The sequence below is a fragment of the Lactuca sativa genome, chromosome 4 (assembly GCF_002870075.4).
Source record: "Lactuca sativa cultivar Salinas chromosome 4, Lsat_Salinas_v11, whole genome shotgun sequence".
Taxonomy (NCBI): Eukaryota; Viridiplantae; Streptophyta; class Magnoliopsida; order Asterales; family Asteraceae; genus Lactuca; species Lactuca sativa.
In genome coordinates this window covers 369,419,777-369,491,865 of record NC_056626.2, presented here as the reverse complement: position 1 = coordinate 369,491,865, position 72,089 = coordinate 369,419,777, and the positions used below count along the sequence as shown (strand labels likewise).

General features: G+C 40.3%; 4 protein-coding genes across 5 annotated transcripts in view; 1 reads left to right on the top strand and 3 right to left on the bottom strand.

Annotated features, from left to right (window-relative positions):
• The window catches only part of LOC111891488 (probable serine/threonine-protein kinase PIX13), a 3,295-nt gene extending 1,372 nt beyond the window's left edge, over positions 1-1,923 (bottom strand). The window contains exons 1-4 of the mRNA XM_023887548.3: positions 1,789-1,923; positions 1,547-1,676; positions 1,260-1,396; positions 1-9 (exon numbers count right to left, since the gene is read on the bottom strand). The exon at positions 1-9 is cut by the window's left edge and continues 157 nt beyond it. Coding sequence (XP_023743316.1) covers positions 1-9; positions 1,260-1,396; positions 1,547-1,676; positions 1,789-1,923 — 411 coding nt within the window. The remainder of the gene's footprint in view (positions 10-1,259; positions 1,397-1,546; positions 1,677-1,788) is intronic.
• Positions 1,924-2,054: 131 nt separating this feature from the next.
• On the bottom strand, positions 2,055-2,663 carry LOC111891489 (probable receptor-like protein kinase At5g38990). The gene has a single exon (XM_023887549.2). It carries the CDS (start codon positions 2,661-2,663, stop codon positions 2,055-2,057), a length of 609 nt encoding a protein of 202 aa, XP_023743317.1.
• Positions 2,664-4,437: 1,774 nt separating this feature from the next.
• On the top strand, positions 4,438-5,253 carry LOC111891498 (uncharacterized). Its single transcript, XM_023887557.2, has one exon. It carries the CDS (start codon positions 4,438-4,440, stop codon positions 5,251-5,253), a length of 816 nt encoding a protein of 271 aa, XP_023743325.1.
• Positions 5,254-38,759: 33,506 nt separating this feature from the next.
• LOC111891475 (probable receptor-like protein kinase At2g23200) lies at positions 38,760-44,863 on the bottom strand. Of its 2 annotated transcripts, XR_008231975.1 has the most exons (7): positions 43,418-44,863; positions 43,158-43,287; positions 42,431-42,567; positions 42,209-42,341; positions 41,204-41,485; positions 39,271-40,651; positions 38,760-39,092 (listed from the first exon to the last, which is right to left on the bottom strand). XR_008231975.1 is itself a non-coding variant. In XM_023887536.3 (5 exons), the coding sequence occupies exons 1-5, from the start codon at positions 44,660-44,662 to the stop codon at positions 41,235-41,237; spliced, it is 1,896 nt and encodes a 631-aa protein (XP_023743304.1). In that variant the 5' UTR covers positions 44,663-44,863; the 3' UTR covers positions 40,976-41,234. The 2 variants fall into 2 exon arrangements, 1 of the variants encoding a protein (XP_023743304.1); XM_023887536.3 differs by lacking the exons at positions 38,760-39,092; positions 39,271-40,651 and having other exon boundaries at positions 40,976-41,485.
• Between the last annotated feature and the right edge of the window lie 27,226 nt (positions 44,864-72,089).

Below are 72,089 nucleotides of genomic sequence, written 5' to 3'. Positions count from 1 at the left end.
ATTAAAATCCTGAAAACAAGCATGAAAGGTATAGAAAAACAAATTAAAACTGATGTGAGGCTAAGATGCAAAACTTATGCCGAGCATATTGAGGACTTAGCAGATTCCTTATGGATAAATGAGATTAAATATTTCTTTCTGGTTGGAAAATATTGTAAGTTTCTTGATTTCAGTGATTTTCTAACAATTTTGATTTTCTGAAATATGGCAATACAGCAATACCTGTTAAATTTAGTTCTTCCTTGTGAATTAATAAAATTCAAAAAGAATGCCTTGGATATGAATTAAATTCTTCTTTGTGAAACCTTAGGTTGCGTTTAGTTACGGAAAAACAATTTTCATTTTCCGTTTTTTGTTTTCCCTTTTCGATTTTCGTTTTTCGTTTTCATTTTTCATTGAAAAATTTAGAAAACGCGTTTAGTTAAACTTATTCATTTTTCATTTTCAGTTTTAAAAAATTAGAAAACGTGTTTAGATGTATATTTTTCTATCGGTTTTCATTTTTAGAAAACGGTAGCAGTGGTAGGGTGTGGGTGGGGGCGGTGACGGTAGCGGGTCAGCGGCAGTGGTTGTGAGTGTGTGTTTGTTTGTGTGTATGTGTGTGTTTGTGGGGGTAAGTGTAGGTTTGTATGTGTGTGGGTGTGTGTGTCTGTGAGGGTGAGGGTGGGGGTGGGGGTAGGTGTGGGTTTGTGTGTGTGTGGGTGTGTGTGTCTGTGAGGGTGAGGGTAGGGGTGGGGGTAGGTGTGGGTTTGTGTGTGTGTGGGTGTGTGTGTTTGTGAGGGTGGGGGTGGTGGTAGGTGTGGGTTTGTGTGTGTGTGTGTATGTATGTGTGTGTGTTTGTGGGTTGGTGCGTGTGTGTGTGTGGGGGGGGGGGGGGGGGGGGTATGTATGTGTGTGTTTGTGTGTGTGGGTGGAGGGTGTTAAGGTAGGGGTAGGTAGAGGTGGATGGGGTGGGAGTGGGTGTGTGTTTATATTTTAGAAAAATTTTGGAATTAGAAAAATGTGGAAAACAATGATTATCAGTTTTCCAAAAATTTTCAACTTCTTTGTAATTTTAGAAAACCGAAAATTTTCATTTTCTGTGAAAAATTTAGAAAAATAGACGAACTAAACGCGTTTTTAAAATTCTCATTTTTCTTGGAAAATTTTTCCGGAAAACGGCCCATTTTTCCGCAATTAAACGCACCCTTAACACTCTTGTGTTATTTACTTTCATTCTACTTTAAAAATGCAAGCACATCAGCTTCAGAGTATATTACCGTATCCACCAATATGTGACTGGTTTTAAATTGGCTATATGCTGCCTGGTTCCTCTTATGTAAATATAACAGGCTTTCAGCTACTCCTATTGCTATGTTCAATCGTGCAACCCAAGAAAGTGAAGTTGTAGCTTGCTCTGCATATCAAGTAACCCAAGAAAAAGAAATTGTGATTTTCATTCTTTCATTATGTTATTATGCTTCAACAACTCAAAAGCATGGTAATATTACCAACTGCCAATTTGACAATAAGGTTCATTACAATTAGAACTAGAAGAGATGCGTACCTCTGTAAAGATATTTATCCAAACTTTTGCCATGAATGAACTCATAAACACAAAACAGTTCTTCCTTGTTGCAGCAATATCCCAAGAGTTTTACAAACTTGGGATGATTGAAGTTTTTTAGTTTGATGACCTGCATAGCCAAATTGGCTAAAAAATGTTAGAATGCATGAAAAATCTATGTTCATTCATTATGCTATGCGAAGTAAGTCCCACATCATCATTTCACATATTGGAAGAAGTACCTTCTGTGAGAGAATCACGATCTTCCTAACATATATCGGCAAACCAATGCCACATTTTGTTGGGGCAGATGTCCTTTCATCGACCCATCCTATGTAAATTAATTCATTTACAGTTGGGGAAAGCACCTCCTCCATGAAATCATTTGTTGCACTTGCCAATTCAGAATATGTGAATGTTCTAGAACTTCCATCCTTACTGCTTCCTATTGCAGTATCAACTTCGATTCGTATCAAGTCAAGGTACCTGCTGAAATCACATTTGCTTTCTATCCAAATGTCCCTTTCACAGCCGTGCTCACATGAGTTCTATCCATTAAACCAACTTTAGCCAATCCGAAGTCTGAAACTTTAGCAACAAAGTTTGCATCCAACAAAATATTAGAAGTTTTCACATCACGATGTATGACTCCATGCTGAGCTGATGTACCCCTGTGAAGGTAGTCTAGACCCTGAGCTGCTCCTACACATATCTTCAGTAGTTGTAACCAGGATAAAGACGAATTGGGTTTGCGAAGATAATCTTCAAGTGTCCCATTAGGCATGAACTCATAAACGAGAACCATCTCTCTTTCATCATTGCAATAACCAATTAAAGATAGAAGATTACCATGTCGCAGCATAGAAAGGACCTTGACTTCCGACTCAAATTCATTGGCTCCTTGATTGGACATGGAGTGCAATCGTTTGACTACAACTTCGCTCATGGACCCGATGTTGGAACATTTATACACCTTACCGAATCCTCCCCAGCCAATGACTAATGCCTCGTCGAAGTTTTGGGTCGCCGATTGAATTTCAGCAACAGTAAAACGTTGACATGTCTGGTCTGGGAATATGAAAGAGGATTCGGTATCTTTGATAGGTGTGGGTAGCATCGTCGTTTAGCTTCTCCTGATTGGACCTTTGATTCTTAACAATATCTCTTGTTTCCAGAAATGAGCTTCAGAATTGCGGCAGTGAACGGGATGATTTCATCTGGTTCTTGTGCCGGTCGTTATTGTGCAGCTAGCGGGTGTCCGTTGACTATTGATTTTGTTGGCCTTCACCAAATTTCTTTATTTTATTTTCTTTTATTTTTGCAAATGGTAACATAAAAAAGATATTTGTAGATTGCCAAAAGTTACATAACTTTTTGGCAAAACTGGTCCTGTAGATTGCCGAAACTGGCTAGTTGAGGCCAACAATGAAAACCTCTATGCACTTGGTCCCTATGGTTTGTAAACGTTGCACGCATGGTCCCTTTGCTTGATTCTATCAAAATTTAGGCGTTAGTTGAGCCCACAAGCCATCATACAGGTGTACTTTGTAGTACACTTATGTTGTTAGTAATACCACTTGATATTAGCTTGGTTCCCAATGTATGAATTAAATACATAAGAAGAAAAAACAAAAACAAATGAATTACTTGTTAACCTTGAAATTATTACTGGAAAGCTCAATATAGATTTACTTAAACATAGTCCTATTTATACTATACTAAAAGACTTTGACTCTAATACAAAGACTTGGAAATAAAGCTAAAAACACAAAACCTTCCTAAAATATCCCTAAATATAAAAACTGCTTTTGAATCATTTGACTAAACCGATTAATCCAACAATCACCCCATAATCGGTTTGGTCGTATTGCTTGTTCATAACAATGTTTAATCACCTTCTTTTCGAACCATCTCGATTCTCGACCATTCTCGGACACCCGACTTTCACCTTCGTCACATCCAAAGTCTTCTCTCAATCCCTTTGATTGTTGGCAACACATGTGACATATACCATGGCATCCTGTTGGACATGTTCATTACCATCTCAACTTTTACCGGATCAATGACCTCTTCCTTGGCCACATCCAAACCCATCCGATTTGAACTCCAATGTCATAATGTTCATACGGTGTAGTTTCTCCAATCTCTTCATTTGTTTCGATCACCGTTCTTTGATGGGTCCTTCCCACCCGTGTTTCACGCACTTATGTCGGTATCCCCTTATCACGAACAAACCGATCAAGAACTATTCAATCCCGAGAGCAGCACCCCTTGCTGAAAACGTCTCGTAACAAACCATTATTTGATCGTAACTAACAGCCACAGACTGCCTATGTTTATCACGAGTAACCTCTCTCATCACGTACGGTGCTCCCCATCTCCACAAGACAAAGGTCGACTGAAAAACACTATACCATTTTCTTCTTATGCTGTAAAACAGTCTCGAAATAGCCCCTACTGTGTTGAACCTTCTTGTTCGATCAAACCTTGAGTTTGTTGCACCCCGAATAAATAAACCTCTGCCAAACACCCCACTTCACCTACAGTGGCAACCCAACACCCGAAGGCTCCTCTCCTTCGAAAGTCGACTCTTAAAATAGCACCGTCTTCACCTCACTCTAATACCTATTAGTGTATATGTATTATTATATGTAGCCCATTTGTATTAGTTTAGCCCACGTAGTTGCTGTAGCCCATTACTTGTATTTGTATTTATTCTTTTGTGTAATGAAAATCAAGAGAGGGGAAAATACCAATCTGTCATGGTATCAGAGACTAGTTCCCAGAAAACCTACTTTCCTTCTTCTTCATCTTCCTCTCGATCTTACTGTTGTCGGGCCTAAACCTAGCCGCCGACCAACCCACCCTCCATCTTCTTCTCAATCTTAACAATGGTTGGTGAAACCTCCAATCCCAAAAATCAGAAACCCTATGGTGCTCTCAATATCAAGACTTATGTTCCTATAATTCTTGATCTCAATGAACTCAATTATGATGCATGGCGGGAATTATTTGAAACCCATTGTCGTGGCTTTGGTGTTCGTGATTTTCTCACCGGTGATTCCAAACCCACTTCTAACAAAGATGAAGAATGGTTCACTCTTGATTTTGTGGTTAAAACGTGGCTCTATGGCACCCTCACACAATCCCTTCTCAACATGATTCTCACAAAGAACTCCACATCCCATACGGTTTGGCTAAGTCTTGAAAATCTCTTCCGGGATAACAAGGACGCCAGAGCAATTGAACTTGACAGTGAACTAAGAAGCATGACACTAGGCGATCTTTCCATTGCTCAATATTGCCAACGAATGAAGTCCATATCAGATCTCTTGGCGAATATTGACAACCCTATACCCGAGAAAACACTTGTTGCTCATCTTCTCAATGGTCTCTCTCCTCAATATGAACACATTGCCACCCTCCTACGCCACCGAGATCCTCTACCCACTTTTCTTCAAGCTCGCTCAAAACTTTTGGTTGAAGAACAAAGGTTCAAGAATTCTCGCCCTCCTCAAGCATCCCACTCGGACCACCCATCATCCCCATCTATTCTTCTTGCTGGTAACAACAACCGCAACAGCTCCACCTCATCTCGTGGAAATCGCCGCCCCAACCAGCAGCGACGCCATGGCACCCACAACACCGAGCAGCAGCAACGCCGCCAGCCTCCTGCTGCGTCTTCTGCAAGTCATCAGTCACAGTAGCTGCCTTGGTAGCAATACCAGCTGCCTTGGCATCCCTTCCCATGGAGTTACCCCCCGTTCTGGCCCGGATACCCACCTAGCAACCTCGGTCCTCAACAGCCCCATCGCTTCTCTGCCACAACTCCACCAACTACTCAACCACCAAGCATCCTTGGCCCTCCACCATCACCCTCTTCTGTTGCTACTACACCTGGACATGCCGCTGCCCATGCTCTCCATACCTCGATCTCTCCTACCCTTCAACCTCCGTGGCAATGGTTCCCTCCAGTGGCACAAGATCAACCGACTGATTTAACTCAAGCTTTCAACTCCATGTCGCTGAATGATGGAACCGACGCAAACTGGTACATGGATACGGGAGCAACTTCACACCTCGCCTCCGATACAGGTAGTCTCTCGTCTATTACAAATAATTGCAATATAAATTCCGTTTTTGTTGGCAATGGACAATCTATTCCCATTAATCACTCTGGCCAGTCTAAATTACACACTCCTCATAGACCCTTACATCTTCATAACATCCTTGTCACACCCAATATTATCAAAAACTTAATCTTTGTGCGTCGTTTTACGTCTGATAATAAAGTTTCTATTGAATTTGACCCATTTGGATTTTCTGTGAAGGATTTGGCAACCCATCAGGTCTTGCTTAGGTGTGACAGTTCTGGTGATTTATATCCTGTTCCTTCGTCTCTTCAGTCTTCCGTTGCCCTTGTCGCTGACAGCTCATCTTTATGGCATCAACGACTTGGCCACCTGGGCGCTAGTGTTTTCAATAAATTAGTTTCCAGTCATTTTATTTCATGTAATAAGACTTCGTCTCATATCAATTGTCCTGCGTGTCAGCTTGGAAAACACATTAGATTACCTTTTGTTAAATCAAACTCAAATGTTTCTGCTTGTTTTGACATTATACATTCTGATTTGTGGGAATCTCCGATTCCATGCACCAGCGGCATAAAGTACTATATTATTTTTCTTGATCATTTTTCCCATTTTTTATAGGTTTACCCGTTACGATATAAATCTGATGTTTTTGGTAAATTTTTACACTTTCGTGCGTGCATTCAAAATCAATTTCAAACTGAAATCAAACAATTTCAATGTGATCACGGGGGTGAATTTGATAACAAACACTTTCATAATTTTTTTGATCAGCATGGGATCTCCTTTCGTTTCTCATGCCCTCGCACTTCCCAACAAAATGGAAAGTCGGAACGTATGATTCGGACTATAAACAACATAATTCGTACCTTATTATTCCAAGCTCATCTTCCACCCACGTTTTGGGTTGAAGGGCTCCACATGGCCACCCACCTTCTCAACATCATACCCTCATCCTCCATAAATAATGACATTCCTTTCACCAAATTATACCAAAAACCTCCGCAATTCTCTCATCTTCGTGTCTTTGGTTGTCTTTGTTATCCACATATTCCAACTCCTCACAAACTTGCTCCAAGATCCACCCCTTGCATCTTCCTTGGTTACCCCTCAAATCACCGGGGGTTTAGATGTTTTGACCTTACTACTCGAAATATTATTATATCTTGCCATGTGGTCTTCAAGGAAACAATCTTTCCTTTTAAATCCTTTTCTCCAAATCATCCTCCCTCATACTCTTTCCTTGATACATCTCCTTCTGACATTCCTCCTTCATATCGTGACATTTTTTTTCCAACACTTCTCAACCCGACTCCCCCACTCCTCCTTTTGGTTCCCCTACAACCGAAAACCCTAGTCCAATGCCCTCGGATACCACTCCTGACACCACTCCTCTTAATCACGGGTCTCCCACAACTGAGGACCCCATACCTACTCCCTCCCCTCATCCTATGGTCACTCGCTCTCGTGTTGGCATTTCTAAACCCATCCAACGCCTAAATCTACACACCACTACCGAATCTCCCATGCCTAAATCTCATCTCCAAGCCCTTCAAGACCCTAATTGGTCCATTGCCATGCAAGATGAATTTCGTGCTCTTATTGATAATCATACGTGGACTCTTGTTCCAAGGCCCCAAGGAGCCAATATTGTTCACTCTATGTGGTTATACAGGAAGAAACATAAGGCAGATGGCTCCCTTGAACGCTATAAAGCGAGATTGGTAGCGAATGGAAAAAGTCAACAACCCGGGATTGATTGTGAGGAGACCTTTAGCCCGGTAGTTGAACCGGCTTCCATTCGGATTGTTTTGAGCATTGCTGTCTCTCGACAATGGCCTATACACCAGCTCGATGTCAAAAATGCATTTTTACACAGCCATCTCCATGAGACTGTCTACATGCACCAGCCACCAGGATGTCGAGACTCCACTCATCCCGACTATGTGTGCCACCTTCAAAAGTCTCTTTATGGTTTGAAACAAGCACCTCGTGCATCGTTTCAACGCTTTGCTTCTTACATCACCAACATCGGCTTCACATACAGCCGTTGTGACTCTTCTTTGTTTATTTTTTGCAAGGGCACTGAAGTAACATATTTGCTACTATATGTGGATGACATTCTCCTCACAGCTTCCATCACAGATCTCATGCAGCGCATCATTTCTCTTCTAGCATCTGAGTTTGCCATGAAGGATCTAGGAGACTTATCATATTTTTTGGGTATTGCAGCCACACGTGACAACAAGGGTATATTCCTCTCTCAACGCACATATGCGATGCAACTTCTTGAGAGAGCCAACATGTCTAACTACAACCCTTCTTGCACACCCGCCGATACTCAGTCCAAACTGGATCCTTCAGGCCCTCCAGTTTCGGACCCTTCTTTATATCGCAGCTTGGCGGGTGGTCTTCAGTACCTCACATTCACCAGTTCGGACCTCTCCTATGTCGTGCAACAGATTTGCCTCTTCATGCACGACCCTAGGGAACCACACCTTCATGCATTAAAGCGTATTCTACGTTATGTACGTGGTACCCTTGATTATGGACTCCAGCTACACCCATCCTTAACTACGGGCCTCATTGCGTACTCTGATGCAGACTGGGGAGGGTGCCCGTCCACTAGACGCTCCACTAGTGGCTACTGTGTCTTTCTTGGTGACAATCTTCTGTCATGGTCCTCAAAACACCAACCGACCGTCTCTCGTTCGAGTGCAGAAGCTGAATATAGAGGTGTCGCCAATGCTGTAGCTGAAACCTGCTGGCTACGCAATCTACTACGAGAACTTCAATCTCTGCTTTCCAAAGCAACCATTGTCTACTATGACAATGTCAGTGCTGTGTACTTATCATCCAATCTTGTTCAGCACCAACGCACCAAACATATAGAGATGGATATCCATTTTGTTCGAGACAAGGTTGCTACAGGTCAAATCCGTGTTCTTCATGTCCCTTCATCTCTATAGTACGCCGACATCTTCACCAAGGGATTGCCATCATCTCTCTTCACGGATTTCAGATCCAGTTTGAGCATTCTCCCTCGACCTCCTGCTCAAACTGCGGGGGTGTATTAGTGTATATGCATTATTATATGTAGCCCATTTGTATTAGTTTAGCCCACGTAGTTGCTGTAGCCCATTACTTGTATTTGTATTTATTCTTTTGTGTAATGAAAATCAAGAGAGGGGAAAATACCAATCTGTCAATACCAAGCGTTAGTAATACCACCTGATGTTACCTTGGTTCCCAAGGTATGAATTAAATACAGAAGAAGAAAAACCAAGAACCGATGAAGTACTTGTTAACCTTGAAATTATTACTGGAAATCTCAATATAACTTTACTTAAACATAGCCCTATTCATACTAAACTAAAAGACTTCGACTCTAATACAAATACTTGTAAAGAAAGCTAAAAACACAAAATTTTCCTAAAATACACCTAGATATAAAAACTACTTTTGAATCATTTGACTAAACCGATTAATCCAGCAAATGCTACACCTCTTTATTAAGCTTCTTCCCTAATTTAACAATTTCCTTTGTGCCTCTTCTTTCCCATCTCTCTCACGATAATCATAAGAAATGCTATTATGTTCTCGTGGAAGTCTTGTTATTGTTGTCACGTCGTTGACAAATTTAAATTATGTAAGGAAGTTCTCATCATCCGGCACTACCATGAAATTTTGGTGGCCTTGTGTGAAAATCAAAATGATGTTATATATATATATATATATATATATATATATATATATATATATATATATATATATATATATATATATATATATATATATATATATATATATATATATATATATATATAAGGAAGGGGTATTTGGAAAACAAAAAAACCTTAAAAAACTCTAAAAATCATAAAAATGCATAGAAAAATACTTAGAAATTACAAACTTGTTTTTTTAATTTTTTATAAAAAAACGCAGGTTTTTTAATAAAATCCCTGAAAAAAAATAAAAAATCAATTTTTCAAAAAAAAAAATAAATTTAAAAAAAATAGCGAATTTATTTAAAAATATGCGATTTTTTCATAAAAAAAATTCAAAAAAAAAATTGTGATCTCTAAATATTTTTTATGCATTTTTAAGGTTTTTGTTTTCCATAGAACCTAATATATATATATATATATATATATATATATATATATATATATATATATATATATATATATATATATATATATATATATATATATAGTTAACGTTATTACCTAAATTACCTACCATTAAATTCAAAACACAAAATTAATAACAAATATTTTGTAAATTTCGTACCTAAGACCATATATGAGTCTTGAATCATTAATAATAAATTAAAATTGCTACAACCAACTTTCCAAAAGAATATAAAAAGTAGCGCATTACTTTTTTCAAACATCAAGTCTTCTTGTATTTTGAGAAGAAAATTCATATATTATACTTTAATAATCAATATTTTCCATAAAAATGTTCTCAATCGAAATCCAATAAAAAAAGTTTAATCTTTCTTTATACATTGTAGATTGTAAATAAGATTTTTAAGTTTTAATGGGAATAATCAAAAATATTATGTACATTAAACACAAAACTGAATAAGTGAAATTTAATATTGTGTTAGTTGTATTATATAACAATTCTAGTTTATTGAATAAATCATCACCACTGATGTCTGACATATGACAATTTTTTAGCCTCCTTTTAAGATTTGCACTACTTGCCTTTAGTTCATAAGTATTTGAATACTTCAACTTCTCTATTATGAATATGAACCCAAAAATGTATGCACACTACTTGCCTTTGATTGTTGTGATGGAGATGAGGAAAGAATGTTGATGATAGTTATAGAAACACCTCAACATAATGGAATAGCTGAGAGGATGAAAAAAACATTGAATGAGAGGGAAAAACATGAGATTGTGTGCATGTCTACCAAAGATCTATAGGTAGATTCAGACAACACAGCAACATACTTAATCAATCGTGGACCATCAGTCCCCATAGAATTCAAGATTCAAAGGAGGAATACTTGGTCGAGAGATATTTTCACACACTTTGTAACATCCTAATGTCAAGGTAATTTTAATTTCAACCCTATTTTTTATTAATATTGTATTTTTGAGCCTTGTGTTGAGGAAGATTGCTAGATTGGGCCAAAGTGGCAATATGGTAATTTTGCCTAAGTTATATATGTTGAGCGTACGTTGTGTACTCTAGGCGTACACCTTCTACGTGGGGCATACATGAAGAAATGGAAAACCGTAATATTTAAGGGTTGGTCTATATATAAACCTCATTATAGCCTGATGTCTCATTTTCTTCATCATCCCCTCTGTGAAAAATTATCCTAAGCAAACCCTAAGTGTGAAGAGTGCATCTTGAAGCCATTGGAGTGTTTTGGAGGTGTTTTTGAAGAAGAGGAAGGTGGTGAGAAGATCGTGGAGCTTGGAAGCATCTTGGATCTAAGATCACCTTTTTCTTAGCAACCTCCAGGAGGTAAAAAAAAAAAGTTCACATCTTGGTCACTCCATCTTGTAGATCAAGATATTTATCTCTTTAAGAAACTTTTGTCCCAAAAATGGTGATTCTTGAGAAAAGCATGTTCTTGACCCATTAAGTTGTCCCTTTAGACCTTGGAAAGGGTCTTAAGTCATAACATGTGGTCTTGATGGTTAGTTTTGCTCCATGCATGCCATAGATGGTCTTAATGCGTTAAGGTGTCGAGACTTTGTGTTTTAAGCACTTATTGGACATGCTAAGTCATAAAGTTGGAAAACTTATGACTCATGATGATATTTTAGCCTTAGATCTTACTTTGGACATGAAAATGTGGTGTATTAAGCTCTTAATGGAAAAAGGGATGAACAGGGCATGTACATTGGGCGTACCAAGTGGTACGTTGTGCATACGCGGTCAATGCCCCATAGGCTAGTCAAACATTGAGTATGCCCTGCGTACAAAAGAGTATGCCCAGCATACTCGGATGAGTCGACTGGTCGGGTTGACTCAACTAAGGGTTGACTTTGAGTTTGACTTTAAGCAAGGTTGACCAAGTTTGACGTAACGGTATTTTGGGTATTTTGGATTGTGTTTGAGAATTGGTCCTTCGGTTGGATAGGTGATAGTTAGAGATGAGAGTCAGAGTCGGGAACTCATAAGTTATTGTTCAAATTGACAGGTGAGTCTTCGTCACTTTACTTGTGGGTCGAAGGCACCAAGGCCGACCCATTGGATTGAATATCCTATTTATATGGCAGTATGTTATTATGTGGTAGAGACCTGTTAGATTAGTATCCTGGTATATAGGATATTAGCATAGGTGTGATCTGTAGATCTGCTTGTTGTCTATTTACTGGTTATATGTTTATCTGTTATGTGTATTTCGAGATGTGATGGTTGGTTGGGTTAAGGCGGTCATGCATTGTGCTGAAGGCTAAGATACCGGGGCACTCCAAATAGGCTTTAGGCCTACAAGGCGGTCCAGTCATGTTGAAGGCTTGGGAGCAGTCCAGATAGGCTATAGGCTTGCAATGTGGTCCAGTCATGTTGAAGGCTCATTTATGCATGTTGTTGTTTGTTGTGTTTATGTGGTGGTACTTTGGGGGAACTCACTAAGCTTTGGCTTATGATTTTATTTTATTGTTTTAGGTACTTCTAATGATCACGGAAAGGCGAAGGTGCAACCATACACATCCTCCTGATTTATGGTCGTATGATTTTGGGATACTCTGATATTGTTAAACACTTTGTAAACAATGAGTTTGTAACATTTTTATGATTATGAGTTGTTTTGAAAAGTTTAAAATTGTTCTGACTTTTGAGTTGTTTAGAATTGGAGGAACATCCGTGTGAATCCAGTCTCAAACTAAGTAGCTGCTAATGTAATAAAAATGATTTCCAAAATTGTTTTTAAAATAATAAAGGAAGGATGTGATGTGTACGATCAGCCGAAGCCAGTAAGTAGACCCCAAGTTACCACACTGTTATTTGATATTATGTTATGTTAGAATAGCATGATAGTGATAGGTTAGGGATCTTCAGGAATTGCATGATAGAATTGCCTGATTATATGACGCCTGATAGCATAGGATTCTTCCTTATATGAAATTAACATCATTACTATAGTTGCTTAGTGTATGCATCAAAATTTTACATAACTAAGATTTTATAGTCTGAGAATGTTTGACATAGCCTTATTTCCTATTGCTTGTTTGGTTTTAGGCTTATGGTAGAATCAAGTATTTGACTGTTTGTAGGTCCAGTGTTACGTATGATTTGTTGGGTTTTAGTATACTACAACATCCTATGGTATACGTACAACCCTAAATGCCTTCGATCTATGTTTTCACTAATTATACATGCAATATTGTTTCCAAGACATTAAGCCTACAACTAGCATGCATTTGACATAATCAACATAGAAATAAGTTAGATGACATAACTCTTTGTAGTAGCTTGTATTTATGGCCTTTAAGAACGTAGCACCAATAGTATGAATGCCTCAAATGGAATCACAACACACCTTTGGACAAGGGATGAACTTGAGAGAATGTGTTAGACGCCAAAGTCGGCTATGACCCCCCAAGAACCCTTGCATGTGGCGATTTTAGCAATGGAGTATCATATATATATAGTCTAGGATTATGGACTTAGACACTAATCCAACAGTCTCCCATTTGGATAAGTCTAATAAGTATTATTGCAAGTACGACTCCACAACCTGACTAGCAATCATAGCTCTTAAAAACCGCTGTCGAACTCTTATCTAGTCAATGATGGTTCCATTAGGTCAGGGATCATATAATCCTCCATTCTAGATATCATATGTACTAAGAAATGGATTATAATCATTCGCTCTGTCCATCTGTTGTTTCCCGATTTCCGATTTATGACAACTGACTAATGGAATAAATCAAATCAGTCCTGGTGTAACATTCGGAATTTGTGGGTATGATATTTTAATTATTTAATCATTTAATCTTTGGAGTAATTGGAGGGAATCGATGAGTTGGTACCTCAACTCGTCGAGTATGGTCATGATTTTTGACGCGTTTTAGCGATTGGACTCGACGAGTCAGGTATCTGAATCGACGAGTCGGTGCTGACGGGGAAAACCCTAATGTCTAGGGTTTAGGACCTATTTAAAGGTCCTTATGGCCTTCATTTGTGGCCACTTACACCCCTGAGAAACCCTAGAGAGCGAAGAGAGCTTAAAGAGCAAGGGAAAGGCTAATTCATCATCCTTTTGGTGTGTTCTTGCAAGAAGGAGTGGGAAAATCCAAGCTAGATCGATTGTGGAGCTTGGATCTGTAACAACCCGATATTTCAACTCTTTGTATTGACCTAAAAAGTCAAGTATTGTAACCATCTTGGGGTAATAAAATTTACTTTGGGAATAAAATGCCCCAAAAAGTATCTATTTAAATTCCTATTATGTGTAATATCATTAAACCGAGATCATACTTAAAGAGAATGCTCAAATCCGACTTCGTATATTGAAGTTATGATTTTTCCAAGTTCAGCTTAGCAACAGACAGCTAAAAACTCGAATCAGAGATCGAGTGACTTTTGGCCGAAATGACCTAAACGAGAATCGAAGGTCTCGACAATGGTATTTCAGCGGTGAAAAGTCTGGCAAAAACCGACATCAGATAAAGAAGTTATGAATTTTTAAAGAAATTCCTTAATCACGATGAGTTATAAAATAAATAATAAAAATAATTTCGGAATTTGCCAACGGAGTCTAAACGAAAGTTGTAGAGCGTAGTCTCACCTACGTGTGGATATAAAGACCATCGAAAACGGAGTTCGTATGAAGAAGATATGAATTTTTGAAGTTTATTAAATAAATTATATATTTATTTAATTCAAAATTCGGGCCTTATCCAAAGAGGAGTCAGCGTCCTCATCCGAGGTACGCGCTGCGTACCCCTGTACGCCCTGCGTACCCGAGAGACTTGGCCTCTGATCGTCCACGTCGCCCTATCCGAGGCTTCCGATGCGTTCGACCCGCCCGTCCGACCGACCCGTCCGACCCGCTGTCCCATCCGACCCGTCGTCCCATCCGACCCGCCTCCCCATCCGATCCGTCCCATCCGAAGCCGAGGCAGTCGAGGCTTCGGTCATGCATGACGTACGCGTACGCGCTGCGTACGAGCGTACGCCCCGCGTACCGAGGCAGTTCAGCCCTCCTACAAATAGCATGCGAGGGCTTCCGAGAAAAATGCACATTTCTCTCCTTTCTCTCACAATCTTGCCTCGTTTTCCGTGCCCGTTCAAACCCGAAGCTCTGGTCTTTTTGCTCAAGTCCCGAGGGTCGATTTTACTCCCGAGATCCCCAAGAATCCCGAGAAAAGTCCGTTTCCCGAGGCGAAACTCTGTCCGGTTTTCCATCTCGCTATCTCCAAACTATCAAGTGAGTTCATATCCCCTTCGAACACTCTTTAAATACATTTTAAATGCTTTTATACTCTTTAGGGGAGGAATACAAGTAAACATACCGTTATTATCGTGTATTTCGTAAAAATCTCATTTACTCGTTTCTATCAAATGAATCACTTGTGATTTAGTTCTATTATGCGAAAACTCTTGTTATACTTTGAATGCAATAGATTTATACAAAGTATTTAGTAACACCAAAGTATCTTTCGTTGTTAAACCGTTTCATATATTCTAAAAACTTGTGATTTATGTTGGTCAAACATTGTGAAAAAGGATAAACTTTGCATACAAAACTATCACTTTAATACAGACTTAGTTGAGAATCCATGAGACGTGTATATCTTCAAACACTGCCTTTTAGATAAAAGGTATCGCTACAAGTCCTGTCTATAACCAGAGTCTCCCGTTCGGAGAACGTGTCAAATGTGTATAGATCTATACGGGAAGTCATGATCCCGCACCCTGGCTGTTAGCTACAGTCCGTCTTTTGGGGTGACAGTTTGTCATAACGCTACGACGCCTGAAGAACGTCGCTACAGGCATATTATGTTCAGTATGGTTATAAAACTCATCGGATATACAACTACTATAGTACTTTTGAATAATGAATAAGTAGTTACTACGGTTATTCATTATCTAACCAACTGAAAACTTCTAATAGGTTTATTATATAAATCTATGTTTAAAACTTTTCTAAAGCATGTGGATTGCTTCAAAATGTTAGCCTTGAACATTAAACAAACAACTATTAGGAAAATAAGGGATTTTCTTGTTTCAACTATCTACATTTTTCAATACTAATATTCTCATGCATTTCACACTTTTATAAGGAAATATGGGATTTTCTTGGAAAATATACACTCGTTTTTGGAATGGCATTCAATGTTTCTAAATCTCTTACGAACTCACCAACTTAATTGTTGACACTTTTTATTTGAAATAACTTGTATTCTCAGGGAATCGTTAAGCAGGTTTGGAAATCAACTTTTGGAGAATAACGTGCTGGCATTATTTACTTCTTTTGAAAGATGTTTATGCATTTATCTTTTGGACATGTAATGAATACAACGATGTAAACATTTTTAAAACCTTTATATATGGTGGTGTGTACTTTCCTTTCTATAAACTGTTATGATACTGTATATGACGTCCTCCGCCCCCGAACGTTTCCGCCGTTCTGGTTTGGGGGTTTGACAGATTGGTATCAGAGCACCGTTTATAGTGAATTAAGTATATCAAAACCATTTTTGGTATACAACTATAAACTCATCTGGGCAAAAACACTCTGAGAAGAGTCATACTTTTGAAATTAAATTTATTTAGTTTTTGTAAAGTAAGCATGCCTTCATTTCGTACTAATAACAGTTTCACATCGTACCATTTTAGAAGTATTATAAATAAGTTGTGCAATACAGGTACGCCTTGGGACACGTAATCGGAACTGGGAAGGATATAGCCTGATCAACTATATTTTTCCGAGAGCCGACTAACGTGTGCCGAGGGGTGTCTGCAGTGGACAACAAATTTTTAAACTTACCAAACCGTTACTAGAATCAAACACAAGAATTTAAATATTATAGGAGTATTTGCTATCTAAACTAATTTAACTTACATGTTTTGCATGTTTCGACTTTATTCAATTCTTATAACCCTATTTCTCGTACAGTCAAATGGCTGGATTTCACCACCCCAATGACCCCTACTTTCCCAACCAAGGCAACGGAGGATGGATCGAAGATGATCCCGAAGAGGATGAGGAACCCATAGAATTGGGTGATGACTCCGGTACTGACTCAGAGCCGGAAGTGATCGATCCACCACCCATTCAACCTCCTGTCCATGTGAGGAACTTCCAAGGACCCACTCCCGTCTGGGGAAGTCACCTCCATCATTGGAGCCAACAACAAGGCATACGCCCTCCCTACGGCATGTGTCGGGACTTCTATGATGTCCGCGGTGGAGGTTCGGCTGATCGAGCACTCCCGGTAATGGTGGGTAAGTTAGCCAATCAGTCCTATCAGTCCGGAGTTCAAGCAAGCCGACTCCGGGATGTCAACGTGGAAGTGCAGGTTCACACTTCTGACATCCGTAGGCTGGACAAGATACAAGATAATGCTCAACTCCAGTCTGAGGCATTTCAGGCACAGATGATTGCAGCCCTATCCGAATTAAGGGAGCAACAAGCCGCTTTTGATCGGCGCCTAATGGAATCGAAGCAATTAGATGCGGAGTCAAGCTCCAAGCGCAACCTATGTCGCAAATAGTGCCTGCCAGGATTTCAAATTTTGTTATAAATTAGGACTTCGGATAAGAATATTATTTTTGTATAAAACTTTCTGTAATCGGAGACCTTTAGAAAGGTCAAAAAGTTTTGTCTAAACTCTGATGTAACATAACTATATGTTTAATATATATAGGACATATCTCTTTCTCGTTTTAATTATGTGTAGTCCGTACAATTCAGAAGTACATCCATTCAAACATTATTAATGAATCGAGATCAAAACCAGGTGTTGGCCAAACCAAATTCTTAATCTATTTAAGATAGTTAACTCAATATCATTCAAACTCGCAACCACCGAAACTTATAATATCTCATTTTTCTTTTGGCAGCGCAATGCCTCCTCGTAGATCAGCACGTACCAACGCAACCCCACCACCACCTCCACCACTAACTTATGATCCGACAATGGTCCAGGCTGCTATCACAGCAGCAGTAGCAGCAGCCCTCTCTCAAATAAACTCCAATGCAAATGGAGGTACAGGAAGCAACACGAATCATCCCAATCGTGGCACCGGCCAGGGCCATGTAAGGGAGTGTTCTTACAAGGAGTTCTCCAACTCAAAGCCAAAGACTTTTAATGGCAGTGGAGGGGTCATTGCACTAATGCAATGGTTTGAAAAGACCGAAACGGTCTTCGAGATCTGCTCGTGCCAAGAAACAAGCAAGGTTAAGTTCGCTGCTTGCACCTTCATAGATCGAGCCCTCACTTGGTGGAAAAGCCATGTGAACTCAGTGACGCTCACTGTCGCTAATGCCATGAGTTGGGAAGAACTGAAGGTACTACTACTGGAAGAATACTGCCCAAGGGGTGAAGTGCAAAAGCTTGAGCAGGAGCTCTGGAATTTTAAAATGGTCGGGTCTGATCTAGTCGCCTACACAGTTAGGTTCAACGATCTCGCTGCTCTGTGCCCTACCATGGTCAACCCAGAATCAAAGAAGGTCGAAAGGTACATTTGGGGGTTGTCACCCCAAATTCAAGGGCATGTCCTAGCTTCCAACCCTATCACCTACAACAGCGCTAAACGTCTGGCGCAACGACTCATCGACCACGGAGTGAAACAGAGTACCATTACAGCAGCCGCAAATCCACCTAGGGAGGCTCAGGGCCAGAGTAAGCCTTGGAACAAGAGGAGGGGACAAACCCTCTAGGAGAACCCCAAGAAACAACAAGTGATAGCGACCCACGCTATTACTGTACCTACCAACTCTGCCCCCACAAGTTCATACAATGGAAAACTACCGAAATGTAACCAGTGCAACTTCCACCACCACGGTCTCTGCCGTGACCTTCAATGCACCAGGTGCAATAAGAAGGGTCATACAGCCTGCTATTGCAAGGAGCCAACCCAACAATCCGCCCCCACTGCTAATACCGGAGTAAGCCGCGCTTGCTTTGAGTGCGGAGACACAGGGCACTACCGCAAGGACTGCCCGAAGACAAACAATAGGAATACCGGCGGAAGAGGCCGAGTTTTCGCAATGGGACAAGATGAAGCCATTGCGGACCCCACTGTTGTTACGGGTACGTTTCTTCTCGATAACTCGTATGCATGCATTTTGTTTGATAGTGGAGCGGAAAGGAGTTTTGTGAGTCACGACTTTAAAAGCATGCTAAAACCAATACCACAATCATTAAGTGAACCGTTCATAGTAGAAATGGCCAACGGGAAAACCGAAGGCACTAAGGAGATATATTTAAACTGCACCCTAACTCTAAACGATAATTTCTTTCAAATGAACCTCATGCCAGTTTCGATTAAGAGTTTTGATGTCATCATTGGCATGGATTGGTTGAGTTCACATCGTGCGGACATTCTATGTTACGATAAGGCCGTTCGCCTTAATCTGCCAACCGGGGAAACCTTCCTTGTCTTGGGCGACAAACCTAGTACCACTCTTAGTATCATCTCAAGTATCCAAGCTCAGAAGTACCTACACAAGGAGTGTCACACATTTTTAGTGCATGTTGTAGACGTGAAACGCGAAGTCCGGGACATCAAGGATGTGCCCGACGTATGTATTTTTCCCGACGTGTTTCCTGAGGACCTTCCAGGAATACCACCCGCAAGAAAAGTCGAGTTTAGAATCGATCTAATCCCTGGAGCTACCCCAGTAGCCAAAGCACCCTATCGGTTAGCCCCGGCAGAGATGCAGGAGCTATCCAGCCAACTGAATGAACTACTTGGAAAAGGAGTCATCAGGCCGAGTTTCTCGCCATGGGGAGCACCCGTATTGTTCATGAAAAAGAAAGATGGATCGTTCAGGATGTGCATCGACTACCGAGGAATCAACAAACTTACCATCAAGAATCGATACCCCCTACCCCGAATTGACGACTTATTCGATCAACTCCAAGGAGCCAACTACTTCTCCAAGATCGATCTAAGGTCGGGATATCACCAGCTGCGTGTCCTAGAGAGTGATGTTCCCAAGACGGCCTTCCGAACGAGATACGAACATTATGAGTTCATAGTGATGCCGTTCGGACTAACCAATGCCCCGGCCGTATTCATGGATCTAATGAATCGGGTATGTCGTCCATTCTTAGATAAATTTGTGATAGTATTCATAGACGATATACTCATTTATTCAAAGAATAAAGAGGAACATAGTCAACACCTGAGGCAAGTCTTAGAGACGTTGCGAACTGAGAAACTGTATGCAAAATTCTCAAAATGTGAGTTTTGGATTAGAAAAGTGGACTTCCTCGGTCACGTGGTCAGCAAGGAAGGAATCCACGTGGACCCCTCAAAGATCAAGGCTATCGAAAACTGGTCTGCACCAACCACACCAACCGAGATTCGCCAGTTTCTAGGTCTTGTCGGTTATTACCGAAGGTTCATCCAGAATTTCTCCAGCATCGCAAAGCCTCTTACCGCTTTAACCCAGAAAGGTGTGACCTACAACTGGGGAGAAAAGCAAAATGCTGCATTTCAGACTTTGAAACAAGCCCTTTGCAGTGCACCCATCCTTTCTCTTCCGGAAGGGACCGAAGACTTTGTGGTGTATTGCGACGCTTCGAAGCAAGGGTTGGGCTGTGTGCTAATGCAGAGGGGAAAGGTGATTTCATATGCCTCAAGACAACTGAAAACGCATGAGGTCAATTACACCACTCACGACTTAGAACTTGGAGCAGTGGTCTTCGCTCTTAAAATCTGGAGGCACTATCTTTACGGTACCAAGTGCACTGTCTTTACAGACCACAAGAGCCTCCAACACATCTTCGACCAGAAAGAATTAAACATGAGACAACGACGTTGGGTCGAATTGCTCAACGACTACGAATGTGAGATTCGCTATCATCCAGGAAAGGCAAACGTCGTAGCCGATACCCTTAGTCGAAAGGAGTACTCTAGCCGAAGAGTGAAGTCATTAGCTATGTCGATCCATTCGCACCTGTCAACGCAAGTCAAGGAAGCGCAAATAGAGGCCTTGAAACCCGAAAATGTGGCAGGTGAGGCCCTTAGGGGAATGGACAAGAACTTAGAAATCAAGAGTGACGGAGCACGCTACCTCATGAACCGGATCTGGTCACCCAAGTTTGGTGGATTCAGAGAGGTAGTTATGAGCGAGGCACACAGGACCCCATACTCCGTACACCCAGGGTCAGACAAGATGTATCTAGATCTCAAGAAACTCTACTGGTGGCCAAACATGAAAGCGGACATTGCTACATATGTGAGCAAGTGTTTAACTTGCGCCAAAATAAAAATAGAACACCAGAAACTCTCAGGTCTACTCCAACAACCTGAAATACCTGAGTGGAAATGGGAGCAGATTTCCATGGACTTCATAACCAAACTGCCCAAAACTCAGAGTGGCCAAGATACTATTTGGGTAATCGTCGACAGATTAACCAAGTCAGCCCATTTCTTACCGATCAACGAAACTGATAGGATGGAAAAACTATCAAGAACCTACATCCGGGAGATCGTACGACTTCATGGCGTACCGATGTCCATCATCTCAGATAGAGACAGCAGATTCACTTCCAGATTCTGGAAATCACTGCAAAAATCCATGGGAACAAGGTTGGATATGAGTATGGCATACCACCCACAAACTGACGGACAGAGTGAGAGGATGATCCAAACCCTGGAAGACATGTTGCGAGCATGTGTAATCGACTTTGGCAAGGCATGGGATGTTCACTTGCCTTTGGTCGAGTTCTCTTATAACAATAGTTACCATACTAGTATCAAGACCGCTCCATTCGAAGCCCTTTACGGTCGTAAGTGCAGATCACCCCTGTGCTGGACGGAAGTGGGCGACACACAATTGGCAAGAGGTCTAGTCCCTAATAGCACCCTCACTGGTCCGGAGGTCATCAGAGAAACGATTGAAAAGATCGTGCAAATACGAGAACGACTGAAGTCCTCAAGAGATAGGCAAAAGAGCTATGCTGACAGGAGACGTAAACCCTTGGAATTCCAGATTGGCGACCGGGTACTACTGAAGGTCTCACCCTGGAAGGGCATGATACGCTTTGGGAAGCGTGGAAAGCTAAATCCTCGGTACATTGGACCCTTCGAAATCATTTCGAGAGTTGGTCCAGTGGCCTACAAACTCCAACTTCCAATCGAGCTTAACAAAGTACATCCAGTATTCCACGTATCGAACCTGAAAAAGTGTTTGTCCGATGAAACACTTGTAATTCCACTCGATGAAATCGAGCTAAACGAAAATCTTAACTTTGTGGAAGAACCCGTCGAGATCATGGATAGGGAAGTTAAACGAACTAAGCAGAGTCGCATTCCAATAGTAAAAGTTCGATGGAATGCTAAGAGAGGACCCGAATTCACATGGGAACGGGAAGACCAAATGCAACAGAAGTATCCGCACCTCTTCCTCAGTCCCTAAGACTTCTATTTTGTATTAAAATTTCAGGACGAAATTCCCTCTAACGGGGAGATGATGTAACAACCCGATATTTCAACTCTTTGTATTGACCTAAAAAGTCAAGTATTGTAACCATCTTGGGGTAATAAAATTTACTTTGGGAATAAAATGCCCCAAAAAGTATCTATTTAAATTCCTATTATGTGTAATATCATTAAACAGGGATCATACTTAAAGAGAATGCTCAAATCCGACTTCGTATATTGAAGTTATGATTTTTCCAAGTTCAGCTTAGCAACAGACAGCTAAAAACTCGAATCGGAGATCGAGTGACTTTTGGCCGGAATGACCTAAACGAGAATCGAAGGTCTCGACAATGGTATTTCAGCGGTGAAAAGTCTGGCAAAAACCGACATCAGATAAAGAAGTTATGAATTTTTAAAGAAATTCCTTAATCACGATGAGTTATAAAATAAATAATAAAAATAATTTCGGAATTTGCCAACGGAGTCTAAACGAAAGTTGTAGAGCGTAGTCTCACCTACGTGTGGATATAAAGACCATCGAAAACAGAGTTCGTATGAAGAAGATATGAATTTTTGAAGTTTATTAAATAAATTATATATTTATTTAATTCAAAATTCGGGCATTATCCGAAGAGGAGTCAGCGTCCTCATCCGAGGTACGCGCTGTGTACCCCTGTACGCCCTGCGTACCAGAGAGACTTGGCCTCTGATCGTCCACGTCGCCCTATCCGAGGCTTCCGACCCGTCCGACCCGCCCGTCCGACCCGCTTTCCCATCCGACCCGCCGTCCCATCCGACCCGCCTCCCCATCCGATCCGTCCCATCCGATCCGTCCCATCCGAAGCTGAGGCAGTCGAGGCTTCGATCATGCATGATGTACGCGTACGCGCTGCGTACGAGCGTACGCCCCGCGTACCGAGGTGTTCAGCCCTCCTATAAATAGCATGCAAGGGCTTCCGAGAAAAATGCTCATTTCTCTGCTTTCTCTCACAATCTTGCCTCGTTTTCCGTGCCCGTTCAAACCCGAAGCTCTGGTCTTTTTGCTCAAGTCCCGAGGGTCGATTTTACTCCTGAGATTCCCGAGAATCCCGAGAAAAGTCCGTTTCCCGAGGCGAAACTCTGTCCGGTTTTCCATCTCGCTATCTTCAAACTATCAAGTGAGTTCATATCCCCTTCGAACACTCTTTAAATACATTTTAAATGCTTTTATACTCTTTAGGGGAGGAATACAAGTAAACATACCGTTATTATCGTGTATTTCGTAAAAATCTCATTTACTCGTTTCTATCAAATGAATCACTTGTGATTTAGTTCTATTATGCGAAAACTCTTGTTATACTTTGCATGCAATAGATTTATACAAAGTATTTAGTAACACCAAAGTATCTTTCGTTGTTAAACCGTTTCATATATTCTAAAAACTTGTGATTTATGTTGGTCAAACATTGTGAAAAAGGATAAACTTTGCATACAAAACTATCACTTTAATACAGACTTAGTTGAGAATCCATGAGACGTGTATATCTTCAAACACTGCCTTTTAGATAAAAGGTATCGCTACAAGTCCTGTCTATAACCAGAGTCTCCCGTTCGGAGAACGTGTCAAATGTGTATAGATCTATACGGGAAGTCATGATCCCGCACCCTGGCTGTTAGCTACAGTCCGTCTTTTGGGGTGACAGTTTGTCATAACGCTACGACGCCTGAAGAACGTCGCTACATGCATATTATGTTCAGTATGGTTATAAAACTCATCGGATATACAACTACTATAGTACTTTTGAATAATGAATAAGTAGTTACTACGATTATTCATTATCTAACCAACTGAAAACTTCTAATAGGTTTATTATATAAATCTATGTTTAAAACTTTTCTAAAGCATGTGGATTGCTTCAAAATGTTAGCCTTGAACATTAAACAAACAACTATTAGGAAAATAAGGGATTTTCTTGTTTCAACTATCTACGTTTTTCAATACCAATATTCTCATGCATTTCACACTTTTATAAGGAAATATGGGATTTTCTTGGAAAATATACACTCGTTTTTGGAATGGCATTCAATGTTTCTAAATCTCTTATGAACTCACCAACTTAATTGTTGACACTTTTTATTTGAAATAACTTGTATTCTCAGGGAATCGTTAAGCAGGTTTGGAAATCAACTTTTGGAGAATAACGCGCTGGCATTATTTACTTCTTTTGAAAGATGTTTATGCATTTATCTTTTGGACATGTAATGAATACAATGATGTAAACATTTTTAAAACCTTTATATATGGCGGTGTGTACTTTCCTTTCTATAAACTGTTATGATACTGAATATGACGTCCTTCGCCCCCGAACGTTTCCGCCGTTCTGGTTTGGGGGTGTGATAGGATCTATGTTACTCATACTGAGATTCGCTTCTGGAGGTACAAATCCTTTCCCATTTCGTGTATTTGATAGATTGCTTGAACCTAGGGTTTCTTTGCATCATTTTGGGTTGGATTATGAAGCATGTGATGTCCCAAAGTGGTGCAGATGTTGGATCTAGACCATAAAAGGTCCAAAGAGTCCCAACCTTCCAGCTTTATGCTGTTTCATGAGAGTTTTGAGAGTAGGTTACCATTTTGAGGGTTATTTCTCCATTTATGGCTTTATGTGTGTTGCATGAACGTAAAGTTTGAACCTTTACGTGACTTTTGAATGCTAGAGGGTTAGATCTATTAGTTAGACAAGCAGATCTGACCTTAGAAGGTCGAATGAGCATAACCATAGAGGAAACTCACTGAGTCCATGAGAAGACTCGACGACTCGGATCGGTTGCCCTGCGATTTGACACCAGTGGTGACCCGACGAGTTTGAGGGTTGACTCAGTGAGTCGAGAGAGACCATAGGAGGAATCTGAGTACGTGTATGGACTCGCCGAGTAGTCGCATGAACTCGACGAGTCTGGTCAGTGTGGACTGTTGACTTCAGTTGACTTTTAGGGTTTAGTCAATCAGTAGACCTTTGGACCATTAGAGGGGTAGAATGGTCTTTTACCCTTCTAGAGGTTATAGTAAGAGACTTATTTAGCCCTTGAGAGCCGTTATTGATTTAGAGTAATTTATTTATGTGATTAGGCGGAGGCTAGATCAGTATTCCGAGTTCGAGACTATTTGAGATTTCCCGAGGTGAGTCTTCTCACTATACATTACCTAGAGTGGTATCTATGTGCAGAACAGAGGGTCTTAAGTGTTATGTGTATGTTTGAGATTATGTTCCTTGTGATATATGTATGCTATATATTATATAGACCATACTGGAAAGTCCAGCGGTATAGACCGAACCAAAGGGTCCGACGATTCAGACCGGACTAGAGGGTCCAACAAGCTATGATTGGAGCAGAGGGTCCAAAGAGCTACGGGACTGGAGGGTCCCGCTAAGACACCTAGACTGAAGGGTCATACTGTGTAATAGCCTTGAGTGGTGTATGTGTTGTATGTGCTATTTTGGGGAATTCACTAAGCATTTATGCTTACAGTTTTATGTGTTATGTGTTTCAAGTACTAGCGATGATCACAGGAAGGCGCCGGCATGATCCATACACACTGGCAGAAGATTTATTTTATGATCTTGGGATATATTTTTATCATGATGATATTTGTTAAACTTGAGATTTGAGGATATTGAATGAGTTTTATGTTATTTGAAAAATGAAAAATTGTTTTGAAAATTCATGTTGTTACAAGTTTGTATCAGAGTCTTGGTTTGAGGGATTTGGATGCATCTTTGGGGAAATCTGAACTCAAACTGAGGATTTGAGAAAGTAATTTTCATAAATAAACAAATTTTCTAAAAAGGGTAAATGATGTTGAGACAAGCAGAGTAGAGTCGTGTGTGCGATTAGCCAACGCCCGAACGGTGATTTCCTAAATTACTCTTACATTATGTGTTATTAGATATATGGTGATATGTTATGCATGCTAGCGTAGGCTAGGTATTCATATCTAGGACTAGAGTGGCCTAATTTGTGATGCCTTAGCCTAGGAGATTACTGCTACTATGAGACGCTTTGAGAGTGAAGTAGGTAGCAGCGAGGAGCTTATGAGAGGTCTACTGGAGAGTAGCCTATGTATTTCTAGATTAGAGTACTTGTGATTTGGGATCCTAGGAGGAGGACATGGGGTGAATATTGATGTGGTGTGGACGGTAGTATTGGGCCCTTACTACAGATGACACTGGGTCAATGCGAAGTCCAAGTAAGAATCCTTAGGATACTAAGGAGCAGGTAGGGTTGAGTTATCAAGTGTGAGTATACTCGAGCGAGTGTCTGATATGTTTATGTTGTATTTTAGAGACATCATGGTTGTGACACGCCGCAGACCAGAGATCAGTGACGTGAGTGACGAGGAGCTTTGTCAGATGATCCACGATGAGGTGGCTGCGGCTATCTGCACAGAGATACTGGAGATGTTTGTCACACCCCAAACCAGAACGGCGGAATCGTTCGAGGGCGGATGAATTCATGTAGTATTGTAACAATTGAATACATAGTAAAGAAAGTAATACAACCATCATATATATATAATTTAAAAGTTTACATTATTGAAAGGTACTTGTTTAAAAAGAAATTACAATTTGATGTCAAAATGAAACTAAACTGACGCCACAACGTCCCTTCTTCAAAAGCTGTTTGTTTACCTGTTTACTGAATTCTTGAGAAATACAAGTAGTTTTGAAAGAGTAGATCAACATTTAAGCTGGTGAGTTCATAAGTATTTAGTAACAATGTTTGTATGAAATAGAATGAAATGGTTTGTACATGTTTGAATGTTCCTAGAAAATCCCATATTTTCTACTATAGTAGATGATAGTTCAATTGTTCCAAAATTTGTAATGCAATAGTGCCTTTCATGCCTAAAATATTAGGTTTATGTATAAATTGCTAAGGCATTTGAAGAATCCCGTAAATCAATGTGTTTTTAATACTCCATGTGAGTCTTATAACCATGCTATTTGACCAGGATGCCTATAATAACGTTCTTCAAGCGTTGGAAAGTGATGACGTTTGTCACCCCAGGCCTACCGGCCTAGCTGTAGCTAACAGCATAGGTGTGGGATTGTCAATCCTGTATAGATTTATACACAAGTATCACGCTCCCCCTACAAGGGATTTTGGTATATAATACAGGACTTAAAATGCATACTCGAAAGTACGTGAAATGTCTCACAAAACTTAGTATAAAACAGATTTACATACGAAAATGTCCATTTGTTCTTGTGTATGAAAATATCTCTTTGATATAGTGTTTCTACTATGTAAATGTTCATGATTTTCTCGTAAACTATACCTATTATAGTTTTTCAAATTGTGTGTTCCGTTCGTATAGTAAACCCTAGTGTAATGCTCACTTGTTATGTAAAGTATAATAGTTATAGTGACATAAGTGATCACATATACTTAAAGTATAAATAAAGTGTTTGATTCGTGTGTATATATAAATATGTTTTATTTCCAAAAGACAAGATGTTATCGAGAATATAAATCGCATACGGAAGTTCTCATGTAGTAGTTATGAATTACATATGATTTACTTGATAAAAAGAGTATATAGTGAAACTTTATGTTACACACGATAATAACCGTGTGTTTACTTGTATTCCCCCCCCCCCTCCTAAAAGTGTATCAAAAGCATTGATAAACCATTTGAAAGTGTAGTTTATAGGGATATGAACTCACTTGATAGCTTGAAGAAGGTGAGACGAAAACCGAGCATAACTTTGACTCGAGAAAGCGGATTTTCTTGGGATTCTCGGGAATCTCGAGAGCGTAAACTTCCTTCGGGGCTCGGGTATGAAAGTCGGGGCTTCGATATATTACTTGCACGCAAAACGGAGTAAAAACGCAAGAGAAAAAGAGGAATTGAGTAATTTTACCCGGAACCCTCGCATCCCTTTTATAGGGGTTGAAGACCCTTGGTACGCTGGGCGTACGCGTACGTCATGCATGACCGCATCCTCGGCTGCCGGAGCTCGGATGGGACGGGACGTAGAGGCGTAGAGGGGCGATGTGGACGTTCCGAGGCCTAGCACCTGAGTACGCTGGACGTAACTCAGATCGGTCCGGTGATTCCTCCTTCAAGAAAAAAATGCTAGCTTTATAAGTATATAATGATATGATTTCCCTTCAAACCTGTTCAACTTGTCAAACTTGCTTATCATGTCCTTCACAGAATCACCACTTCCCATGATCAAAAAATACTTCCATTTTCATTACAAATTTGGGGTTTAATAGAAATTGGACTTCTGAGAAGATTATCACTTTCAAATTGAATTATTTTGGTGGTACTTCCAAATGTTCAATTGGATGGGACTCAGAATGAGAAAACTAGAACAAAGAAGTGGATTTGTTATGAATTTCCGTGAGTACCATCATTATGAACAAAATTAGTTATAAATCATCTTTCTCTGAAAACTGTCACAAAACAATTTTTGTCCCAAAAACTGTCTAAAATTGTCCCCAATAGTCATAAACTGCCACAAAAAATGGGCATTTTAATAAGAGTCAAAACAAAGTAAACAAAAAAGGGCTCTGCCCCTTGGACCCGTACCTCGGGCCACTGCTACTGGACCCTTGTTCATTCAGGGGCTTCAAGCCGCTAAATGACTGCCTACTTTGAATCTTAAATAAACTTTAACAAATGTGCACTCTTGTAACGTCCACGTTTCCAGGCTAGGCATTTTCATTGATGTAATAGTCTAGGTTAACCTTTGTAACTCTTTTTGAGGTATTAATGATGAAATATTTGAGTATTATGTGAATTATGTGTTTATTTTCTTAATTATTATAATTTAATGAATTAAGAATAAAATAAGCGTCAAAATTAAAGAATGAGATAAGCCTGATATTTTTGCATAAAGATGTAATGGTCGAAACAAGGATTCCGAAGATATAAACAATGCCGAAATCCGAGTTATAACGAAGAAGTTATGACCTATCGAAGTTTCGCGACAAAACTGACAACGCTGAATGACGTAAAAAGTGAAATTTACGTTAGAGAAATATTTAGCCTTAGTGATCTAAACGAAAGTCGTAGAGTTCGTTAAACCGAGAGCGTGCATAAAAAGAACGCCAAAATCTTACTTCGTATGAGGAAGTCATGATTTTTCGAAGTTTTGACTTAGCAGTATGCAGCCCGAGCACTCGATTTGAGATCGAGTGGTTTTTAGCCGAAACAATCTTAACGAGAATTGAAGGTCTCGTTAATAGTAGTAAAACGATAAAAAGATAGGCAAAAACGGATGTTGGATGAAGAAGTTATCAATTTATAATGGAGTTTTCCTATCCCGGCCTACTAAAAATAAATAATAAAAATAAAAGTCAAAATTAGCCGACAGAGTCTAAACTAAAGTTGTAGTATGTGTGGATATAAAGAACGTCGAAAACGGAGTTCGTATGAAGATGATATGAATTTTTGAAGTTTATTAAATAATTAAAAAATATATATATATATATATTTCGGATAATATCCGAAGGAGGGGGGAGTCACCGTTCTGATCCGAACTACGCCCAGCGTAGTTGAGTACGCCCAGCGTACCCCGATGCATGCACCGCCTCGGACTCGAGTGCTCCGATGACATAAGCCATGACGACCCTAGGCAGTACGCCCCGCGTAACCTCGCACGCCCAAGGTACTGCGAGGCCTCAGCCTCCTATAAAAGGGCATGCGAGGGCAGCTTTATTCTTTTGCCAAAATCTTCCTTTCTCTCTAGTTTTTGCCTCGATTTGCATGCCATTTATACCCCGAAGCCCCGGTATTATTCCCGAGCCCCGAAGAAAGTCCCGAAGCCCCGAAGATCCCGAGAAGTGCAATTCCTGAGCCGAAGTTCTGCCCGCGAGGAGACCGGTTTTTGTGAAGATCTTCCAGATCTGCCGAATAATACTACTTCTACAAGTCGTAGTGTTGTCCGATCATCGTCTGATCAAGTGAGTGTGTGGTTACTTTCTTCTAACACATGATTATGAAGTATTTTATACGAAATACATGTTATGTGTATATTTTGTTGTTATATGTGTGAATATATATTCACTTTCTTCTATCTCATAGATACAATTTATTCTCTATGAAATACGTGTTATGTGTATGTGTCTCATCTGTTGTTTTGGAATATGTATTGAATGAGAATGCTATACAGGTTTTAAACTATGTAGAAAAATATATATTTTTATCTACTAATATGTCAGGTAGAACATGGGTAGATAGTTGACGTGTGATAAACAGATGAGAGGCCTCGATGTTGTTTTTGATTCAGTCATCTAGCGGAGTTTAGATGATGACCACAGACTTTTCTAAACAGTCCTGTGGAACACTAGCAGGTTCGCCACCTGTAGGTGTGTTAATGAACTTGGGTATTCATTCGCTGTACTCCATCCCCCTCATGGTTGCCTTATTTGACATATATTGTCAGGAAACCCCCGAATGCATGTGTTGTCACCCCGATGAAATATTCTTAGACTAGGTCCCTTGTGTTAGTTATTTTAGGGACGTAAAGTGAGAATAACGGGAATGGGTAATTGGGTTATTATTGGTTGATGAAAATTAATTTAATCATTTATTGTGGCTCCCAAGCCTGACCCACTCAGTTTTATTTGTATTACAGGAAGTGGCGCAAGGGCATAAGATGGATGAATCATCAAGTTGTTTTGTTTACAAGTCTATATATGTATATATTTGTTGAATGACTTGTAATGTTATCGTTTATGCTTTATGGTCTGTATCGGAACATGACATCCCGAGTTTTGATTATATAATGAAAATACATTTCTTTTATGAAATGCTTTGGTAAAAATTTTATTTTATCACGTTTTGTTTTTGGGAACAAATTCCGCAACTCTTTCAAATCAAAATGATTTACTCTAAAATTATTTTAAAAGCATAAATGAAAATCGGTCTTTTCTGGCCGAGATTTTGGGGATATCACAACTTTGCACCCTCCTTACTTGTTTAATATTCATCAAGAATGATTTTGGTCAACAAGTCAATCCATTACACTTAAATACAATTAATGAAACAATTCACCAATAAATTATTGATCAAAACCCAACTAAATGGATCCTTTTACACTTCAAAATAAAATCCATTTAGTGGCATAAAAAAGTGCCACAAAAAAAAAATGAAAAGTGTCACTAAAGTCCCCTCTAAGAATCTGCGGCATACAAAAAAAAATATCACTAGAAGCGCTCTCACTAAAGCCTTTTAGTGACATTTTTTGGTTTGCCACTACAAACTTTTAGACTTTTATTGACAATTTTTTTCCATAATATTAAAAGAGACATTTTTGGCCCAAAATTTGTGTTGGTAAAAACTACTCATATTTTAAAAATCATAATACTTTTAGTGGTACATAATTTGTGCCACAAAAACTACATTATCAATCTAAATGCCAATATACGTGTTTTGTCATATTACTTTTGATCAATTAAAATTATTAGTTAAATAATTATTTACAATATAAAATCAAAACAAAACTATAAAATGTGGAAATCATAATATCATTATTTCAATTAAAAGCTTGACCGTCTTCGAAAAGTATTCCAAATATTTGGAAACAAATGTCTAATAAGATAATATTAAGTCTAAAAAAATCAAACATATAAAACATAAATAAACAAATCTTTGGATAAAAATTCAAAAACTCATTACAGTTATGAACTTATTTCATAATCTTCATATCAGTAACTTATTCATCATGCATGTTTCTTAGCAATGATACTAACGATTACCTGTTAGAAAATAACGACTTTTCATTATGATGACAATGAGGACACTATTCAGGATGGAGACAATATAATATTGTCCATTACATATATGAAAAGTGGAACCATAAAAATAATTACCATTATTATCATGACATCATGAAGGTGATCTTTGAGTACCTTAATTTGAAAGAATCCACGTGATGAGGAATGGAAGAATCCACCTGATTATGTTCTTAATTCATAAACACCTTCAAAACCTAAATAACATCCAATTAAAAAAATGATACCATTTGTTAAAAAGAGTATAAAAATTTGATAGTTCAGTGCTAAAATATATAGGAAAAACAAGAAAGATCATTACCAGAAACTCAATGTAGCTCATAAAAACTATATATTCATGTAAAATAGTTCAAAGTCCACTTTCCAGCCTTGTTGACTTGTAGGTGTTCCTAACATTTATCGCAACATAAAATCATCAAAATGAAAATTATTTTTATCATCAAATTGGTAGGTGATGGTTGTATGCTTATCGGTCTTGTAACATCATGCCCTTTATGATATCTTTGGGTGTAATCACTCTGATTGAGTAGCCCATGAATCACTGTGAGAAACAAAAAAAATTAAAAAAAAATAGATTAGGCAATAAATCAAATGATCAAACACCTTATAGAATATTCAAGAACTAAGAACAAAAACTTACAAAACTAGACTCTCATAGAATCAAGAACCAAAACAAAAACTAGCCATCAAATACATACCGATAAAAAAAATCATTTGCCAGACCTGATAAATTATATAAAAAATGATATAAGATACAATTTGTGAAGTTAATGGATTTGTATGTTTATAATGTGTTAATTCTTTTGGTCTTTTTGAATAAGGGAGTGAATAATGACAAAAGCTGGATAATCAGGTGCAAAAATATGAATAAAGGGTAAAATGATTTGTTTTTGGTGTTGTCAGAATTGGCAGGTTTGTTCATACCTGCATGTTGGGACAATTTTTTGGATTAAAAAGGCCAAAAGGAGAAGGAATTCTAGTTTATTTAAAGGGCAATATGGCCTTCATTTGATACATACTAGATGTATAAACTTCGATCTCAAATAGGATTTGATTCAGAGCATGTAATTTGTCCTACTATAATTTTTAAGTATTGGAAAAAGAACAAAGTGTCATAAGATATTCCTCCAAACTAAAAAAAATGACTAAATAATACTAGTTAATGGTGATTGTGCATCTCCTATATGCAATACTTCAGCTCCTTATGTGTTTCGTATGCTGAGTTCAAGTTGTATAGATCAGAAGGCATGTAGCCTAAAGTCATTCCATGAAATGTATTAACACTTTTATAGTATTCCATGTATTCTTTTAATTCAAAATAAATCATTTTTAAGTCATAAGTATCTTGTGGAGCAACATATTCGGTTGGAAGAGCTAATCACACTAATGTTGTACCACATCAAGATAAATCTACAGCCTTTGCATCCAGATCCATGTACCACTTTTTGCTACAACTTTCCCAATTAAAACCTTGAAAATACGAAAACAATTTACTAGATATCAATGAAAGATAAAAAAAATTTAATTAATTTATATTTATTAACCACTATCTCACATCATGTGCGTGTGGCTCTGTCATATGGGGTCCTCTGCCACTTAATGATCTTTCTTTGCAGAGCATGTTCTACAATATATAGCTACAGAGAGCAACACCAACACACATAAGATATACTTATCTATATTACGTGTATAACAAAAGGAGAAATGAAATTTTAACTACAACAAAAGGAATGGAAGTTCACATGCTATGCATTTCGGCCAAACTCAAACAGATTCAAGCACTCAAAACACAAACATATGCAATTTTTGTGTATTGGTTTTTAATTAGGCATTTAATCAAACAGACGATATGCATTTCTGCAAACAATACACTTAGATTATTAAACATAAAAAAATCGAGATGAATCAATATGTGCATCATGGGGTAAAAAACAAGTGTTCTATATAGCTGCTAATGAAGATAACTTGATCAGAAAAACCACAGAAGGGAAAAACACACAAAAAGAAGAAAAAATCAATTGAACGTGAGATATGTACCTATAGATCAATTTTGGTGGGGTCTTATTATCTCAACATTTGGGTTAGGTTAATGAGTTGTGTTGGTTCTCTTTGTTGAGCATGCAAAAGTCATTAAGGAGTATCTTGAAGCCACTTTTTATACTTCTTGGTGGAGTTTATAGTTATTTGGAAATGCTGCTTTGTTTCTAAAGGTAAGTCTATAGAGGCTGATTTGTTTGACAAAATTGTTACTTGGCAGTTTGTCAGTTTGTCTAGGTTAACAGAAGGCTTAGTAGGAAGGTCACAATAAACGTGGGTGAGGGGGCTTCAAAATCCCATCCTTGTTGTTATTGATGTGCTGTTATTTTCATTAGTGAAGTCTAGTTCCTTTCTAACCATATAAAATGATGATGTTCCGAACAAAAATGATGGGAAATTGTCAAAAAAGTCCCAATATTTTCGGAAAAGTTTTACTTTAATCTCAAATTATTCTTTTTTTGAATAGAAAAGTCCCAATTATTTGATTTTACACGATTTAATGTCATTAAAAGAAAAAGGAAGACTTTTTTGTTAATTTGAGCAAAAATGTAATAATCCGGACTTTTCAGTTCAAAAAAAAAATGGGACTAAAATGGAACTTTTCTGAAAATGTTAGAACTTTTCTGACAATTTCCCAAAAATTAAGAAACAAATTATAAGAGTTTGTTAGTTGACTTCGACCTATTAACATCAGAACGATTATGGTTGACTTTTAAGAGTCAAACGGTTTTGATTCCGTTTAGATAGCAATGATGCAAGACCTGCAAGATATATTCCATTGAGGGTCGTTTGTCTTGTTTTAGTTGAAGACATTTTAAAACAAGTTGAGCCAATTTGAATGCTCCCTCTGGGGAAGAATCGTTGTGTTGAAGTTGTGGGTCCATAATCATTCTCATATTAACCTCATCTTCTAGAAATGGAATAGCCCATTCCACCAGGTTTTGTTTTCCAAGGGGTCTCCTTTTATCATACACCTTCATCCCTGTTAGTATTTCCAACAGTACCACTCCAAAAGCATAGATCTCAATCTTAATTGAAAAACCTGTCAAAGTGGTGTTTGATTGGTCAGCCATTGACACATGTGTTTGGTATGATGGAATCAAAGAAGGAATGGAATGGTCCGTTTCCTTGGTTAGAAAAGAAAATATGTTATGTTTGTCCGATGTAGCAGAATCGAGCATTCCTTAAGGAATTCGATTCCATTCATTATGTTTATTTTCATTTTTTAGACACGAGACATTTTTTTTTCATTCCATCATGGAATGGAATGAAAAACTGTAATATAACCCATTTTTATTTATAAATTTTTTAATGACTCAAACCTTTTAAGAATTGTTGATTTTAACTAAATATGATCTAATTTATAAAAATTAACTAGTAATATATATTTTCTATTGTGTTTAATCTTTAATCTTTTAGTGGTATAAATATTAAAATTTATATTTATCTAGTTAACTTATATATAAAATACTGTTTAAACTGTACTGTATTTATATATACAATAGAAAATTTGTATAAAACCTCATTCCATTTCTACGGGTCCACCAAAGACCAAACATGATGTGGAATGTAATGAACTACTCCATTAACTTTTGTGTTAAATTACTTTAGTAGTTCCATTCATACGTTATTCCATTCCATCCAACCAAAGGCTTATTGTAAGTGCATGGTAAACAATTGGTTTTTATATCATTTTTAGATATACAAAATATTTCATTTTTTAGATATACAAAATATTTCACTTTTTAGATATACGATTATTCCATTCCATCTATGTCTAAAATGGGACTTGAACGACAAATACTAAACTAGTCCTAAATTACTCATTCGTTTTCCTTGGCTAGCAATAGGTGTAACGAGGTCAAACTAAACTGGGTGAGGTAGCTTAATATCCGATCGTTGCTGTCACTGTGATGTAATTTTGTTTAGTCTAACTCCTTGGTTCCAGATAAACTTGGTAAAAGATGTATATTATTATTTAGATGCGTATACATGATATGTATATATAGTAGGCACGTTTACACTTTAGTCCCTATATTATTATTATCGTCTAATATTCCCCCGCAACCTAAGGCCGAGGAGCGAGCCGCAGCTTGGACCATAATTGTAGAAAATGGTGTGAAGACAATGGCTTTGTGAAGATGTCAACAATCTGGTCATTTAAGTTGATGAACTGAACTAAAAGGTTTCCTTGAGCTACTTTCTCACAAACAAAGTGGAAGTCGACTTCAACATGTTTGGTGCATGCATGAAATATTGGATTGGCTGAAAGATAAGTAGCACCTAAGTTATCACACCATAATGTAGGAACTGTTTTGAGAGGGACACAAAGTTCACCCAGAAGAGCTTGAAGCCAAGTAAGTTCAGCCACTATATCTGCTAGAGCCTTGTACTCGGATTCTGTTGATGACCGAGAGACAGTGCGTTGTTTGCAAGCAGACCAGGAAACAAGGTTAGAACCAAGATATATCGCATAGCCCCAGGTGGATCGACGGTCATCTAGACAGCCAGCCCAGTCCTCATCAGAGTAGGCTGTGATGAATAGTAGTATCAGTGTAAGCATGTAGCTTTAGATCAGAGTGACGTTGTAGTTTCAAACCATAAGACACCGTTCCTTGTAAATAGCGTAGTATACGCTTGACAGCAGACCAATGAGTTTCTGTGGGTGAATGCACAAACTGACAGACTTTGTTGACCGCAAACATGATGTCAGGCCTTGAGAGAGTGACATATTGGAGAGCACCAACAACCTGTCGATACCAAACAGGATTATCAAAAGCTTTACTATCACCAATAGCTAGATTAGCATTCGTAGTCATGGGTGAAGGTACTGGTTTGGAGGAAGAGAGGCCAGCTCTTTGAAGCAGATCAAGTATGTACTTTCATTGGGATAGAAGGATGGAATCCGTTTGGTAGTGTATCTCGACACCTAGAAAATAAGACAGAACACCCAAATCTTATATAGCAAATGATTTGCTTAGGTTGTGCACCACCTGATCAATGGCCTGGGAATTGTTACCTATGAACACAATATCATCAACATAAACCAACATGTACATTAGTATTCCTTGAGAGGAATAAACAAATAAGGATGGGTCGGTGCGAGAACCCCGAAAACCAAGAGCAAGAAGAGTAGTGGAGAGTCTATGAAACTAGGCTCGTGGAGCTTGTTTGAGACCATATAGTGACTTGTGGAGAAGGCAAACATGCTTTGGTCTAGTAGGGTCAACAAAATCCCGTGGCTGCTGTAAATACACAGTTTCTTTTAAATCCCCATGTAAAAAGGCGTTTTGCACATCAAGTTGTCGTAACGGCCATTTTTGTGAAACGGCTAAGGAGAGAACAACACGAATGGTCGTGGCTTTAACAACTGGGCTAAATGTCTCCTGATAATCAACACCTGGTTGTTGCTTGAAGCCCTTGGCAACAAGTCGAGCTTTGTACCATTTTATCACACCAGTTTGATCGTTCTTCAATTTGTACACCCATTTACAATCAACAATATTAATATTCGGTTTCCGGGGTACCAATGACCAGGTACCGTTGCGCATTAAAGCAGAGTATTCTTCGGACATCGATGAGCACCATTGTGGCAATGAATTGGCAATGGTAAAGTTAGGAGGTTCGGTTCGAAAATAATCTTGAGTGGTGTGAAAAGAGGAATGTTGGTAAGGCTTTGATGGTTTTGGGTTGGGACGAAGATTAGGGGGTTGTTAACGTGGAAGAGGAGATTGGATGGGAGGATCTTGAGGTAAGTGAACCGATGTATTTTGTGAATCGGTCTCAAGGGTATGATCATCACCCATCGAATTTGGAATGATGGTGGTGAGTTCGGGTGATGTTTGGGTGGTGTTTTTAGTCGGTTGATGTGGGAAGGTGCCATATTTGTAGGTATGAAGTAATGGAGGTCGATTAGTGGTAAGGGATGTAGAAGTGGTGAAGTGAGGAGTAGTGGGTAATTGAGGTGGCTCAGGTCGTGTTATTGGATTAGGATAGGAGGAGATTTACGGATCAGAGGATGGTGGTTGGTCATTTGGTGGAGATTGGTGAGATATGGATGTGGAAAAAGGAAAAAATGTTTCATTAAAATGGACATGACGGGCAATGTAAATGCGGTCTGAGGAGAGATCAAGGCATCAATAGCCATGATGGGAGGGGCTGTAGCCCAAAAAGACACACAGAGTGGATTGAAAATCCATTTTATGTTTGTTGTAGGGACGGAGGTGGGGGTAGCATTGACAGCCAAAAACCCGTAGGAACGAGAAGTCGGGTTTATGATGAAAGATGTATTCAAAAGGTGAAATACTTTTAGTAGTTCGTGAAGGAATTCGATTTATAAGGTATACGGCTGTTTCAAAAGCGAAATGCCAGAACCGTTGAGGCATATGAGATTGGGCAAGTAAGGTCAAACCAGTTTCGACGACGTGTCGATGTCGTCGTTCAACAAATCCCTTTTTTTCACTTGTGTGAGGACATGATAATCTATGAGTGATGCCGAGAGGAGCAAAAAATTGAGAGAGATTCCGAAACTCTCCACCCCAATCGGTTTGAACGGATTTTAGTTTAGTTTGAAATTGGTGTTCAACCATGGCTAGGAAACGTTTAAAATTAGGAAACACATCGGATTTCAGTTTCAAAGGAAATAACCACATGAAACTAGAGTAGTGATCAACACAAAGAAGAAAATAATTATGACCATCACTAGAAACGGTAGGTGCTGGTCCCCATACATCACAAAATACAAGATCTAAAATATGAGAACTCTTGTAAGAAGACGGTGATAAATGTAATTTAGACGATTTTCCAACTAAGCACGAGTCACAAACAAAAGAAGAACATTTATTTGACAAAGGTAAATTGTATCTAGATAAAATAGATTGTAAAAGTTGAATATGTGGGTGTCCTAGTCGTTGATGCCAAATCTGGGACGAAGCACGAACAGTAGAAAACGCAACTTTTGGAAGAGATTGGAACTGAGGTAGACAAATAGAGTAAAGTCCGCCATTACTTGGACCCGTGAGGAGGGTATTGTGAGTAGCTGAGTCCTTGATAGCAAAAAAAGAAGAGTGAAACTCAAAATAAACATGATTATCAAGGAAAAATTTTTGGATAGAAAGAAGGTTGCGTTTAATATTAGGCACATGAAGAATATGATTTAGAGCAAATGATTTAGTTGGTGAGTAAAGTTTGGAAAGCCAATATGAAGAATGGGTAAACCCTTACCATTGCCAACGTGGAGATTATCTTTGCCATAGTAAGGCTCAGTTCTGTCGAGACCATGCAGATCATGTGTGACATGGTGACTGGATCCTGTGTCAGTTAGCCAGGAGGTGGATGCTTGTGAGCGGTGATCTGCATAGTTAGCCGATGCTGGTGGTCTTCAAAAAGTAGCAGAGTCACGGTTTGGACATTGAGAAGGAACATGTCCTATTCCACACCTGTTACATGTACCATAAACAGTGTTTTGATTAGAAGCCCAAGAAAACTGACCACGGTTACCTCCACCCTGATTTGTGTTGTTGAAATCTCCTTGGGTACGGTTGTAGTTTCCTCGTCCACGTCGATTGAATTGCCCTCGACCACGATTGTTTCCAGCCCTGTTTGTGTAAAAGGCTTGAGGAGATGAACTCTTTGTTGGCTGAAGTTGTAAACCAAGTTGTAATAACAAATGTTGTAGGTTTTGCAACTGATTTGTAACGACTGTTGAGGAGGGTGCAGTGGTGGTGTTATGGCTTGTAGTAGCAGTCGTGAAAGCTTGGACATGTGAGATTTCAGGCACCGATTTACGTATCATGTAGTCGTGATCTGAGAGAAGACCATTCAATTCAGAGAAGGCTGTGGGAATTTGGCGAGCAAGGATGGTTGATTTTAAACCATTGTATTCTTCCCTAAGACCAGAGATCACAAGCATAACTAGATCTTTTTCTTTCATTGGTTCACCAATATTTGCTAAGGCATCAGCATATCCTTGAGCTCTGTTGGGATAGGCAGAGGAGGTCTCATCACCTTTCATCTCTAGTTTGAGAAGTTGGGTTTTGAGGGTTTACTCCCTGGAAAAAGTATGTGGTGCATAGGCTCGTTCAAGGGACAGCCAAAGTTCACGGGAGGTAGTCCCCTGTACATGCTGGAAGGAAGATTCAAAAATTGTAGATAGTAAAAGCATACGTACATGAGCATCGTTAGCTATCCAGATTGCATAGCTAGGGTTTGCAACAGCAGAAGAAGTTTCTGTCTCAGAAGTTGTAGTTGCTTGTGGACATAGAATGGTGCCATCAACATACCCAAACAGATTATTTGTGGTCAAGAAAGGTTGAATCATGGTTTTCCAATAACCATAGTTGGTTGGTGATAATGTAAAACCAAATTTGTGAGAGTTATGTGCAGTCTTTTCTGTTGTAGAGAAAGGTTTGAGTGGTTCCATGAAGAAAGAAGCGATTGGCAGAAGCAGGGACCAAAAAAAAAAATAAATAAATAAAACTGTTCACGAATGCACTGTTCACGTGGTTACTGTTCCGATGTACTGTTCATGCGCCACTGTTCATGTCATCTTCTGTCTCTGATCAGCAAGGTCTTAAAAAAAAGAAGTCTTTGTTTGACTCCAAAGCTGCGGCAGAATTAGGGTTGTATTTAAGAGCTCTGATACCAAGATAAACTTGGTAAAAGATGTTGTATATTATTATTCAGATGCGTACACATGATATGTATATATAGTAGGCACATTTACACTTTATTCCCTATATTATTATTATCGTCTAATAGTTCCTTATAAAATGCACCTGTTCTGAAAAGAAAATTAACAAAATGATTCTAAGAGTTTGATAGTTGACTTCGATCTAAGAGATTGGAATATGGAAATACAACATGCTTCACTGGATCTAGTCCAACATAATCTACTATCCAATTGCTTGATTCTTGTTCACTTTGGACATGATTACCAAATAAGTAAACCCAGAAATCTCAAACAGATCTTAACTTTATTTAGACATTCTATAATGGATCAAACATTTATTCTATCATCTTTCCTAGTTATTTATTCATCTGGTTTCCAGGATCTCTTATACTTTACATTCAAAGGTCTATTAATATAAGAACTATTTTGTTTGAGTTTTAAGAGTCAAACTGTTTTGATTTCATTTTGATAGCAATGATGCAACACCTTCAAGATGTATTCCATTGATGTGTGTTTCTCATGTTTTGGTTGAAGACAGTTTAAAATAAGTTGAGCGAAACTTGAATGCTTCCTTTGGAGGACAATCATTATGTTGAAATTGTGGGTCCATAATCATTCTCAATTTAACCTCATCTGTTAGCAATGGAATAGCCCATTCCACCAGTTTTTGCTTTTCAAGGGGCCTCCTCCCATCATACACCTTCATCCCTGTTAGTATTTCCAACAGTACCACTCCAAAAGCATAGACTTCACTCTTGATTGCAAAACCTGTCAAAGAAGGAATGGAATCAAAAAAGGAATGGAATGATGGAATCAAAGAAGGAATGGAATGGTCAGTTTCCTTTGTTAGAAAAGAAAAGATGTTATGTTTGTCCGATGGAGTAGAATGGGGCATTCCTTAAAGAATTCGATTCCATACATTTAGTTGATTTACATTCTTTAGAAAAGAAAAGAAGTTTTTTTTTTCATTCCATCGTGGAGTTGAACGAAAAATTATAATATAACCCATTTTTATTTATAAATTATTGATGACAAATCTTATTAGAATTCCATGATTTTAACTAAATATGATTTTATTTATGAAAAATAACTATATATATATATATATATATATATATATATATATATATATATATATATATATATATATATATTATCTCTTTTCGGTTTTGGTGAGCTTCTATTATGTTTAATCTTTTAGTTTTATAAATAAAAATTTGTATATTTATTTAGAGAATTTATATATAAAAAAAACTATCGCTTGTATTTATATATACAATAGAAAATTTGTATAAAATTCATTCCATTTCTACGTTTACCAAACATGATGTGGAATGTAACGACCCAATTCAATTCCTTGCTTATTCCATTACTTTGGTTATTCCATTTCATCCAACCGAAGGCTTTTAGCGGTTTGGGTAAGTCATGAGTGCATGGTAAACAAATGGTTGCATTGAGAATATAAAAAAAATTCACTGAAGAAAAAGATACCATCTTCACGCAGCCAGTGTCGGCGAATACCATCAAATGTATCTGATTCGTCATGAACGGCTGCATAATAATATGCATCCAACTGGAAGGTGTGAGTATCAAAACCAATATCTGTAAGCCTAGCATTAAAATCCTGAAATAAGCAAGAAATATATAATCATATAAAAGAGAAACTACGATTGATGTTATGCTGCAAACGTGTTAAATGCAATGTAAATTTACCTCATCCACTAATATATGATGGGTCTTAAATTGGCTATACGCTGGCTGGTTCCTCTTATGTATATACAACAAGCCTTCAGCTGTTCCTATTGATATTTTTAATCGTGCAACCCACGAAAGTGAAGTTCTACGTGACTCTGCATATAAAGTAATGTAAGAAAGGGAAATGCAATTTTCAATCATGCATATACGTTAGGGGTAATTGTAGAAAGTAGCAACGTACTTTACTCTTTTTACTAATACTTTACTTTTCACACATAATAGCAATATATTTACTTTAATTTACCCATAACATGAATGTTCTTACAATTTTTTTACCAATAATAGCAATTTTTAACTCATAATAGTAATATACTAACATTCACTTTACAAATAATAGCAACATAGAAACAATTATGTGTTCATAATAGCAATGTACTTACACTTTACCACAAATGACAATATGTAACAAATAAAGTACAATGCTCATATTGGTAGAAAAAGTTAAGTACATTGCTATAACTTACAATAGGTTAAAAATAAAGTACATTGTTATTGTAGATAAAGAAATGTATGTACATTGCTATTATTGGTAAGAAAACACGGTACATTGCCCATATTGGTCGAGAGTGTAATGTAAGTTGACATTCTCTGCAATTTTCCATTCATTGCCAACCACTGAAAGCAAGCGTGTTTGTGCAAGGGTATGACTGAAAAATATTTACAACTAACTGGAAGGTATACTTACCTTGGTAAAGATATTTATCCAAAGTTATGCCAGATATGAGCTTGTAAACACAAAATAGTTCATGATAATTCAAGCAATATCCCAAGAGTTTTACAATGTTCGGATGATTGAAATCTTCTGGCTTGATGTCCTGTCGCACAACCAAATTGTCAAATTAAGAAGCTAGCAAATATCAGACTGCATGAAAAATATATGAGGCTCGTTCATTATGCGATTTAAATTAACCCCCACATCCACATCATTTCAAATATTGGAAGTACCTTTCGTGTTGGAATCTCCATTTTCCTAACATACATCGCTAAACCAACACCATATTTTGTTGGCGCATATGTCTTTTCATCAACCCAACCTTTGTAAATGGATTCATTTATAGTTGGGGAATGTTTCTTGTCCTGGAAACCATTCGTTGCAATTACCAATTCAGCATATGTGAAAGTTCTAAAACTTTCATCGGTATCTTTTCCTATTGGAGCATTAACATCAGCTACTTTCCCAACGAAAAGAGATCTTAGCTTGAAAATGAATCCATCATCATCAACAACCGAATTGGCGCTTTCTGTTGCTTGTGAAAGAATAGACTCGATCTTGAAAACAACCTCTGCCATGGTAGGGCGGTGTTTCGGTTGAGTGTGTAAACAGTGGCCTGCTATGCTTACATACTCTTTCAAGCATTTTTTGGATATTTGTCCAATCAATCTCGGATCAATAATTTGATTGATCTTTCCTTCTTTGATTTGGTGTTGAGCCCAAGCTGCTAAACCCCAGTGCTCTTCATCAAGAGTTGAATCTACAGCTTTTTTCCCTGACAACACCTCAAATAGTACAACACCAAAAGCGTAAACATCTGATTTCATCGTCAATTTTCCGGTATAGAAATAGCACAGATCCATATACCCAAATGTCCCTTTCACAGCTGTGCTCATATGAGTTCGTGTCTGATCAATTACCCCAACTTTAGCCAATCCGAAATCTGAAATTTTAGCAGCAAAGTTCGCATCCAACAAAATATTGGATGACTTCACATCTCGGTGTATGACTCCATGTTGAGTTGATGTACCCATGTGAAGGTAGTCTAATCCTCGAGCTGCCCCTATACATATCTTGAGTAGTTGTAACCAAGATAAAGATAAATCAGGGGAGCGAAGATGATCTTCAAGTGTTCCATTCGGCATGAACTCATAAACGAGCACCATCTCTTTTACTTCATTGCAATAACCAATTAAGGATACAAGATTACCATGTCGCAGCTTAGAGAGGACCTTGACTTCCGACTCAAATTCATGGGCTCCTTGATTGGACATGGAATGCAACCGTTTGACTGCAACATCGCTCATTGACCCGATTTTGGAACATTTATACACCTTGCCGAATCCTCCCCTGCCAATGACTAAAGCCTCGTCGAAGTTTTCGGTTGCTGATTCAATCTCAGCAAGAGTAAAACGCTGACATGTCTGGTCTGGGAGTATGAAAGAGGAGTCGGCATCCTTGATAGGTGAAGGTAACATCGTCGTGTAGCTATTCCTGATCAGACCTTTGATTCTTCACGATATCTCTTGTATCCAGAAAAGCTTCACAATTCCGGCAGTGATCGGGATGATTTCGTCTGGTTCTTGTGCCGGTCGTTATTGTGCTGCTAACGGATGTCGGTTGACCATTGACTTTATTGGTTTTCACAAAATTTCTCTTTTTGGGCAAATTGGAGGATAAGCAAGATATTTCTCGATTCATTTTAATTTTTTACATACTTGTGCAATTGGTCCCTCTATTTTGTCAAAATTCGCATGCTGAAGACAATTATAAAAACGTCAATGCATTTGGTTTATGTGGTTTGTAAACATTTTATGCATGGTACCTTTGCATACAATGTTTTGTCCGTCAATTGTATAGACATTAATATTATATGATATAATATAAACAATAAATAAAAAATTATCGGTTAATCCATTCACCAAACGAGTATTATGATAGTTGACAATGGTTAAGTCCAAATGTATCCATGACTCATAAAAGATTATCGTCGAGATTTACAGCTTGACATATTATATACAAGTGGAAAAGTACTTATCTAATGCCATCTAAACCTTTAACAATTTGCAATGCACTTATGCTAATGTCATTTAAATATATAACAACCGGCAATATAGTTATGCAAATGACAATATAGTTATGCAATGTACATATGCAAATAACAATGTGCTTATGATAGATTAACCATCATAAGAAAAAGAGTTGTACCAAACCAAATGAAGATATACTTATACAAATGCCATTTAAATTAATAAATATAACAAAACAAAGTGACTATAAAGAGCCATGCTAAAGACTAAACTAGGCATTGTAATTTACCAACCATGTCTACATAATGACATTTAAACCTGATGACAAACATTAAATACCAAAATATCATCTAGTGTGTTGATCAAAGTAATGACAAACCATAACAACTTATAAAGTAGACATTGTCTAAACAATTACACCATAAAACTCAAACATAATAGTCCAAAGCAAACAGTTCCACCATCTATGGTGTGTGTCCACCTTGTTATTTTCCTAAAATTTCCATCTTGCCCCTTTCTTACAAGAACTGGTCGGTCCACCTTGGCCTTTGCACTATCTCGAGTTATGCACTTTGTTATGGAACTTGTTGCATGTAACTATAAAGTAATTCCTTTTGAGACTTAGACCATGGATGTTACACCATCTTCAACCCCGTTTCTCTTCTTCTTTAGCCTACCAAATAATGAAAAAGGGATTGGAAACTTTCAGTTTTTGGCACAAAACATGAAATCTTGTTCTAGATCCGTGTATTTGGTATGTCAATAGTTTAATGGGTTATTAAGGTTACGACTACAATTCTCTAAGCAGACAAACATTTAAACTGTTCAAATAAATTATTAGGGAACATGCAACCTAATAGAATCTATGTATTTCACACATAGGCAACATACTATGAATCATCATCCAACAAAACTTTCCTATGAAAACTAATTCATAAGAACAAGAAAATTACCTTGAAGATTGTTATTGCAAACAATCTTGAATTCCGTCTTAAAAATCTCTTGGAAGCAAGCACCACAAATGTCGTGCCTTTGATGGTTCACACCCGAACCTTAGCAACCAAGGAACCTAAAGAGAGAGGAGAGAAGTAGGATTTTCGGCCAGATCTACTTAGGGAACGGAGTACCGAAAATATGAAGGGTATGTTCCTTTATATAGCTGAGATTAGCTTGGTGCCAAAGCTAGGGTTTAAGGAGGAAACCTAATCCCTTTGCTTGGGGACGAAGCAGCCCATTTTCGTCCACCTCATCCAATGAGGTCCATGGGCTCCTTTACTCAACTTTCAATAAATAACCAAAAAGACACTATACTTTTAATTAATCAAATTAATCACAAAATTAATTTCAGTTAATTTCTTATTAATTATTAATTAAATAATACTATTTCAAATTAATATATTACTCTCATAATATATTAATAATTTATTTATTTTGATTTCTAATTAATTTATTAACCATATAATAAATTAATAAATCAGTCTGTCTCTCTAAAAGTTATTCTATTCAATTGTTAGGTTTGAGCGCAACCCAAAAGGATTATGCTACTATCAACTCAAGTATATATCAATTATAGTTATGTGCTTAGACACCTAATACAACATATTTTTATAGAGATTAGGGAGATATTGTATCTATATTCTCTATATAAACACTTTAATACATAGTTAAATCGTCAATGGGTTTTTACCATATTTCTTCTACAATTATTTAAGAACTTGTGTTTCAATTTTTGAGTATTTAAAATTTTTCTTTTTAATATTGGACTTTGATGAGTGCTTGGGGTTGTTTTTTCTTAAATTTCCATATCTTTTAGTTCTATTTAGTATTGATATTGAGACAGGTTGAGCTATGTTCGGTATCTGAGATTAGATGTGCGGGGTGCGCACTCAGAGTGTTAAATATAAATTCAGGAATACGGAGGTTCGGGGGCAGCGCCCCTAGTTACGGGGTTCTAAGGGGAAGTGCCCGTAGGAGTGATTCCGATTCTGATAAGGTGTGATATGGTGATTATGTCACAAGTTAGTTATACCTAATAACCAACTCATTTTGGTACCAAAAAGGAAGTTAATCAACTTCTAACTATCTTCTTTCATCTATATAAGGATGATTAATGTTCCAAAAATGGGTTGGAACATATATACTAGAAATAAATCATATGATCTCTCTATCTCTCAAGAAGCTCATCAAGCAAAGGTATCATGTGTTTCTCAATTGGAATTAGGCTTGTAATTCAGATTTGATTTGTTCTTGGATTATCTCACATCTGAATTCGAGTCCCTTAGGCAATAGAGACGCATTATAGATTTATGAAAGTGTTAAAAAAACACGATCCTAGAAATTATCCAAGTACACATATTGTTATTCTAATTCCCTAAAACTAATATTTGAAAACTATAATATGTAACACCTGATTCCTAGTATGCCTTTAGTTCAAGTATTCTTATGTTTTCCTCTGGGAGTCGACCAGTTTGAGGCCCAACTCGTCGAGTAGAGTCGTGATGCAATGGAAGTTTAAGTTGTCTGCTTGACGAGTCAGGAGACCGACTCGGCGAGTAGATGATGTTTGTGTGAAACCCTAAATTGAGGGTTTGCAACGTATTTAAACACATTATAACCCCTCAACTCAACCCCCATCGTCCACCTTGTTGCCATAAACACCCCATGCATCTTGTAGACCATCTTTTATGGATTTTTGAGCCACAGACCCCATGCATGTACACCAAGTTTGGAACTTTATGTGAAAAATGGACATTAGGAGGCCACATCTATGGTTTTGGTGTGTTAAGACCCATTTAAATCGATTTTATAGTAATGGTCAAGGATAGACATGATGAGTTGTCCTTAGGACTCGAGGAGTCGGGGAATAATGACCACCAAATCCTTTCTGTCGATGGATTAGATGATAGTGTGGAAGGTCCCTCGGTTGTTTAGGCTCATAAGGGACCTGGGAATCATGAGACTCAATGAGTGTTAGAACAAACTCGACAAGTCTAAGGAAATCTCATAATCTTTGAAGATGGACTCGATGAGTTGTTCATACAACTCGGTGAGTCATAGACTGGACACGTTCTTGCGAGTTAGATGAACTCGATGAGTTCAAGGATGAAACTCGGCGAGTCGGGTGAAGGTGGTCCCGATGGTATAATTGAAGGAGAACCCATCGAGTTCTTGCTAGGCTCGACGAGTAGAGTCGGGGATTGGTCTGGGTTAGAGGAGTATAGACTCGACGAGTTGGTAGACCAACCCGGCGAGTCTGGTCAACTGGATGTTGACTTTGACTAATGATGACTTTGACTGAATTGACTTGACCCTGGTTAGGGTTGCATATTCAAACTGATGATTTAGAAGGGTTGTTGTGTAGGGATTGAAGAGTCGAGAAGATTCGATTTGAACGCCGAGGGTACTTCAGATACTACATGACATCGAGGTGAGTTACCTTCTAGTAGGGGTGGGTCTAGGGCCACAATGTCGGCCCACCAACAACAGTAATTGCTAGATAATTGTCTTTATGATAATTATCTTGGTATGCTTATCAGATATGCTTATGTGGTATGATTATGAGATATGCTTATGTGATACACTATGTGAGTTAGTGGTAGTATCAGGGAATAGCTTTTCCCTGACTCGGTCATTAGGACCGAAGGGTAGGTCCGTAACCCAGATATGCCTGATGGTATGATTATATTTTGTTATTGTATAATAGAGGTAGGGGTGAAATAGTCCTTGTTGCCGGTTGAGATAGACCGGAGGGTAGTCGGAACCCCAAAACGGCTTGACATGGGTAGGTCAGCACCCCAGAATGGCTTGACATGGGTAGGTTAGCACCCCATAATTGCTTGACATGGGTAGGCCGGGCACCCCAGAATTACCCGACAGTATGTATGCTATGTGTTTGCATGGTATGTGGTATGGTGGGGGAACTCACTAAGCTTTGTGCTTACAGTTTATATTTTGGTTTCAGGTACCTCTGCATCTAAGGGGAAAGAGTCGGCGGTGTAGTAGCGCATCACAGACGCACATATGGTTTCCGCATTGAGTTTCTGGGATTGTACTCTGATTTATATTACTTGTGTTGAGATGGTTTTTGAACACGTTGTTACAGCTTTTGTTTATAAAATGACATGACATTAGTAATGTTTTGGTAAACTATGTTGTGAAGTATTTATTTAAAATGAAATTTTTGGTATCGAAAATTGGGATGTTACAAGTTGGTATCAGAGCCTTGGTTTGAGGGATTCAGACACACCTTAGAGGGTGTTTGAACTCAAACCGAGGGCTTGAGAGATTTTTACAAGGAAATAGTTTTTCTAAAATCTAAATTAAAGAGTTTTTAGAAAGAACGAGGTGTGTGACGTGTGCGACTGTCCGAGCTCAAGTATGTTTTCTCCAAGATACCCATACTTGTTATGTTATATGATATGATTACAAGATCTGCATGCTAGATTAAGGCTAAGGGTCTAGGAGAATGCCTTGTATGACTGTTATGTGTTTATGAGAATTGCATGCTAAAATAGGGCTAAGGATCTAGGAAGGATGCCTTGTATGCCTGCTATAGGAGCTCATTGAGCCTTATGTTAGAGCTGTTAGTTAGCAGTAAGATAGCCTGATTAGGTTATGTTTGATTTGGTTACTCAATGCACAAATGCTGCTTACTTTGTGCTATAGGGGTTCTGGCTAACTTTAACTAAATAGTAAGCGAATATGTAATAGTATTCACAAGCTAGTTAGGGAAAGGTGGTACGGACCCCTAGTGCAACTGATGGCGGAGAGTAGGTCGGAGGGTGCCCTAGGAATGCCTAGGATGAGATCAATTCGAAAGGGATAATGGTTAAGGGACTTGGTGAAGTTGAGTCAATCCTTGAGGAAAGTACGGATAGATGTTGAAGGTAGTATGGGCCTGTATTACTGAAAGCAGAGGATCCATACTCGAGTCAAGGAGGGCCAAGAGGGAACCCGAAAACTTGGGGAGTCTGTGCACCTCTCGAAAGTATGTATGATCCCGAAGTTTACGTGTTTTATTTTCAGTATGGTGGTCACACGACATGGAGCAGGAGGTTCAGGATCTAGATCAGGATCAGGATCAGGCTCGGGTGCAAGGTCCGAGCAGGTCGATAACGGGCTAAACGAGTTCATTGCGTCTGAGATCATGAGAGGTATCCTTGAGGCGACCTTGGTCATTTTCGGGTCGATCAAGGAGGGGATTATTGAGCTGATGGAGGATCACCTTCAGACATTCAGGAGTGATCTGGCGTTTAGACAGAGGGGTTTGTGCACACTGTCCTTCAAGGACTTCAGGGGAAGTGGTGCGCTGGACTTTCACGGGGTGAAGGACCCCATTGTTGCCAGGAGATGGATCGCAGACATTGAGTCTGCACAGTTGACGAGCTTCTGCCCGGATGGGTCGAAGGTCCGTTTTGCTGCAGGATGTTTGAGCGATAGAGCTAGAGATTAGTGGGAGTCAGTTGGCGACTCGCTGGGAGCCCCAACTATCGAGGCTATGACTTGGTCAGATTTTATGACGCGGTTCAAGGTGGAGTTTGCACCAGCTGTGGAGCTTCAGCGACTGGCTAGAGAGTTTCTTGATATGAGACAGACGACTGAGTCAGTGGCGGAGATCACCACGAAGTTCAGGGAGAGGGCCTTGTTGGTACCTCGGTATGTGTAAGACAAGGAGATGTGGAAGACCCGCTATCATGATATGTTGAGGGCTGATATTTGGGAGCATCTCAGCTATTCAGCTTGCTCGGCCCTAGAGTCCATGATTTCCATGGAACGGGAGAGGGTGATTGATTTGGAGTACCTCAGGAAGAGGAAGACAGAGACTGAGCAAGTTACAGGGGTTTCGGGGAAGAAACCCAAGGGATCCGACGTTAGCTCGAAGGGCCAGCCGGGCCAGAGCCGCTACAGGAAATGCGGCAGGCCGCATGAGGGAGCTTGTAGAGCGGGATCTTTGGGCTGCTACAAGTGCCACAAGATGGGGCACTTTCGCAGGGATTGTACTGCCCCTGCCCCCACAGTTCAGACATCAGACCTGATTTGCTTCCATTGCAATAAGAGGGGCCATAAAAAGGCCAACTGCCCTAGATTGACAGCAGCAGCAGTAGCGCCAGTGGTGGCGCCGACTTCAACGACAGCGCGAGTGACGAATGGATGGAAGGTCAAGGCAAAGGCTACAGTGGTGCAGAGCCGAGCATTTCAGTTGACAGCCGAGGAGGCATGTGCTGCACCCAATGTGGTGATGGGTATGGTTTCTTCTCTCTGACTTTTATATTATGTCGCTGTGATTTTGATATGTTATGCAATGTTATGTGCTCTATTTAGGATCATTCCATGTGAATGGCATCCCAGTTCAGGTGTTGTTTGATTCAGGAGCTACCCGATAGTTTGTCTCTCTTGTGCTTAGCAAGAAGTTTCCTAAGTCCTCAGGCATGTTAGAGTGCCCTCTAGAGGTTGATATTGTGGACGACCGATCAGTGCAGGTGTTAGAGGTTTTCATAGATTGTGTTCTGAGGTTGTACAAAGAGCGCTACTTGGTTGATTTGGTTCCCATACCATTGCGGGGGAACAAGGTTATCATAGGGATGGAATGGTTGAGCCCTAATGGGGCGGTGATCTACTGCGTACAACAGTTGGTGCACATCAGGACCCCAAGTGGGGGATAGCTGGTAATTCAGGGCGAGATGCCACAGCAGGGACCAGCCTTATGTTCAGCAGCGAGAGCTAGGCGCTATCTCCAACAGGGGTGCACAAGGTACGTCGCCTATGTCTTGGTTACCCGGGAGGCGGGTAAGGTGACAGTGAGTGATGTACCGATGGTACGAGAGTTCATGGATGTATTTCTAGAGGAGTTTCCTAGAATACCTCTGAAGAAGTAGGTAGAGTTCAGGATCGACCTAGCTCCTAGTGCGGCTCCGATTGCCAAGGAACCATATCGGTTGGCTCCTCCTGAAATGCAGGAGTTGTCTACACAGCTACAGGAGCTGTTAGACAAGGGATTCATTAGATAGAGCAGTTCACCCTGGGGAGCCCCAATTTTATTCATGAACAAAAAGGACAGGTTGCATCGGATGTGTATAGATTATTGGGAGCTGAATAAGGTAATGGTGAAGAACCGTTACACACTCTCGAGGATTGATGACCTCTTTGACCAGCTACATGGAGCATCTTGGTTCTCCAAGATTGACCTGCGTTCAGGTTACCATCAGATGAGGGTCAGAGAGGAGGATATGCAGAAGACTGCTTTTCGGACGCGTTATGGTCACTATGAGTTCATGGTGATGCCTTACGAGCTCACCAATGCTCCTACCGCGTTCATGGATCTCATGAACCGCGTGTGCAGACCGATGTTGGTTTGGTCTGTGATAGTTTTCATCGATGACATCTTGGTTTATTCCAAGACGTAGGAGCGACATGAGGAGCACTCGCAAGAGGTTCTAGATACTCTGAGGAGGGAGAGATTGTATGCTAATTTCTCCAAGTGTGAGTTCTGGTTGCACGAGGTGCAGTTTCTTGGGAACCTTGTCAACCAAAACGGGATTTCAGTTGACTCGGCCAAGGTGGAGGCCATGATGAGGTGGGAGGCTCCTAGGTCTCCATCTGAGATTCGAAGCTTTCTGGAATTGGCAGGCTACTATCGGAGTATCATTCGGGACTTCTCCAAGATAGTCGTGCCCCTGATCCGGTTGACAAGGATGGTCGTGGTCTTTTGTTGGGGGTTTGAGCAGCAGGCTGCGCTTGAGACATTGAGACGGACCCTGCCATTGGGTATGGATGATTTTGTAGTATATTGCGATGCGTCCATATCAGGTTTGGGCGTGGTATTGATACAGAGAGGGAATGTTATCGCTTACGTTTCGAGGCAGTTGAAGCCTCACGAGGCGAACTATCCGATGCATGATTTGGAGCTGGGGGCTGTCGTCTTTTCCCTCAAGATTTGGCTTCATTACCTTTATGGGGTTCGTTGTACCATCTTCACGGACCATAAGAGCATGAGGTACCTCATGGATCAGCCAAATCTGAATATGAGGCAGCGTCGATGGCTTGATATGGTAAAGGATTATGATTGTGAGATCCTCTACCACCCGGGGAAGGAAAATGTTGTGGCTGATGCGCTTAACCGCAAGGCAGCACTGATTAGAGATATCTGTATGAGGATGACGGTTGTGACTCCACTCTTGGAGCAAATTCGGGAGGCCCAGCAAGAGGCCATGAAGGAGGAACATCGCAAGAGCGAGCGTATTATGGGCCAGGTTTCCTCCTTCGACTATGAAAGCCATGGATTGTTGACTCTTCACTGGAGGGTGTGGGTCCCATATCATGGAGGAGTGCGCCATATATTGATGGAAGAGGCGCACAAATCTAGGTTTTCTATCCATCCCGAGGCGACGAAGATGTACAAGGATCTTCGTCTTGATTACTGGTGGCCTTGTATGAAGAGGGACGTAGCTTGGTTTGTGGAGAGGTGCATGACATGCAGGAAGGTCATGGCTGAGCACCAGACCTCATGGAAAAGGTTCAACCATTGGATATCCTGCTATAGAAGTGGGAGGATATCACTATGGATTTCATCGCCAAGCTTCCCAAGACCGCACGTGGAGTAGGTTCGATTTGGGTCATCGTTGATCGGTTGACCAAGAGCGCCTATTTTATTCCGATTCAGGAGAGCAGTTCGACCGAAAAGTTGGCCGACATCTATATCAGGGAGGTAGTAGCCTGGCACATGATGCCAGTTTCAGTGATTTCCGATAAGGATGTGTGGTTCACTTCCAGGTTTTGGAAGAAGTTTCAGGAAAAGTTGGGTACTCGTATGCATTTTACCACCGCCTTTCACCCGCAGACGGATGGTCAGAGTGAGCGGACCATCCAGACCCTGGAGGATATGCTGAGGGTGTGTGTTTTAGACTTCGGAGGTAGTTAGGATACATACCTTCCATTGGCAGAGTTGTCCTATAATAATGGCTATCATGCGAGTATTGACCGTCCTCCTTTTGAGATGTTGTATGGGAGGAAGTGCAGGACCCTGATATGCTGGGGTGAGGTTGGTCAAAGGGTCATGGGAGTACCGAGGTGGTACTCAAGATGACGGAGAGGATCCAGAAGGTTCAGAGCAGGCTTCAGACTGCTTATAGTCGGTAGAAAAGTTATGCCGACAAGCGTTGATCGGACCTAGAGTTCCAGGTTGGGGATATGGTGCTTCTGAAAGTGTCGCCTTGGAAGGGCATTATTCGATTCAGAAAGCGAGGCAAGCTGGGTCCTAGGTATATTAGACCATTCAGGGTTGTAGCCCGGGTGGGCAAGGTGGCATATATGCTGGATCTGCCAGCCGAACTCAGTCAGATTCATAGCACTTTTCACGTCTCCCAGTTGCGGAAGTGTCTTGTGGACGATTCGGCAGTGGTTCCATTAGAGAATATTCAGGTGGATGACAGTTTGAATTACATCGAGCGACCAGTGGCAATCCTTGACAGGAAGTCGAAGGACCTAAGGAATAAGAGAGTGGAGTTGGTTAAGGTGCAGTGGCAGCACCGCAAAGGCTCGAAATGGACCTAGGAGCCGGAGGATGAGATGAGGGAGCATTACACCGAGCTTTTTGAGGATCGAGCAACAGACTTAAATGGAGAAGTCTAAGATAAGTGGGGGAGATTTGTAACACCGGATTCCTAGTATGCCTTTAATTCAAGTATTCTTATGTTTTCCTCTAGGACTCGACGAGTTGGAGGCCCAACTCATCGAGTAGAGTCGTGATCAACAGGAAGTTTAAGTAGTCTACTCGACGAGTCGGGAGACCGTTTTGGCAAGTAGACGATGTTTGAGTGAAACCCTGAATAGAGGGTTTTCACCCTATTTAAATACATTAGAACCCCTCAACTCAACCCTCATCGTCCAGAGCAAACCCTAACTCGAAACCCTAGTCGTTTTTACTGTATTCTTGAGCTTTGTTCTGTTATTTTTTTATTGAAGCTTATAGAGGAGAAGGAGACTTGTGAGATCAAGGGGGAACAAGAAGATCCAGAGTTCTAAGCTCATTTACAGCTTATTTTGAGGTATGAAGCTGAAACCTTGTCTATTCATTGCTTGGATCTTGATTTTGGACCTTTTTCTACATCCTTCTAATCCCTAGTGAGGATGTATCTGGGATTTGGTGTAGGAAGTGAGTTTTTGCATCAGATCTGGGGCTATTGGCAGTCTTTATGGCATAATGGTACCCACCTTGTTCCCATAAACACCCCATGCATCTTGTAGACCATCTTTTATGGATTTTTAAGCCAAAGACCCCATGCATGTACACCAAGTTTGGAACTTTATGTGAAAAATGGTCATTAGGAGGCCAGATCTATGGTTTTGGTGTGTTAAGACTCATTTAAATTGACTGTATAGTAATGGTCAAGGATAGAATCGACGAGTTGTCCTTAGGACTCGGCGAGTCGGGGTGTAATGACCACCAAATCCTTTCTGTCGATGGATTAGATGATAGTGTCGAAGGTCCCTTAGTTTTTTAGGCTCATAAGGGACCTGGGAATCATGGGACTCGACGAGTGTTAGAACAAACTCGGTGAGTCCAAGGCAATCTTCTAATCTTTGAAAATGGACTCGACAAGTTGTTCATACAACTCGGCGAGTCATAGACTAGACACGCTCTTGCGAGGGAGATGAACTCGATGAGTTCAAGGATGAACTCGACGAGTCAGATGAAGGTGGTCCTAATGGTATAATTGAAGGAGAACCTGTCGAGTTCTTGCTAGGCTCAACGAGTAGAGTCGGGGATTGGTCTGGGTTAGAGGAGTATACACTCGACGAGTCGGTAGACCAACTCGGCGAGTCAGGTCAACTGGATGTTGACTTTGACTAATGATGACTTTGACTGAATTAAGTTGACCCTGGTTAGGGTTGCATATTCAAACTGATAACTTAGAAGGGTTGTCGTGTAGGGATTGAGGAGTCGAGAAGATTCGATTTGCACACCGCGGATACTTCAGACACTACACGACATCGAAGTGAGTTACCTTCCAGTAGGGGTGGGTCTAGGGCCACAATGCCGGCCCACCAACAAGTGTAATTGGTAGATAGTTGTCTTTGTGATAATTATCTTAGTATGCTTTTGAGATATGCTTTTGTAGTATGTTTATGAGTTATGTTTATGTGATATGCTATGTGAGTTAGTGGTAGTAGCAGGGAATAACTTTTCCATGACTTGGTCGTTAGGACCGAAGGGTAGGTCAGTAACCCAGATATGTCTAACCGTATGATTATATTTTGTTATTGTATGATAGAGGTAGGGGTGAAGTAGTCCTCGTTGCCGGTTGAGATAGACCGGAGGGTAGTCGGCACCCCCGAACGGCCTGACATGGGTAGGTCAGCACCCCAAAATGGCTTGACATGGGTAGGTCAGCATCCCATAATGGCTTGACATGGGTAGGTCGGGCACCCCAGAATTGCCCGACAGTATGTATGCTATGTGATTGCATGGTATGTGGTATGGTGGGGGAACTCACTAAGCTTTGTGCTTACAGTTTCAATTTTGGTTTCAGGTACCTCTGCATCTAAGGGGAAAGAGTCGGCGGTGTAGCAGCGCATCACAGACACACATATGGGTTCCTCATTGAGTTTCTGGGATTGTACTCTGATTTATATTACTTGTGTTGAGATGGTTTTTGAACACGTTGTTATAGCTTTTGTTTATAAAATGACATGACCTTGGTAATGATTTGGTAAACTATGTTGTGAAGTATTTATTTAAAATGAATTTTTTGGTCTCAATAATTGGCATGTTACAGCATAAGTCTGAGTACGCCCAATGTACTCAATTGCTTTAATTTTAGTTGACTTTCAAGGCTTTGGGTCATTGGATTTCTGTCTTTGGTTCGCTACTAGGCTATAGGATTTCTTAGAATTAGGCCCATGATGATTTTTGGGCCCAATTAGGAAGGTGAGCCATATTAGGCTTTGTGATGCCATTTAGGAATTTTGGCTTTTTGAGCAAACGAGCTGGGCCTTGGTATTGGGCCAAGTAAGAGAAGGGTAAAATGGTTTTTTACCCTAGATGTTGGACGAGTAACTTAGATTCTTGAATATGGGTTGATGTCTAATTATTAGTAAGGTAATGTTTGATGGTGTTAGTGAGGGTATTTCTCGGATCAGCTGACCGAGATTTTATTTGAGATATGCAACAGCTTCAGGTGAGTTTCCTCACTATGTTTAGTGGGTCGAATGTGACATCCCCAAATTCACGGTCATTTTAAAAATTTTATTTCTGCTTTTTTGAAAATCAGAGTATTCATTTTAGAGAATAATGTTGCGGAATTTGTTCTAAGAAAACATGATAAAGATATTATCAAAACATTTGCGAAGAAATGTATTTTGTTTATATTAAAACTTTGGGATGTCATCATCAATACAGAAACATACGCATAAATAGACCTTACATTCACTTACACTAGTGATTTACATCTCCTTTAAACTCTCAGTGTAATATAGCTTCGTATCGATACTTGTGATACAAATAAACTGAGTGGGTCAAGTTGGGCACCTGGTAGGTACATAGGGTTTTCAACCCACAATAATATAATTATTATGTTTAATTATCAAACAATCAACCCAATTACCCATCCCCATTATCTTTTGTATTCTAAAGGATCTACCCTAAGAATCAACTATCCTTCATTCATTCATTCCTAAGGATTATCCTAAGCAATAGGTATGAAGTCCATCGCCGTCAGGGTTTATATAATAGGTACTAAGTCCATAGCTACTGATGTTAGGCACACCTGTCATTGTTTTCCATTAGGCACTAAGTCCATAGCTGCCAATGTTCTTTCATGATGTAACATCCGGATCTTTAGGTATATCACTGTAAGAGTAAATTCTAAGATTTATGGAGCGACTCGGCGAGTTATGAGTCCAACTCGTCGAGTAGAGTTGAGTTATTCGCGTGGGTTTAATGAACTAACTCAACGAGTGAGTGTCCCGACTCGCTGAGTTGGTGTTGTGCAATAAAACCCTAAATTCATGGGGTTGGGGCTTATTTAAGGGGACTTATAACCTCAAATGCGCCTCACCATCTGCCCAACTCTCATGAGTGAAACCCTTAGCAGCCATTGAAGATAAGAGAGACTGCTTGAGCTAATATCAAGTGGTTTTGGTGAATCTTTGCAAGGAAAGGAGTGAGCAACAAGCAAGGAATGAGAAGAGGCTGTGGGATCTAGCATTTCTTCACATGGAGATTTTTTAGAAGGTATAAAGCCTACACCTTTCACATCTTATTAGTTGGATCTCATGATTATGGAAGTTAGGGCTTTTTCTACCCTTTTGTTGGGACAATAAGTGCATGGATTCTATTAGAAGGACTAGACTTCAGATCTGCACTTTGTAAGGTCTAGATAGTCCAAAGTTTATAGCTTTATTCAACCATATAAGAGTTATTGTGGTTAAGCATCTTTGTTAGAGTTATATTGGCATTTAGAGCATATATGCCATGCATGCACATAAAGCTCGTGACTTTATGTGATAATCGAGCCCTAACAATGTAGATCTAGAGTTTGGGAAGGTTTTCTACCTTGAAATCATCTGAATGAGGAATGAGTTTGAATGGACTCACCGAGTCGATAAGCTGACTTGAGGAGTCAGTTAGTGTTTGTCCCGATGAGCTTGATCATGCGATGACTCGGTGAGTTGGGGGTCAACTAGATGAGCTAAGATGGACCTTCATGAGACTTTTGAGGAAACGAGTGGACTCAATGAGTCACATAGGTGCACTCGGCGAGTCGGGTCAAACATAGACTGTTGACTCGAGTTGATTACTGTTGACTTTAGGGTTTGGTCAAACATGAGTAATGGAGACCATGGAGGGGTAAAATTGTCTTTTACCCACTTCAAGAGTTAGAAAGAGGAAGAATAATCTTTGGTTTACTTAGAGTCTAGAATTGAGTATTTATTGAGATAACTACCCGATGCGTTAGGTGGTGGCTAGTTCAAGATCCGAGTGCAAGGATGATTGCTTACTGTCGAGGTGAGTCTTCTCACTATACTTACCATGAGTGGTATCTTTTGGTGATTGATATGTCTTATATGCTTACATTGTGTATTGTGATATCCTACATTATTCTTTGTGATTTATACTGATTATTATTCTTATGAGCTTGTTGAGTTAGGACCGGAGGGTCCACCCGAGTTATGGGACCGGAGAGTCTCCACTGAGACACATAGACCAGAGGGTCGTTTTGAGTTAGCCTCGAGTGGCTAATGTGATGTGTGTGGTATTTTGGGGAACTCACTAAGCTTCGTGTTTACTGTGTTATATGTTATGTGTTTCAGGTTTTCTCAGGATCGCGGAAGGCACCGACTTGATTATACACACCAATGAAAGAGTTATGTTTTTGAGGATCCTAGATTTTAAATCAAACAATTATGGATTTGCGAGTTGTAAATTAAATAAATGAGATTTTTGTGAAATGTGTTATGAGAATTGTGTGATGTTAGATGAAAATTTTGTTTGAAAATTTACGGTGTTACAAGTTGGTATTAGAGCATTGGTTTGAGAGATTCTGATACACCTTCGAGTATGTCTGGGCACAAAATGGGGATTTGAGAAATATTTAAAAAAATGATTTTTAAAATGAGCAAGTGTTTCTATGAGAAAATGAGAAGGAGCAGTGTGAACAATCAGCCAGAGCCCAAACGGTGATTTCCCAAAATATCCTTACTTATTTGTGTTATGAGTTAGTATTGAGATATTAGTGATGCATGCTAGACGATAGGCTAGGTAGTTCATATTTAGCGCTAGTGTTGCCTCATTTGTGATGCCTTAGCCTAGGAATTGTTGTCTGTGATGTGATTTGAGTATGTACGAAGTAAGAGTATCTATCAGGAATCTTTTAGAAAGAGCACTGAGTAGAGGAGAAATCTAGGAGAGATACCTAGATGAGTATTGGAGGAGCCTACTGAGTGCGTAGTTAGATACCTGCGAGAGGTAGGGTTGCTTGAGTTCGGTGATACTTTTTGAGTGTGAGTAGAGCAAATAGAGTTGTAGCCTAGAGTGATTTTACGTGCTGGTGGAGATTATTCGATCCCCGAATGTTGCTTGCTTCGTGCTTTATGGAACTCTTGATGATGGGAGTCAGCTACAAAGTGCATATGACGATATTCAGGAGGTAGATGGTTGGCATCATAAGGAGTTCTTTAGCAACTGATGGCAGAGAAGTGTGAGAACCTAGGAAGAGCCTAGGGAGTGACCTTAGTCAGAAGAGCACGTTGATAGATTAAAGTATTTACTGGGCAGCGACCAAGTTTAGCAGAATTGGTGAACAAGAAGGTTAAGCAGCTACTTAGGAAATCTGGGATGATCCATGTAGAAACTATGGGTAGATGTGGCATGTAGTATAGGCTCGTACTACTGAAAGCAGAGGACTCATACTCAAAGCAGGGAGAATTCTTGAGGTTCTAAGTAGCAGATTGAGAGGAGATAACATGGTTCGGGTACCATGATTCATAACAGATTTGAGAGGAGATAACATGGTTCGGGTACCATGTGTTGTAGCAGATCAAGAGGTGATCACATGGTTTGAATACCATGATTCGTGGCGATTAGTGCTTCTGGTTTTACCATTTATCCCGTTGTGTTTGATTAGACTGAGATCAGATGTGATAGACTGTGGGGTCTGAGGGACCTGTCGAATAAGTTTCAATGGAGCATTCCCTGAGAAGGAAATCAAGTTAGTTTCTTGAGAGATTTTCGGTGAGATGCCAGTTAGAGTCACTAGACTTAGGGTCGAGTAGAGATGATGATTATCGGGGGATCACGGTTTGAGTTGAGCAATCGACCGGTAGAGGAGACGACACCTTCTATCGCAAGAGTTGTGTTGTCCCTGTTTCGGGAGAAGCTAAGGAGATGACGATTTCCTGGTTTCAGAGTTTGGAGGTAAACCCCGTAGAGTTGCAACCTTTTCGCCAGAGTATTTAAGTAGTATGTTTGCTGCGAGGTATTTTCATACCACCAGAGAGTCATTAGTAGGAATAAGATGGAAGAGAATAAGGAGGTGCCTTATTGAGGGAGGCATACTTTTGGCAGTAGTCCAGGTGATCAAGAGGAGCATATCAGGGTGGTGGCCCTCGTTGTCTACATTGTGTATCGATTGTGAAAGTGAGGTTTCTTGCTTTTATAATGACTCCCGTGGTGGGAGGATGGTTGAGGAATCAGTGACGAGGTGTGTGATAGTGTATTATTTTGAGATTGAGATTAGAGGTATATTCGAAACAATTGGGGTATTCGGCGGTGTGTCAGTTTGAGGCTTCGAGATGACTGGAGGCAATCATGTTGGGAAGATTCCGAGATTTTTGTCTTGTTGCGATATATTTGGAATTGGTTTATTTCCATTGGGAAGATCATTGAATGATTATGTGGTACGTTCCAAGACTCAAGCGGGAGGTACCGGGTAAAAGAGTTTGGAGTAGATTGTTGGTATGCCAATTGGTGATGGTTCGAACCCTGAGTAGGGGAGAACTAGGTGTTTTAATGGGAGGATTAGCGATTCGTTCAGGTGCGTGTAGATTGCTAGTTATGGAGATCTGCGGTGCGGACACATGAAACCAGGGTTATTGGTGGTCGAGGCGAGGTGCAGAGCGAGATAATGCATGTTTCACATGTTCAGGAAAGGATGAGTATCTCCACGGCAGGTGGCCATTTGTCGGAGACCTTGTGGTGGTTAGGAATTCTTTGAGGTTGTAATAGTAAATTCGAGGTGCTTGGCTCGTAAGGAGAGTTTCAGCGGTTGAGAACTTCTGGTTCAATGTATGGGTCGTTATATGCATTTTGGGAAGGGTAGAAGTTGTTTGGGCAACCAAATTTAGGGTCAGTACGAGTATTCTTGCATGGGTTTTGAGCAATAGAGGAGGGAGTTTGGGATTGTCGTAAATGTGTTCTGAGTCATTGACGATTCCTCCATGTTTCAATTGAGAGTTGGAATATTCCGAAGTTACAAGTTGTGGGAGAGGAAGCTTATTTTTGAGATTCTGAAAGTATGCATGGCGGTATCTGAGTATGATGCCATAAGTAGGAGACCAATGGTTGAGGCAAGACAACGTGAGGTTCTGTGATGGCGTACCGATGTATCCGAGTAGGATGCCCAGAATTTCGGATTATTTTGAGACTTGAGTTATGAGATGGCAAGTGGAGTATCAAGTGACTATGCTTCCAGTGGGAGCCCTTCAGCTAATTGTCATCAAATGGGAGTATCCAAGAATGTGAATTGCAGCGAGAAAAAGTGTTGGTCGACGGTTTTCATCAGGAGTGGTGATGCTTAACCTAGATGGGTGTGTGTACCTATCTATGTTGAGCCGTGGAGTATTCGATAGTGAATTCAGTGGGGTGATGACTCGAGGAGGAGATTAAGGGGTGATAAGAGGGTGAGTGGATCCGAGTAGGAGTAATCACTTCGTATTATCAGGGAAAAACCATGGAGTGAGCCCATGGCAAGTCAATGAGAGAGAGAGTGTTAAGATACTGTGGGGGAGCCGTAGTGTTTACCAGTCAGCGTGAGAGTGTTGTGATGCTGCGGGGAGCTATAGTATTCATGAGTTAGTGAGAGAGTGTCGTGTGTCTGCGGGGAACCATAGCCTTTACGGGTTAGTGATAGGGAATGTTATGATACTATGAGGAGCCGTATTAGTCTCTAGTCGGAGCATGACACATACGAGTTTTTTGGCTTAGGTAGCCTCATCCTTTGAGTTTCAGGAACCTGGTGCTCAGTGTTGAATTGTAGGTCGAGAGATGACCTGGTGCTCATTATTGAAAGGGATATTTGAGAAGGGAGCTGAGGTTTATGATTATTAGATGTTAGAGGATACTTCTGAGTGGGCATGATCCTTTTCTGTGTCTGAGGACAGGGTGTTGAGATTGCACTGTTCAGATGGGTTCCGATTGCAGTACAGTGGATAAGGCCTCGGTGAGATGTGACCCTTTCGTTCCTTGGAGTATGACCTGGATTGTTTAAGTATGAGTGATCGGAAACCAAATTTTTGGGAATTGACTTACCTTTATCTGTAACAACCCAATTTTCACGTCCAAAAATTTCATGTAAATCAATACTTTGGAAAGCATTTGTAAATAAAACATTGTCTGATCAAATCATTCCACAATCATAAATCGTGTTTGAAAACCAAAATACGAAAACAACTAAATATCAGAGTACAAATCCCAGAACAATCTCGTAAGGCGGAAAACCGTGTATGTGTATGATGTATCGCTATCGCGCCAGCTCCTTCCCCTTCGATGAAGAGGTACCTGAAACCAAAACTTAAAACTATAAGCACAAAGCTTAGTGAGTTCCCCCAACGTACCACATACCATACTATCATATAACGTACAGTACAATCATATAACATACCATACTTGTCAGGCATTTCTGGGGTGTCCGACCTACCCTGTACGGCCATTCTGGGGTGCCGACCACCCTTTGGTCCTAACAACCGAACCTCGGGGACAGTTTCACCCCTACCACTACTACTATCACATATCATAACATAACATACTGTTAGACATATCTAGGGTATCTGACTACCCTTCGGTCCTAACAACCAAACTCGGGGACTGTTCCCCTCCTACAACCCCTAACACATATCTCAGATCATGCTAGCATATAATCATGACATCACATACTGTCAGACATATCTGGGGTGTCTGACTATGCTTTGGTCCTAACAACCGAACTCTACTACTATAACACATCAAGCTAGCATATAACATATCAGATAGTAGCAAAACTAGATGATCTCACAAAGACAATCATCTAACACACAACTCCTACTGGTGGGTCGGCATTGTGGCCGTAGACCCACCGCTACTGGAAGGTAACTCACCTCGAAGTAGCTGCTGATCTGCACGGGAACTGCCTGTCTGTTACCGCTGCTCCGAAAATCCTCCGACTGTAATTCCCACGAAACACTCAATCAAACACTGCTAACTATCCTTTAGGGTAAAATGACCATTTTACCCCTGACCAAGTCAAAAGTCAAAGTCAAAGTCAACTTCCAGTTGACCCGACTCGCCGAGTTGGCTCGCTAACTCGTTGAGTCCCTATCCATTCGATTGTCCTCACTCTCGTCCCTACTCGTTGAGTTAGGCATTGACTCGACGAGTTCTCTTTCCATACAGATATCCAAAAGTCCTTCATTCGACTCACCGAGTTGTATGAACAACTGGTCGAGTTGATCTTCATCCGATGAATAGTCTGGTCTGTGACTCGCCGAGTTGTATGAACAACTCATCGAGTCTATTCTTGAGACAAGAAGATTGCCTTGGACTCACCGATTCAGGGCATTGACTTGCCGAGTCCCTCCATTACTGAGTCTGGCTTTCGATTTTACTGAGTCCACTTATAGCTCACTGATCCCCTTCAGCATAACACAAAAGGGGAAAATCAGGGACTCGCGACTCGACTTGCTGAGTCCGAAGAACGACTCGCCGAGTCGCATGTATGCAATCACTATATACTCGATTTTGCTTGAATCCATTGCATTCCATCCATAGATCTAGTATCTTAGGGCTCAATTAACACGTAAACTTTCCAACTTTATGTGTAGATAAAAACCAATGACAGTTTTGAGGCTCAAAACACACTAAAAGAGTAGATCTACGGCTTTCATGCAATATGGCTCCATAAAGGCAATAGATCTGGGCTCTTGAAGCTCAAACCTAGCTAGATTCAAAGGCCATTCCACTTAATATGATCTCTATATTACAATCAAGCTAGGAAATGGATAAAGATGGCTTAAATGGTGTTTCTAAAAGAAAATCATCATGGCAGCAGAAAAGATCTGAAATATACCTCAATGGACTCTTGATTGAGTTCTAGATCCTTGCTCTTCTCCTTCTCCTTGGCCCTTCCTTAGTGGCCATTGAAGACAAGAGAGAGTGCTTGAGCTAATATCAAGTGTTTTTGGTGAATCTTTGGAAGGAAAGGAGTGAGAAACAAGCAAGGAATGAGAAGAGGCTGTAGGATCTAGCATTTCTTCACGTGGAGCTTCTGTAGAAGGTATAAAGCCTACACCTTTCTCATCTTATTAGTTGGATCTCATGAGTATGGAAGTTAGGGTTTTTTTACCCTTTTGTTGGGATAATAAGTGCATGGAGCCTATTAGGAGGCCTAGACTTCAGATCTAGACTTTGTGAGGTCCAGATAGTCTAAAGTTTATAGCTTTATTCAACCATATAAGAGTTATTGTGGTTAAGCATCTTTGTTAGAGTTATATTGAAAGGCTCTGTTTGAAATTACTCGGTTGGGGCCTCAAAAACTAAAGTGTAGGGGCGATTCGGTCTTTTATGGGTCCTAGGTTTTATCCGAAAGGTTTTAGGCTCGGAAGTCTCGAGGGGAGCGTAGGGTTTCCCACCACCTTTTCGTGGATATAAGGTTTGTCGGAAACTGACTTAGAATGAAGGAGTTATGACACTTTGTATTTATTGTCGATTTTAGCCCATAATGGAAATTAGTGACAAGATGATCCGATGCATGTAAGGTGGCTAGCACTAGAGTACGCCCATCGTAGATGGAGTAAATCGACGCGAGTGATTGGAGACGTACGCCCAGAGTCACTAAACCCTAATTTTTAGGGTGTGACACTATATAAAGAACATTACACCCTTTTAGGTCAGCCTCATTCTCATCCTTAAACCCCTCTTCGAAACCCTAACCCTTATAGTGAGAGTGTGAGCTTGTAAGGCCATCTAGGAGTGCATTTTGGTGTTCTTGAAAAGGAGTGGTCATCTTGGAGTATCATTGATCAGGGAAGTGATTTTGGATCTAGGTTCTCCAGCTCATTTGCATGTCTCAAAAGGTATAAATTTTCTACCTTGTTGTCTTATAGCTTGAGATCTATATTAGAGCTTGTTTAGTGATTCTTATGGACTTTTAGACTATCACTTGGGAGTTGAGCATCTCCAGAGCTTAGGAAGAGTAGATCTGAGGTCCTTTGGTCCATCCACTTCATAAAAATGCAATCTTGATGAGTATTCTAACCTCATGGATGGATCAAGACCATTGGAAAAGTCTTAATGAGTTGTTGGGAGCAAATAGAGCATGAAAAGGCATAAAGTTGCCAACTTTATGCCTTAAGACATCTTAGTGTACATAAAAGTTTGATGTTGAAATCCCAAGTATTAAGAACTTAATGGAAAAGTAGCTTAACAGAGGAGTACGTTGGGCGTACATGTAGGTACACGTAGCGTAAACCACCTTCAGTATGTACGCTTAGCGTACATAGAAGTACGCCCCGCGTACTCATCAGTTTTGAGTTTGTATTGTTTTAGGCCTCGGGTTGGGCCAAGCAATGGACTTTGGGTCTTTAGGCTTCAGTAGGCCATAAGGAGTTAGATGTTTTGGAGCAGGAATATGTTGGGGATTAGGATAAGGCCCATTATAGGGATTGGGCCCAATTGAGCAAGTTGGGCCATTTGTGGGCCACTAGTGGACTTAGAAAGCCTACCTAGTTTTGGGCTTTTGTTTTGGGTTTGGGCCTAAGTTTGGATCATACTGGGCCAGGGGTAAAATGGGCATTTAACCCCCATGCATGGATTAATGGTTATGGTATGGGACCCAATTGCAATCTTAGAATATTGATCGGTGTTGATGATTCAGGAAGTGGACGGGGCAGCAATTAAGGACTTTTTTAGGAAACTTCTGCATTCGAGGTGAGTTTTCTCACCATACCAATGGGTCTAAGGCACCAAGGTCGGCCCATTTTATGATAGTTGGTTTACTTAATGTGTAGAGGTGTGTGGCATGGTTATACGTGGATATGTGGTAGAGATAGTTGTTACAGCTAGTGGTTGAGATAGCCTCCATAGCTGGTGGTAGAGATAGCCTTCAGGGTTGGTGGTAGAGATAGCCTTCAAGGATAATGGTAGAGATAACCTGTATGGCTAAGGGTAGAGATAGTCGTTGTGGCTAACAGTAGAGATAACTTTATAGCTAATTGATATGCGTTGTGTGGTAGTGGTAGCTTTTATAGCTAATTGATATGTAGTATATGGTAGAGGTGGCTTTATAGCTAATTGATATGTGTTATGTGGTAGAGGTAGAGTTATGGCTAATTGACATACATTATGTAGTAGAGGTAGCTTTTATAGCTAACATGTTATGTGGATTGTGTGTGGGGTATGCTCTGGGGAAGTCACTAAGCTTCGTGCTTACAAGTTTGTTTATTGGTTTCAGGTACTTCAGATCCTAGGGGAAAGGGCATGTTGTGATGGCGCGACGTGCACTCTCTCGTAGATATTTTCGGGACACTCTGATGTTTGGAATAAATATTTTATTTGACTTATGTTTTGAGAACAAATATAACTGGATTTCTTAATGTATGACATTATTTGTGCTTATCCAAAAATGAAATTTTCTTTGTAAAATTTGGGTCGTTACAAGTTGGTATCATAGCCTTGGTTTGAGGGATCCGGGCCTACCCTCGGGTGTGTTAGGAGTCAAACTAAGGAAATAGTAAAAAATTGTTTTCAAAAATAACATAAAAAGCTTTTGAAAGAAAAGAAAAGATGAGAGTGCAACGCGCGTAATTAGCCGAGCCAAGTAAGTAATTCCCCAATGTGCTAGCCATGTTATTATGATATTTGAGCTTTGATGATCATATGGAACTTTCTATGTGTATGATTTTATAATTATATACGGTTAGGAGCTTATAGCCTTAGAATGATTGATTTGACCTTATTTCTTGTTCCTCGTTTGGTTGTGGTCTTAGGGTAGAATCTTTTATTCGAAAGTCTATTTTATCCTTTTTTTGTGTATAATTTGAATGCATAAGGGAAACCTGTTATGATTGGTCTGATTGATATAAGTAGAGCCAATCTTAGGACAACCTGAGATTGATGTATACGGTAGTTTGTGGAATATGTTTTGGTTATGGGGATGAATTGGGGTTATCAGATAGAGCATTGGGGAAAGGTACAGGTAGGTGTTGAAGGTAGTATTGGACCCGTACTACTGAAAGTACAAGACCTGTACCTGAACCAATGTTAGATATGATGACTTCAAGGAGGACCGGTGTGGGGAGATCCATTTTATGGAAATCCTGGTAGTTACGATTTATGACGTTACAGTGCAGCATAGTGATGACATGATTTGGAGCAGGGGGATCAGGATCTGGATCTGGATCTAGGGCAGGATCAAGCGACACTACCGATGTGATTGATGAGAGGCTGTGTGAGCTTATTGCAATAGAGGTTACCAGGGGCATCTTGGACGCTACCCCAGTCATTTTTGGGATGGTCAAGGAGGGCATTCTTGAGATTATGGAGGAGAGATTCAGGGCATTCAAGGCTGAGATTGTTGCGGGTCAGATTGGGGCCCAAACTCCCTCGTTCTAGGAGTTCAAGGTGTTTGGGGCGCCAAAGTTTTTCGAGGTCAGGGATCCCATTCTTAGTTGATGTTGGATGGCGGATATCTAGAAAGCCCATCGTACGAGTTCTGGCCCGGATGCGGCAAAGGTGGGGTTTGCTTCTGGTATGCTGAGAGACAAGGCCCGAGATTGGTAGGGCGAGGTTATGAGTCAGGTGGGAGCAGTAGGTGTTGCTGAGATGACCTGGCCGAGTTTGTTTGGCGATTCGAATTGGAGTTTGAACCATCCGTTGAGGTGAAACGACTTGTGTGGGAGTTCCATGACTTACAACAGACCACCGAGACTTTGGCGGAGATCACCGCCATGTTTGGAGATCGAGCGTTGTTGATTCCACAGTATGCCACCGATAAGGGGATGCGGAGAACGAGGTATCATTCCATGCTGAGGGATGATATCCGAGAATTTGTGAGCTTTATAGGGTGTAAAACCCTGAATGAGATGGTAAGAAGGCCCAGGAACGGGAGATGGAGTTGGACTTCCGCACCAAGTGGAAGTTGGAGCAGACGTAAGCAGCAGGGGGTCAGGCCAAGAAGCCTAAGACCTCAGATACTTCCATCAAGGGTTAGCAGGGTCAGGGCTAGTGTGACAAGTGCAGTAGGGTGCACGGTGGAGTTTTTTGTATTACAGGCACAAGATGCTATGCATGTGGCCAGCAGGGCCACTTGAGCAGGGACTGCCCCACAAAGGGCTTGATTTGTTTCCATTGCAACCAGATCGGCCATAAGCGGGTCAATTATCCGAGGTTGCAAGGAGGAGGGGGAGCAGTGTCGGTTCCTGCACCCGTCACGATGAGGATTACTGATGGCCGCCCCGTATAGGCGGATATCCTAGCGGTGAAGATTCGCACATTTCAGTTGACCACTGAGGAGGCTCAGGAAGCACCAGACGTTGTGGCTGGTACATGTCTATTATTCCCTGCTCTTTATTACTCATATGTGTGTCGGTGCATGTTATGTTTGATTCGGGTGCTACTCGAAAGTTCGTGTCTCTTGTGCTTAGCAAGAAGTTATAGGATGCGCTGAAAACCTTGGTTTCCCGCTCGAGGTAGAGATTGTGGATGACTGCACAGCGAGTGCCGCGAGAATGGTGTCATGGTGAGCAGCTGGACGTCATTGGCATTGTGGGGATTCAAGAAGTACATGCTGGTTCTCAGTAGTCATGTTGTCTGGAAGGGTTATTCATGGAGCCCTAACTCTGTTAGTCACTGGTCATCGGTAGACTATCAATTAGATTAGAGAGGGTCTGGGAAATCATTCAATACTCGTGTACCGAGCAGATCTAGTTGAATCTAAGTGGGGGAGAATCACCCGGAAATTCAGGATGGAAGCGAGTGTGAGACGAGGATGCGTTTCACATCCCTATTGGGGGAAGAAAGGTGGGCTGAGGAGACGACGGAATATATGATAGCGAGGGATGGGAGTTCGGGAAACGCCCCAACTCTTGGGTCGCATCTTCTTGATGCCATATAGCAGGATTTTGAGGAGTGGACCAGGTAGGGTCCAGTCAGAAGTGAGTTCAGTTGGGAGTGTTGTAAGTCTATGGGTACAGCTATAGCATTCACGAATTTGTTCAGATGACTTAGACCAGGGTAGACCAGTTCACAAGGATGTGGGGAATCCACAGCTTAGACGAAATCAGGATAGGTAATGATTATTCGATCAGATATCTGTGGGCGAGCCCGGATGTTTATGGGAGTTCGGAGTAGAATTCATAGAGATTGTTGAGACAAGGGTTTGAACCTTGAGTTGCAGGATCTTGTGAACAAGCGGTGCAGGACGCAAAAAGGCTATGGCTGGGTGGCCTTGATATTTGACTTCTTGGGAACCTGGTGGTTGGACCGGGTGCAAGACTGGTAGTCTCGGAAATTTGCTAAGGATGTCTAATTACTGGTCTATTAAGGGTAACCGGATGTCATGACGCATAATGGATCTTGAGGGAATGGCAGAGTATCAACCCGTTTTGGAGATGAATCCGAATCGGGGTTCGCACAGATTCAGTTCAAGATTTTGTTTCCGTGAGATGGGATACAGGAGTGCAAGGATGTCAACGGCTTCACGTCCAGTATACCATGGTGATAAAAGGGTTGGTTCGATGGTGGCGCAAGCCATCACGATGTACCTCGAGTGGTTCCATCAGTAATGGGACAATGACATGTTGAACCCAGGAAAAGACGGATTAAAGGAGGCCAGGTATGATGTAGGACTATAGTTATTTTAGTAGCATTCGTTGTCGCGTCAGATTTAGTGGCGACGTATTGTCAGCTTGTCATGTTCGGATGAATTAAGGATCAAAGGAGTCGAGAAAGGAGGTATCATCAGAACAGTTATTGTCATACGTGGTCTCCTTCGGAAGTCAAGAGGGACTGCTGAAACTCGTGTCTCTGGCTTAGCAGTCGGGAAGGTGTCCGGTGCTTCGGATAGTTGGCAGGCAAGTTGGGACCAGGAAGGTCTCGACTGTTCTTCAGGAGAGCAGCTCTGTGGCAGTAAGGAGAGTGAGAGTGGCTTCAGGGATGATTCGATGTGGGCAGTCTGTCAGGGATACATACCACCTCGAAGCTTTGGGTTTCAAATGGAATAGACGTGATCAGGTAGCAAGGAAATCGGTCATCTACGGATTCTAGAACCCGCGAGAGTTGGTTTGGGATTGCCTTGGGAAGATTGGGGTCTTCTCGGGTTTGTGACCGTGGTGCTCAGGTAGTCTAGTATGGCGGGGATGGCGATGCATGACTTCGAGGATGAAGTCTAGTTTAAGTGGGGGAGAGTTGTAATGCCCTGTTTGAAATTACTCGGTTGGGGCCTCAGAAACTAAAGGGTTGGGGCGATTCGGTCTTTTATGGGACCTAGGTTTTATCCGAAAGGTTTTAGGCTAGGAAGTGTCGACGGGAGCGTAGACTTTCCTGTCACCTTTTCGTGGATATAAATTTCGTCGGAAACGGACTTAGAATGAAGGAATTATGACACTTTGTATTGATTCTCGATTTTAGCCCCTAATGGAAATTAGTGACAAGATGATCTCATGCATGCAAGGTGGCCAACAATATATTAAGAAGCATAAGTTGGGGTATGCCCAGCGTAGACAGAGTAAATGGTCGTGGGTGATTGGAGATGTACACCCACCGTACGAGGAGTATGCCCAGAGTCACTAAAACCTAATTTTTAAGGTGTGACATTATATAAAGAACATTACACCCTTTTGGGTCAGCCTCCTTCTCATCCTTAAACCCCTCTTCGAAACCCTAACCCTTATAGTGAGAGTGTGAGCTTGTAAGGCCATCTTGGAGTGCATTTTGGTGTTCTTGAAGAGGAGTGGTCATCTTGGAGTATCATTGATAAGGGAAGTGCTTTTGGATCCAGGTTCTCTAGCTCATTTTCAAGTCTCAGAAGGTATAAAGTTTCTACCTTGTTGTCTTATAGCTTGAGATCTATATTAGGGCCTGTTTGGTGTTTCTTATAGACTTTTGGACTATCTCTTGGGAGTTGAGCAT

Bases quoted from the DNA above. Each gene is read 5' to 3' on its own strand.
- LOC111891489 (XM_023887549.2), bottom strand. From the start codon at position 2,663: ATGCTACCCACACCTATCAAAGATACCGAATCCTCTTTCATATTCCCA.
- LOC111891498 (XM_023887557.2), top strand. From the start codon at position 4,438: ATGGTTGGTGAAACCTCCAATCCCAAAAATCAGAAACCCTATGGTGCT.
- LOC111891475 (XM_023887536.3), bottom strand. From the start codon at position 44,662: ATGTTACCTTCACCTATCAAGGATGCCGACTCCTCTTTCATACTCCCA. The intron at 43,288-43,417 runs GTACTTCCAATA...GTTGTGCGACAG, and splicing joins TGGAGATTCCAACACGAAAG to GACATCAAGCCAGAAGATTT. The intron at 42,568-43,157 runs GTAAGTATACCT...CTTTATATGCAG, and splicing joins GGATAAATATCTTTACCAAG to AGTCACGTAGAACTTCACTT.